The sequence below is a fragment of the Camellia sinensis genome, chromosome 9 (genome assembly GCF_055761805.1).
Source record: "Camellia sinensis isolate YWXY chromosome 9, ASM5576180v1, whole genome shotgun sequence".
Classification (NCBI taxonomy): Eukaryota; Viridiplantae; Streptophyta; class Magnoliopsida; order Ericales; family Theaceae; genus Camellia; species Camellia sinensis.
In genome coordinates this window covers 170298718-170370806 of record NC_138969.1, presented here as the reverse complement: position 1 = coordinate 170370806, position 72089 = coordinate 170298718, and the positions used below count along the sequence as shown (strand labels likewise).

Genomic DNA, 72089 nt, shown 5'->3' with positions numbered 1-72089 from the left:
ATCTAATAAGTTGACTTATAAATGCCACTAAACAGAGCCAAAAAAATTTTAATGGTTGAGAGAAGAATATCAATAATTAGTAATATTGAAACAAAACAAATAATTTATGAGGAATGCTATTTACTCCCACATTTTTACTTTGGTCCCCTACTTTGAACCATCACCCAACAAAATGGAACCCCTCCATAATACTATACCTTAATACCAATTATATCCCTAATTAACCCCAAACCAAAACCCTAACTCTAACTCTCATCTTATCCCTATTAACTCTAGTAACCACCACTGCTAGCCCACCTCCGCTGCTACGTTGACACCACCATCCATGGCTGTGTTGACGTTGTTTTGAACCAATCTAGCCCTTTACCCTGCCGGCTTGCCACTCCAACCACCTCAATCTCTGCCTCTTCTTCGCTTGCAAAACCCTAACCCAGTCTTTGTCAACCGCATCACCACCCATCACTATCAAAGAACCAACATCATCTCTCTCTCTCTCTCTCTCTTTTTCTCTCGTGAACGTTGTGAGATCACGATTGCAGCATCAACTAGGGTGATTGTTGCGGCAGGGATCGCGATCGTAGCGGCGACGACTAGGATGGAAATCTCTTTCTCTCTCTCTAATTCAAATCTGCAACCACCGCCACTCATCGATCGAAGAAGAAAGAAAAAGAAGAAAAGGATTTGGGGGTTAAGAGATGGGCTGTGATAGTGGAGTAGGGGCTAAGATGGTGGAGTAAGGCTAGGGGTGCTTGTCAGTGGAGGTAGTGGCTGGTTGCGATGAAAAGAGTGATGGTTGTGACGATGAGGGATGGTCGGAGATGATGGAGGTGATTAGGGTTAGGGTTTGAAAAATTAGGATTAGAAAATTATGAATGAGAGTAAAAGTGAAATTTTAGATTGAGATAAAATTGAAATATATATATATATATATATATATATATATAAAAGAGGTAAGAATTTTAAAAAGAAATGTAGGGGTTAACAGCAAGGCTCATAATTTCTACTATTAGAAATTAACAAAGAAGAAAAAAAGAATAAGATAATAAAAATATGGAAACAAAAACTAGTGCCTAATCTATACATGTATTATAGTATATCTATAGGTCCACACGTTTTTTTTTTTTTGTTTTTGACAAAATAGGCCCGAACTTATAGCCACAAATTAGGCCGCCTTACTAGTCACAAGTAGTTCGTGGCTTATAACAATAAAAAGTTGAAAAAATAATTCATGTCCTATTTTACTTTTAAAATTATTAATAAATTCTATTAAATTTTAATATTAATAATTAAATTTTATTTGTGATAAAAAGTTTTCAAAATATTTGTTATTCTATAATAATGTGTCTTATCCTAATTTTTCATTTCCTATTTAATATGAACAATAATTTTATAAATAATTTTAACTTAATTAAAATTTAAAATTTTAATTGTAAAAATTATTAATCTTATACTTATAATTTTGATTATGAAAAATCATTTAATTTGAACAATTAAAAATAATTTAATTATAAAATTTCTAATAAATTAAAATTATTTCTCAAAATTTTTGTTCATATTTTAATAAAAAAGATAAAATGAAAATAAAATATACTATTATGAACAATTGAGTTTTTTTTATAAAAATTTATAAATAAAAAAAAAGAAGATTTATTTGTCAATATTGAAATTTGATATAACTTAATAATAAATTTCAAAACAAAATAGAACTTATTGATAATTTTTTCATTGTGATTTATGATTTTTTTAATTAATTTTCAGAACAAAATATTATTTTATTAAAAATATTTATGAAATTGTTGTTCATGTTAAATAAGGGGGAAAATTAAGATAACGTAGTACTGAACTTATTGAAAATATGTTATGAAAAATAGAATTTAATTGTTCATATTGAAGGTTGATAGTAATATTAAGTGTAAAATAGGACTTATTGGTTATTTTTCCTTTTTTTTTTTTTTGAATAATGAAACTTTATTGCAATATAATTATTATTTGGTTAACTTTTTAATTAGAAGAATGATTTGCAAGTTAAAATTGAAGCATAAAACAAGTTATTGAAGCTCCATCTGTGTTGTGCTTGTTAAGAATAAAGCTTTAATCTATTTTAAAGTTGTGGGATTGAAATGGGGTTTTATAAAATAGAATATGAAAAGATATGAAAGATAATAATATGAATGTGAGCTATCCCCCTACTGATTTTAATTCGCACAACGACATTTTCAATTTTAATCAAGAAAATTTACCATTTAAAACCCACATAAAATAGTATAGTTGTTTTTCATCACACTAATGCCAACCTTGTAAACAAAGAAATAAAAATGGTAAAGGCTTTTTATTTTTATTTTTATGTAAACATGTATATATAGATGTGCATCTTGGATTGACTAATCACAAACCTTATTCACCATGGAGCCTTGCAAATTTAGCATAATTACAATGTGCTTTTAAAAGATTTTAATTTACATAACACTTAATTCTATTTTTATCAGTCATTCACCAGTCATATGAATGGAAAAATAAAATATTGAAATATATATATATATATATATATATATATATATATATATATATATATATTACTTTTGATTATTTTAGTGTTTAAACAGCACCATAAATAATTATGTTTGTTTTAGTTTTATTGAAAGAAAGGTCAGTACACTACAAAAAATTAAGCTTTTAGTAGAGATCAAAATTTAGGAACAAAATTATTTTTTAGGGACCAAATAATTTTGTTGCAGAAAGTGTTATTATTATATTTTTAGCAACAAAAATTGGACATTAGTGATGAATTATTGTCCTTTTGGAACCAAGTTTTTGTCTCCAAAAATAAGCCATTTTGAAACCAAATTATTGTCCCTAAAAGTCTATTTAGCAGTAACATTTTCAAAATTTTGTTACTAAAAGCCTTGTTTTTTACTTTTTGAGACGATCTTTTAGCGACTATTCTCATGATGATGGAAATTGGTCTCTAAATATCTTTTGCAACAAAATTTTTACTTTTAGAGACCAAAATATTTGATTTCTAAAACTCTTATATGTTGTTGTATAATCATGTCAAATTTTTAGGACTTACTGTATTTTTCTAAATCTTTGCAGTAATCAATATAAATTACCCAATTTATATGGCGTGAGATCATCTATCCCATTTTATCTACCATCATGTGTTCCATACTATTTTAATCATTAATTTCAATAATCTGATAATATGTGATAAATATAAGATAAATGCTAAAACAGAGACTGTGCTCATTTTTTATGATGAATTATTTTTCCCACAATGATTGTGAGAAACCAAAGTAAACTTAGGTAGACTTTGCATTTTAAAGAAAATTTTAATCCATGGAACTGACCTAACTCGCCTTCGAAATCTTCAATGAGATTCTTTTGTCCTTGCCATGAAAAAAATGCAATTTTTTTCAATTTAAGATTAGGCTATTGACTTTTCATCTACTTTAATCCAAATTTAGAAGACTTCAACACATTTGGAGTGTAACATGAGTGATTCTGTGATCCTTTCCAAAAGAAAATTTGAGTATTCATGATTAATTAACCACAAATTTGTCAATCCTCTCAATACATTTTGTCATTGAGAAATAGGATAGAGAAATTTCACAATTTTTTTTATGTGGAACTAATGATATAGAATCATTTCGTCAATTCTACAATTAAATTAGTATAATGCTATGCGCATAAAAAAACACATAAATGTGTTAGGTTTATATTTCTGCACACATAACATTAATATTGAATTATGAGATACCTAACTCGTCAACTAAATTGACTTATGGTCTTCATCCTCAAAAAACTCAAAAAAACATGGATTAAGATTAGTACATATATAGACTAATAACACATTAATCAATGATATGGCTGTAAAACAATTTATCAACTCAAATGGGAGTGTGACACTGTCCCTTTATGGAAGTTGCCTTGCTGGTGTCCCCAATTCACAGTTGTACTGGGTCAATTTTAAGAGCAACTTCAATACTCTGAGATATTTTGCCTGGAAAACTATATAGAAAAAAGTTACTCTTTATTTTGCTTAATTTAATTATTTTAGCCAGTGTATATTTCAATAAGACTCTTTACATTTAAGTAAATTTGTTTTTTTAAAAAGAAAATACTACATATAATCTTATTTTTGTACTTTATTTTCTTACTCCGAGGCACAAGTAAGTCGATCACATATGCATTTATGAATGTAAATCTCATTGTTTTGTGTCTACAAGTGTAAGAAAAAAAAGGGTAAGAAATGAGATTATTTGTTCTAGGAATTTTTTGTTTTTTTTTTTTTTGGTAGATCTAGGGTCTCATTTGGTAAATTTTTCATTTTTTGTTTTCAATTTTTAGTTTTAAAAAACTTTGAAAATAGAAATATAAGCTTGTTTGGTGATTCCTTTCGTTTTCAAAAATAAAAAAAAAAATAAAAATGGCAACAATTTTTAAATTTTTCAAATATTTTTTATTTTCAAATTAGTTTTTACTCTGTCATAACTCTCCTGTCGCCTACGATCATTATCCACCTCCAACCATCTCTACCATCTACTACACGCCGACCACTGACCACCACCCACCACTAACTAACTTCCGAGGTGATCATCTGGCCACCCTCCTATGATTTCTCATCACTTTCCTAAAACATCTGATGAGCACCCACCTACCATAGCAGCTCACCACCATAATATTTCACAAAACCTACCTTTGGTTTTCCCATTATTGCTAATTTTAAATTGATTAGAGTTAGAGTTATCATTCCATACGCTTGTATTATTTTATATATAGGATACAACTTTAATCTCAAAAAAGTTATATGGATGAGGTCGTTCTTAAATTCCAATCAACATGAAACTTGATAAATCCGAAAATTACAAATGGAGCATGTAATCAAATAATTAATGCAATTTACAAAAAAAATTAGGCATACAAAAAAAGTTGTCAACCAATGTTAGAATCCAAGTGTCTAATGAATTATGAATTATGATTTTTTTTTTTTTTAAATAAAAGTAAAGCATTTGTACTTAATAATACAATAATGGAATACATATTTAATTGAACCTTGAGAGTGAAGTGTCCTTTGGTCCTGAAATTCTTGCTTCTCAGAATAAAGAATTTCAGCCGTTGGATTTAACAAAACAAAAGTCGTATATTATCATTATTATTATTGGTTTAATCCCATGACGTGGTGTTTCAAACACCTTCATAATACCTCATCCCTTCGTTCACAAGAAACAACAATTTTTTATTTTTTATTTTTAACTTTTAAATGTGTCATATTACAAAATAAAATTTAATTACTAAAGTAAGAGTGAGGAATATATTAAAAAGAAAAGTAAATTCGATTCAAAATGCCTTATCGTGTAGTTATTTTTTTTATTTCTTTGTTTATTTATCTGAAGTAGAATTTTTTTCGTTTCAAATCTTGACTAGACCATATTATTTGAGTACATCAAGATTATCATAGATCTCATTTGATAATCCAATCCATTCATTTGTAGGCTTCTAAAAAGGTGTGTATATTCGTATAGATATGTTTAAATTTTGACAGTTACAAATTTGTAGATATAATTCAATTTAGCAGTTCCAATTGCAATAACATGAAGAGATTTTCAAACAACAAAAGTTGTGACATCCACCTCATGTCTAGCATTTGCTTTATATATTAGTATGGAAGATATATACATATATATTAGTTATATATAAAAAAATGAGATTGATAATAATCACAGACAAATAATTTAATCATATGAATTTCCAAAAAAAAACCAGGCAAATGTTCATTTTTTTAAAAATACAATTAGATGATTATAATTATTAGGTCAATTTTTTTTTTTTTTTTTTGTGATTAATTTATACAAATCAATCAGATGATCAGTCTCACGTATTCGAACAATTAGGGGTGAACAAACTACATACTGGATATGATTCAGGTCGGACCGACACTATATAATAAGATTATATGTGTCATCCCAAGCTCAGCCTAATCCGACATCGGGGCTAATCTAGCCATCCTAAGTCCGATCCTAAAAGAATGTCTAAATTTCAAACCCACTCACTTAACCTAATAGATATGAACTATTTTTTATTTATTTTTATTTTTTTGTCATGAAGGGTTATTAAATTATTTAAATCTTTTCAATAATTATTTGAATTTAAAATATTAAGCTCATTTTATTTATTTACATTTTAGCTTTTGGGTGTTGATAAAATCAAACATGCCAGATGGTTCGTCTAATCATATATCATCTCTCTTGAAATGTCAACCAGATTCCGGTAGTTTCACCGCCCGTACACACCTCCAACCGCCCAATCTCTATATATATACCCACATCACCAAAGTATGTAGTTCACTTTCATATCAACACAACAAACCAGAGAAAGAACAAGAAGAAGAAGAAGAGAGACAAAGATAGTTCAAAGATTGACACATAATCAAATCAAAGCAATCTGTGTGTGGCCATGGCAGAGGAATTTCAAGCTGGTGTTTGCGGCACGACAACCTGGTGGAACATGCCAAGAAGCTCACTCGGGTTGTTGTCGCAGTGCTCCGTGGCCATTAATAATGATGTGGGAAGCTTTGGATTTGGATGGGCAAGTGATGATGACTTGGTGGACATGAACAAAGCAAGGTCTGGTGGTGGTACTTCTACTGATGAGTCTGGTGGTTCAGTTTGTGATGGGTCGATTGTGTTCCAAGACATACTCAAACCTCACGGCGAGCAGCCGCCGCCGGATTCCGGTGGCAAAGTTTTGATGGATTCCACCTTGCAAATGATGGGTATTGGCCTTTCATCATCATCTTCATCAACAACCACAGATTGGAACCAAACCCTACTGTGAGTCTGTTCTCTCTTTAGTTGGATCAAGTGCCCTATATTTTATGTAACATAGCCCCAATTAATGTAGGGAATTAATTATACACTAGGTAATCTCAATTATTGTTGAAATTCTTAGTCTTTCATTGAGATACGTATCAGTATCGACTCATAAATTTCAGAACAATATCGGTCAATATATCAATATAAAAATTTAAAATTTCAATACGTATTGGTTGGTTATATGGTGATATATATCAGACAAAATCGGCTGATATATAGATAAATATGAGTATGGAAAGTTCAAAATCTTAATGATCAATATTGGTCGATATTTAAAAGTGTGATCTTGATTGGGCTCTTGGTGCTAACTTCCACTACCAATAAAGAGAGTTGGTTTTTCAAGAAATGTTTTCATTGTAATCATTTGAAAAGTGAAGTCAATTTGATCAATCAATTCGTTTATTTTGTTCTTATCTTTTTCTTTCTTTCTTTTTGTTTATTTTTGGCAATAGTGGTGATGGAAGAAGTGAAAGCAATTATCAATCTTCTATGCTGCAAGAAGACATGAATTCAAGGCTGAATTTCAGGCAAGAAACAAGGATTGATTGTCGTCAAATCCAAAGGGAGTGGAGTATGAAGAACTTCTCAATCGCCGGTGGACAAGATTCAACTATCAATGAATTCAAACCAGCGAATCAAAGTTTGAATTCTGAAATCAGCTCTAGCCAAGGCTTGCCTGCTAGCTTTCCAATGAGTTCAGCTTCATTTGGTTACCCATCAACATTGTTGCAAACTCTATTTGATACTGATCCTCAACCACAACAATCTATATTCAACAACCGGTCCATGAATTATCCATCTTCCACAAATTACGCGACAAATTTGAATGAATTTTCACCTTCTTTGGCGAAATTGTCTTCCTTGCTAGGCCCTTCACTTCCAAAACAACAACCCATTAGTCCTTTGAACTCAACAAACAACGTGCCTTTCTGGAACGCCTCCACCGCGGCTCTGAATGATTTTCGTTTCTTAGCATCAACATTTGATGAGAAATCAAGTTGCCCCAACCTCGCAACAAAGGTAAATATGGTGATTTAGGGCTGAAATTTGAACTTTCATAAATGATCACAGGGCTAGGGTTTTGGAACTGAATTGTTATGTACATGTTTTTGAATTATAGCCTAATAGTGAAGTGGTTCAAGACCCGGCTTCAGTTGTAAAGAAAAGCAGTAGTGAACCAGCTTTCAAAAAACAACGAATTGAAACACCATCACCATTACCAACTTTTAAGGTATGATAAATAGGAAGCTTCAATTTCATTCTTTTTTTTTTTTTTTTATCTTTTTTTTTATTGAAGCCATTTTTTTTGGATGAGGACTTATATGACTTTATTTATTATCAGGTCCGTAAAGAGAAGCTAGGGGACCGAATAACTGCCCTCCAACAATTGGTTTCACCTTTTGGAAAGGTAAGGATTTGGATTTTTTTTTCCCTCTACTTTCCCAAGTATTACTTTTTGTTTTTGATATCACTTAAAGATTGTTTCAGTTAATTTCAATCGTGTTATTGTTTCAGACAGATACTGCATCAGTTCTCCAAGAAGCTATTGAGTACATTAAATTCCTCCATGAACAAGTCAGCGTATGTTCTAAATTTCTAATATCATTTTGTTGTTGGAATAATTGACATATTCTTGATGCTAAGCCTTATTTTAAAATACAAAAATCAGACATGTACAATAATTTGAAGTAGTTCTTATATATGTTTACATGTTTCAGGTTTTAAGAACTCCATATATGAAAAATGGAGCTCCCATTCAACACCAAGAGGTACATATTGTGATTTTAGTTTGTAATTTGCATGCATAAATAGTGAGTATATAACTGTAAATTATAAGGGTTTTACATTATGAATGTAAGTGTTCATTAATATTTATTGATTTTTTTTCTTCTTCTTAAGATTAATATGAATAATTTAATGATTTTTGCAGACTTCTGATAAATTGAAGGATTCTGAAGGGCCCAAACAAGACTTAAGAAGCCGAGGACTTTGTCTTGTGCCGATATCAAGCACCTATCCAGTTGCCAATGAGACAACAACTGAATTCTGGACACCAACATTTGGAGGAACATTCAGGTAGAGATCATTCGGTTATTTGATATCAAGCCCAGCCAAGTTGGATATAGTAGATTTCAATTTTAGAAAGAAAAGAAAAAAGAAAAGAGGAAAGCTTTGCAGCCACATTTGCTGTATTGAGGAAGCCTTGAGCAAAAGCAAAGACAAAGAGAAAAGGAGAAAAAGAAAAAGAAAAGGAAGTGACCCTTCAAGGAAAGACAGCCAATGTTGGGCCATCTCCTAAAGCACAAATCAATGATGTAGGCTAGCAAGTAGTTAGGTACCACTAGAGGATAGTATTGAGGCCAAGAGTTTTCTGTCCCAAATTCCTGTCTCTCTGTTTTAAAATACTCGTAATTATTAAATTGTGTGAAAATCTTGATATATAGAAATCTCAAGTCATGATCTAACAACCGTCGATGTTATGACAGGAGATAGAGGAAGTTGGGGACAGAATATCTCATGCCAGTATTGTGTTGTTGTAATAACTAATATATTTGTTGTGAGCTAAATTTAGCTGAATTTTAGATTAGTTCAGAGCTTAATTTGTTGTTAGTTGAGCTAAATTTAGCAGATTGAATTAAGGGACTGTTTCTTTATGTATTGTTGGGTTAGTTTGGTACCAGTTTTTTTGTTTAAGAGAAAGAGAAAAGAGGAAAAGAAGAAGTAACAAAGAGAGATTATTATTTTAAATTTAAGAAGAGGAATGAGTGGGTGTGAGTGTGTGGAGCACATTTGATTGGGTCTCTAACTTTTGTATTTTGATTTATTTATTTGTTTAGAATGTGGTAGTGGAAGTCAGAGGGCAGCCCACCATTGTTCCTACTTTTCTAGGGTTTCTTATAATCTGAAATGCAAGATAGGGTTTTTGTGTGCTTGAGAGTGTGAGCATGTGGGAACCCATCAAGCTTTGTATTGTTCTTTTTATGAACTGGCTACATTGAGCACCCTTCATTTGGATAGAAATTCATAATTTCAAATTTCATATTCATTTATATTGATGTTGTAAGAGAATTCAGTCTTATATGGCCGAAATTTCATTTGACAACCATTCGACAACCACTAGTCTGTTCAATATGTCGAATAATGAATTATCAAAAAAAATCAACTTAAAAAGTCATATGTTTTTCTAAAATTTTAATCTTTAGTGATTTTGTTTTTCAAATTTATGTCAAAAAAATTGTAACTTTTTTGGTCCATTTAGTGTAAAAAATCTAAAAAGTAGTAATAATAATAATAATAACAAAAACCAAAATATCTAACTGTTTTAGTGGGTTTCAAAAAAAAATTTAATTTTTTATTTTTTGATTTTTCTAGTGAAGTACAATCTAGAAGTCTAAACTTTTTAATTTATATATATATATATATATTTTTAAAGTTTGCTATAGATGAAAAAAAGCCAACAAAAAAAGTGACTAAAAAGTTAATCCCAAACATTCACTTGTAACAAATGAAAAATTGACACGTAACATGTTGTCATTATATGTCAAATTAAAACAAATTATTTAGAGTTTTCAAACAATTTTTATTTTTATTTTTAAGGTGGAATCTTTAGTTTCAAGAATCATTGTCCTAAGGAATTTAGCAAGGAAGCGTGGAATAAATGAGAAACACAAATAAAATAAAAACAATATGAAAGAGAGAAAGTTTTCTCTAAATTCTATTGCTCAAAAAACAACTTCCTAGCCTCCCAATTCATAGTAAAAGTTGTTTCGTGATCAAACCCTAAGTCATTCTCCAAATCAAGCCAGAAATTACATAAAATGAAAATTACTCAAAATACCATATTCTCAGATTTGGAATCTAGAAAAAAAAAAAAAAATATGAGTCAAAACAGATTGGTTAAGACCCTGAAATTAAGCATTCAAATATTTCTAAAAAATAATAAATTTTATAAGTTGAGACCTAAATGATGCATTTTTTCCATAATAATATTGTGGGTGTCAATTTCCGACCACACTGCCAATCAAGTGTACAGCTGGAGAACACTGACAGAATAGATTAAGCTTGAACGATCTGTCAACAAAAAGAAGAGATTCCAGCGGTGGTTTGTCCACCCGGCGGCACTCCGACGATCAAGTCAGTTATCTCTCAAAGATAGCAAAAATACTGAACTCACTATTCAGAGCATAAAAAGCATACATTAAACCCATGAAGGTGCCTCTCTTTTATAGCCAACACAAACCTAGTCCCAATAGAAGCCTAGCTTCAATGGATTTAGGATTACTGCTAATCTTGGACTCCCAGAAGAATTGTGATAAACTCTCTAAGAATCTTATCTTTATCCAAACTGAAGCCTTCTCCCATTTTAGGATTCTTGTCCCTTATCCGTTTATCCCGGATTCCGGTTTCTTCGCAGATAACCTCAGCCTAGCCAAGATAATCTCGGCGTCATGGATTCTAACATGGCCGATGATGTTGATTTTAGAAAATCTATCGGGGTATTTGATGACATTTGCAGGGGGAGCTGTGGCGTGGCAATCTAAATTATAAAAATGTGTTGCTCTCTTAACTACCGAAGCTAAATTTATTCCCATTACGGAAGCTTGCAAAGAAGAGTTATGGTTGAAGAAATTTTTGTAAGAATGAGGTTTGAAGCAAGAAAGGTATTTACTTTATTGTGATAGTCAAAGTTCTATTCATTTGAGTAAAAATTCTACTTTTTATTCAAGATCGAAACACATTGATATGAGATACCATTGGATTCATGATGTGTTAGATTCGAAATTATTACAACTTGAAAAGGTTCACGCGGATGATAATATTTCGAATATGTTGACTAAGGCTTTGTTAAGAAACAAACATTTGAAGTGTTGAACTTTGGCGGGTATGATTGATGTCTCCACCTAAGTCGGTAGAGGGAGAATTGTTGGGTATACGTCTTTAGTGGAGTATAGACTTAATTGGTTTATTAAAACATTTAGTTTGGTTTAGTGTTGGTTATAATATATTTTTTGTATATTATTTCTAACTTTGAAGGTCCAATGGATATTTAATAATCAGTTTAGTAATAGCTAGGGTTTTGATAAAAGCCCAAGAATCAACAATAGACCATCTGTACTTTTTTCTATCTTAGGATTAACTATGTCCCACCTCAGAAGTACACTGGTTAATTTGCACTGGTGGCCGACAGGGGGCCGGTAGGCCACTACTGATGGTTGGTCGGCCACTGCTGACTGGACTTCTTTGTTGTAGCAGAGAGCAAACAGAGCACGACAGTATACAATTAAGCAATTTCATTGCATGATGGCCTAAGAACTAAGATGAACAAGTTCAATAAATGCACAAACAAGATCAAAAGCCTTCACCCTATCATGCATGGTCAAGTGCAATGGAGACCTTGAAAACTTGGCACATTTCATCACTTTGAGTACGGAATGTTCCAATTTTCCTTGTGCTCAATTAATACCCCATGGAACACATCGAAACACAATCAAATTTTTATCTTGCACTATTTTAGTTGCAACTTTTATTTACTCATTTTAGATTACCAACCTTTCCTTAACCAATTAAGGGCTGGTTTGGGGTAACCTGAATCAGCCAAAAAGTCAAAAAGTTACTCCAAAATCCAAAAAGATATCACTATTCATCCAAAAAAAAAAATTAAAAAATTAATTTCTTTCAAAACAGGTACACACGGAATTGACAAATAGTTAGCGGCTGTGTGCGGCAGTGCAGAGCAAAAGAAATGATTGGGTGTGATTTTTATACACACCGTTGTTCGTCCCATGGGGCCATCACGGGTCCCGTTTTGATAATCTGAACCGTTCAATATGTAGAAATCGTCGAGTAATATATGTCTGCCAAAAATCACATTAATCGGATATCGATAACTCTATGATCAAATCAGTTATGTACAACAAATGGATGGTGTTATAATTAATGCTTGAAAAATAAATAAATCTAATCAGATAGCTATCGATATCCGATTAACATGATTTTTTGTAGGTACATTGTGTTCGACGAGTTACACACATTGAACGGTTCAGATTATTAAAATGGGACCCGTGATGACCCCCACGGGCCAAACAAAACCGTCCAATGCTTTGTACAAAAATTAGCCAATAATTTCCAACCCCAATACACGGCTGCATTGTGTACGGCTGGGGCCCACCACTCTCTAATCATCTCTTACACATTTTTTTTATACAATTTTTTAATACACATTTTTTCATAAAAATCCAAAAAGTTAACTCAAACCTCCATATTTTTTTCTCAACTTTTTTAGTCCAAAAAGACAAAAAGTGCACTTTTTTAGGACACCCCAAACCAGCCCTAAGTCTAATTGTGAATCAAATCTCGTAAAGAGAAGGAACTGTCAAACAAGGAGTGGTTTAAGGCAAGAGAGATGTGTCATGCCGTTGGTAATGAAGCCCTCAAAAGAGGATTAAACCATCAAGCATGGACCTCAATCTCAAGCTTACACAATCCCAAGATTGAAACAACCCTCAAAGCAAATGAAAAAGTCAAGAAATAAGAAAGGTTGCAGAGATTAATAGTGCTAAAATTAAGTGAGAAAAACACTAAAACAATGCAATCAACTCAAACAAGTGGTGTCTAAAGGCCTAAAACACCAAGCTTGTGAGGACATTTGCACTAGAAGTAAGCAAAACAAGACTCAAATGACTTAACTAACCCAAAACAAAGGCAAAATAGTCTAAAATAGAGTTTAAAACATGCTGGAAATAAGCTACAAATGACTAGAAAAATAAGCTAACACAGAACTAACTAGGCTAGCAAACAAGGCACAAGGAGGGGAGGCTAACCCCTCCAAATTTGGACTTCAAAACATGATTTTCACCACTGAAATTACTCTGAAATTCAGTGTGTAAAAGCCCAAAAAAAAGATAGTTTGAAAGTGGGAAGCAAATGTGGAAATGCCTTACAAACAAGGAAGAAAGAATGGTGAACCACCTCCTAACCTTAAATGGCCTAAAACCACCAATTTCAGCCCACAAAAATAGAGTTTTTATAGCCCAAAAACAACCCAAAAACAGTGAAAAAAAGATAGAAAAGCAAGTATACAAAGCAAGGTAAAAGGGGGAAGTGTTTTACCTCTTGAAGTAAAGATCAATTCTAGGCAACAATTCAAGCCAAAACCACCTTGTAGAGCTCCAAGAAGGCCTCAAGGAACCCCAACTCAAAGATGAACAACTTTGGTTGAAGAGGTATAGGCAAAAAAGTAGTATATGTAGGCTAATATGCACAAATTGTGAGAGAGAGAGAAAGAGAAAGAGAGAGATTTTTATTTCAAAAATTCTAACCCTAAAAAATGGAGGAGGAGACCCCTTATATATAGAAAACAAGAATCCCAAACAAGGAGATTTAACCCCACACGTGGGTACAGATGCATGCATTTGTGCAAACAGTTGGCATAAAATATCTGCAAAAGCAACTGGTGGCCGTCGGCCACTATTGGTAGTCGACTGGCCACCACTAGTGACCGACTGGCCACACCTATGGCTGACAACCAGGAGACATGGCCGACAGCCCATGGTGGTGGCCAACAGGTCACCAAAAGGTTCAGGCTTGAAACACCAAGGTTTTGGTGCAAGGTTTGAAAGGCACAATGCCGTGGCATCCTGCTGAGAAGTTTCAGCATTTGGCGAGCAAATAAACCCATCATCAGGTGCACAAGCAATGAGGTCCAAGTCATAAGGAGCTCCCACACGACGGAGCTCCTCCAGAGATGGAGATGGATGATCCAGAGTTCGAGCCATTGCCACTCAACATTCAACCTTTCGACCCGGCGGCGTATTTTCCTGAGATACACGTGCTGCCTCCCGATAGCATCCGTCAGTTCAGGGGGTTTGCACGAGGCGCACCCGAGGACCTTTTGCTGCGCGAGCCGGAGTCACACTTATCTCATGGCTCCTCTGAGGTATACACTGTACCCTCATTTTTCACAATGTACTTTATATTTCTTGCATAGCTCTCACGGTCTTTCATCTGTTCATTCCGAACACATCCTTGCACTGTATTTCTTACACTGCCTTGCATCTGCTTGTCCTGATCATAGAGGGATTCATGCGCCATTCGAGGATATGGGACCACCTCCGCGAGGGAGACACCTCGGCTGACACTTCGGTGCCACCTCAGCCACGTGTTGTCATTGAAACATTATGTCCTCATAACTACCCCCTTAGGTTCTATTACTTCGGCATCCTGAGGTGATGGAACCTATATCATTCATTCCTTTAATCATGACCCCGGTTTAGCTTTAGCTTGTAAATTTTTCTTAAAATTTCAGCAAGTGTTAAACATGACCTCGGTTTAACTTCAACTTCTAAATTTAAATTTCAACAAGTGTTAAACACATCATCGGTTTAATTTTAACTTGTAAATTTAAATTTCAACAAGTGTTAAACATGACATCGGTTTAACTTCAACTTGTAAATTTAAATTTCAACAAGTGTTAAACTAATCTTAGCTTTGTAAATTCCAGCTCTCAAGCATTATTCTCCAGCTCTCTTTGGTACACTACTTCCAGTGTCATTGCGAGTCCTTTTGGACCTCCCTCCACTGGTCATGTTGAAACAGAGTTCCTTCCCCTAAACATCCTGATGTTTTTTGGTGCAGGTTTCTTTTGTTCGACGTGTCTTCTGGGATTCTCCATGCTCGACCTTCCGCGAAGGCCGGTGAGAATGTCCCTTGGTCCTGCCATGCTAAGGGACTGCAGGAACTGTTTTCTGCCCCCTTTTCTGGGCACCCTTCTTGGCCGCTGGAATCAGCGTATCTTGTAGCGGAAATGGTGGCTGCATGACGTTGTTCTGCATCATGAAATTGATGACCGTTTCCAGGTCCGCCAATTTGTCTGCCATTCTCTTCTTCTCGTCGTCCCTCCGCAGGCATCTATCTTTCCATACCTGGAGGTCGTTCTCGTTATAATATCTGCTCCGATCCGATTTCTTCGGTACGCCGCCCTCCTAGCCGACGTCCTTTCCTCTGTGATTCTTATCACGAGTCTCTTTGTTGCAGTTGTCTTCTTCAACGTCAAGGTCAATATGTTTCCCACTCTCAGTAGGGTTGTCGTCCTCAACCTTCTCTTTCTGTCCGTCGTTGGCCATCTATTCTCCTTTCTTTTCCACAGACGACGCCAAATTGTGGGTGTCAATTTCTAACCACACTGCCAATCAAGCACTCAGCTGGAGAACACTGACAGAATAAATTAAGCTCAAACGACCTGTCAACAAAAAGAAGAGATTCTGGCGGTGGTTCGTCCACCCGGGGGCACTTCGACGATCAAGTCAGTTATCTCTCAAAGATAGCAAAAGTACTTAACTCGCTATTCATAGCATAAAAGGCATATCTTAGACTCATGAGGGTGCCTCTCTTTTATAGCCAACACAAACCTAATCCCAATAATAGCCTAGCTTCAATAAACTTAGGATTACTGCTAATCTTGGACTCCCAGTAGAATTGGGATAAACTCTCTAAGAGTCTTATCTTTATCCAAACTGAAATAGTCTCCTATTCTAGGACTCTTGTCTCTTATCCACTTATCCCAGATTTCGGTTTCTTCACAGATAACCTCGGCCTAGCCAAGATGATCTCGGTGTCATGACCAGGGCACATGACACCTTGGCTGACACTTTTGTGTTACCTTGGCCACGTGTTGTCATTCAAAAATTATGTCCCCACAAATACATTCTTGAAAAATCAACAAAATTAATGTTTCGCCATCAAATGCTCAAACTACTCCATAAACCTGTTAATCAACATTGCATCACTTTCTCTATTCCACTCTTCTTTTGTTCCTCTGTCTGAAGTCTCATTTGGTAGAGAGCATGTTCGAGGAAAAAAAATGATTGCGTAAAATAGAAAATCCTCAGTCCAGCTCTTTTTAAATGCACGATGTGCTAAATAAACAAAAACCAATCCTCTTTGTCACCAAGATGTGTTTGGATGATCAACGAACCAAAGCTGACATTTTAGTTAAATACTGTCCTAATAAAACTTTTTTTTAATGGCATCTAAAAGTTGTTTCATTTAATTTTCTCAAATTATTGAAACGGAGTTTAGGAGCTTATTATTGAAGCTTAATATTGAAGAATCCTCATGACAAGTGACTAATCATGAAAGGGGAAAATAAAAATTATTTCTTAAATCATTAAAAAAATTAATTCTTGCTTGGTATCTCTATGTACTTGCTTTATAATCTTTATTTGTGACTTTGAATTGATTGGTTGATAGGTATTATACCCTATACCTTCAAGCATCAGGATCAATCCCTCTTGCTCTCATACTACTCCATAGAATTCAATTCTTCTTCTTCTTCTTATTATTATTTTATGTGGTTTTGTTAATTATAAAAGAAGAAACAATATAACTAAATAAATAAAGGAATACTAAAAAGGAAAAGAATATTTGCATCATTGTGATGATAGTAAAGCATACGACTCCTCTAAGAGGTTACAATCTTTACTTTATATATATATATATATATTTTGAAGACTTTGCTTCTTCTTTTTTTTTTTTCTTTTCTAATCATGCCAAACACTGTATATGTTTTTAGAAGTTCTTTTCTCCATTCTCAAAAGGGTATTTTCTTTTATGCAACTTTGAATCTGATCTTCTAACCCTTTAATTGTGTGACTGATGTGCCTATCTTTTTTTTTTTTAACCCAGCTCACAAATTTTTCCAAAGTGCTATAATAAATGTAATACTGTCATATTGTATTCTGGTACCCTTTTTTCTTTTTCTTTTTTTTCTTTTTTTTTTCTTTTTTTTTTTATGGATATGTAGCATTAAAATTATGGGTATGTAGCACTAGTGTAGCAACCTATAAATGTTTTCAAGAAAGTTGTGAAAACTTTTCTGGGAATTTTTTTTTTTTTCAGTTTAGAGCATTATAATTTTTTTTTTGCCCCAAGGACTAGTTCTAGTAAGTATAGGAACCATATTACACTTATCATGAATGCAATGTTATCACACTACATTTCGGGAAAAAAAATTGGAAATAATTTCTCCATCTCTAACATTATGAATTTTTTATTTTATTTTTTACCATGGCAAGTGCTAGTGATATTGCAAACTCTCTTACCGAATTTTTTCGACTTGGGATGGTGTTCGCTTCAATAAAAATTAAAATTTTAAAAAAAAAAATCTCCTTTTTTCATGAATGTTTTCATGTGCAATATTCTTTTTCTATACCATATCTCTGCTTAAATCAAATCATGTTCAGTCAAGAGAGTTTAGGTATTATTTTCAAAATGACTCAATGGGAGAATTCAAACCATTCCAAAAGAATCGCAATAATTTCCCAATTCTAATGATGTAATGCATCCAGAATCCAATTAACAACAACGATTATTGTTATTATTATTATTATTATTATTATTATTATTATTATTATTAACATTAACGATTACTGAAGATGAACTAGTGATTTTGTAGCATTGTAGTAGAATCATTACCAAAGGCATACTGTGCACCCAAATGCGGAACAGCCATATATATAAGAACATAGTTTAAAAATAAAATAAATGAAAAAAACTACTACTAACATAGAATTGTGAAATAAGCTACTGATCTATAAGTTCTGCTTTGTGTTCTATTATATAGCTAGTACAGAAATGGAAATCAAGTTTAGTTTGGGCTTAATTTTTTTTTTTTTTTTTTTTTTTGTTGATCAGCAAAGAAAAATTTATTGAGATGAGAGAAGAGATACAAAAGGTTGGAGGGAGATATGCATCATAGCTTTATAGATGAATCCCGACTAGGTTGACACCCAAAAACAAGGTCAATCATGTGTAAAACCCAACAAACAACACTATAAAGAAAGCGAGAAACTGACTAAATACATATCCAAAACAGAGAATTGCAAGACACTAGTTTGGGCTTAATTAGCGAGCATAATTGACGGATAAACTTGTTTAAGCAAAGACATGAATACGATCAACTTGCATTTTCAATAACAAAATCATTAATTGAAGACTTGCCAAAAAAGTCCATTAAGTTTAGTAAATTGGACTGTCAAGTTTGGGCTTGTCAGCCCATTACTAACTCTATTCCAATAATTTGATTTGTTCATTTTATGAGTCTTTATAGTAAGATCTTATATTAAATATTAAAAAAATGGTTTTGATAATGGTAATCACGAGATTTTAATCATATTTGTTATAAAAAAAATTAATTACCTATCTTCAAATTCAAATTTGACATCTATTTTATTTTTTCATAAAATTATGTATTTACAAATCAAATCGATTTTATTTTATTTTCATAGATAACCTACGGTAGATATCTACAAAATAAATAAATTAGATCATCAAAGTGTAAGCTTTGGTGAGCTCGACCCAAAGGTTTCATTTGAAAACTTGATTTTTTTGACTAAAAAAAGTAATAATTTTATACACAGCAATCATTCACATTTTTTCACACACTCACGAAAATTCATTTCCAAGTACATTAACTTTTTTCTTTTGTGAAAAGCACTAAATTTTTTTAAAAAATACTAAAAAAAAAATAAAGGGATAATTACTGCATAGCGGTATCAGAGAAAATTAATTACACACATATATATATAATTCATAATTTTAATTATTAGTATTTATTAATTATTTGTAATTAATTTTTTTCTATCTCATTTCACTGTTATTTTTCCAAAAATATGAGAAATTATTCATTACCTCAAGGACAAATCTAGGTGATATCCCAACCTAAATATTATTGGTTGAAACAATGGATGTTGTTTGTCTCGTTTGGAAAGACAACTGAACACTTGTTCAAATATGAATAGTATGGAGCAATACTTCTGAGACAATGAATAATTTCTCCAAAAATAGACCCAGACAAGCCCTAAACAGTCCAATCCACTAGACGTGTGACAAAAAGTACTTATTCGGGTGGTTGACAGTGTGCAATTTTTATGACTTCATGATGCCACATGAACAATGATCGTCTTGATTCTAAGATGCCAAAAAAAAAAAACAAAAAGTTGAAACTTCATGTGGAATTTCACTTTTGTAAACCCTTGGATTTGATAGACTAATTGGTGAAACTTGAGAACCTTTAAAGTAGGCCATTTCACATCAAGCCTAATGGGCTTTTATCATTTCTTTTTGGGCCAATTGGAACCACCGACACATGGCCTTGTGCGGTATTTTACTTCTTCTTTTTTTTCTTTTTTTTTTTTCTTTTTTAATGAAAAATCGTAAATGACTGGTGCATATAATTGATTTTTTAAAATATTTTTTAACTGATTTTAATTTTTTGAATTTGTTAATCTAAAAACAAGGGGAAAATTATAGAATATTCCCAAGTATTACATGTCTGTACTTCTTAACCAATTATTATTCAATATGTCATCTCATATTCCCCAATTACCGAACATAATACCTCACCTACCCACATTTTATACCAAGCACAATACTATGGAATACGAATCAGCTTGTTTGGTTCCAGTTTTCAAAAAATAATTTTCAAAAAATTCTACTTTTTTATTTTTTATATTTTAATGTTTTCAATGAATTTTTTTAATATTTTAAGCAATTTTTTTTTTAATTTTTAGACACACCTAACATAAACACACTTAAAAAGTATAATATTTATGAAAAAAATATTTAAAAAATACACTAAATACAAAAAAAATAAATAAAAAATAAAATGAAAATTTAGTACATTTTTGTATTTTTGTGTATTTATTAATTTTTTAAAATATTTTTTCACAAATATTTTACTATTTACATACATCTAACTAAAGTGCATTTTAAAAAGTAAAAAAACAATTTAAAATTTAAGAAATATTCACTGAAAACAAAAAAAAACATAAAGAACAAAAAAATTCAATTTTTAAAAAACTGAATTCAGAAAACTGAAACCAAACACACTGGTGAGTTATATCGTTAACCAGTGTAGCACCAATTTTGATACTTTACAAGGGAGACAATCCTAATGTGGCCATTTTAATGCAGTTTGTTTTTTTTTTTTTAATGCAGTTTGTTAGAAATGTATATAATGTTTTTTACTTTTAGAAATTTATTTCAAATTTATGATGGAAAAATAAATTAAATAAGCTTATTATCAAAAAGTTGAGAAATAATTTTTTTTAATTTTTATATTTTGATTATCTACTTTTAAATTGAGAAAAGTTACGTTAAACATATTTAATTTGAATATTATTTAAATTTGAGAAATATTTTGTTAAGAATCTCCAGGAGCATGGCATGCTGGGAAGGTGACCATAAGTCTTCTCATACTTACTTTTTTTTAGAAACTCTCTTTGAATAACGATGTACAAATAAAAATTATTATAAAATTGTCATATATAATGATATAGTTTAATGTAATGCTGACAACTTTCAGTAGAAAGCCCAACTTTGGAGGCTTGTAATCTGGGGCCAGATTGGGCTAAATTGTTTTTAGGCATTTTAGTTAATTTCGGCCCACAGGTTTTTCCTTATATAATGTGATAGTGTTTATACAATTTTATGGTTGTGTAAGGAAGGAGAAGAGTATTTGTAATTCTATACTCAATATAGTGGATTAGCGTGACTTCCGATGACATATGCACGTTGTCGAACCTTGTATATCTACATGTTCTATCTATTTATTTTTCTGTGATTAATAGTTTCCAAGATCTATAGGTTTAGGGATTGTATGCGTAGTTTAAATCTTAACGACTTTCACTTTGAAAAAAATAAGAAAAAATGTATTATGAAAATATTTCAAAACTGTCGCTAGACAATTGAAAAACCTTATATTCGACCAACTAATCGATTGAAAAAGACTTGAGATGATTTTTTCTTTTTCTTTTTTCTTTTTTTGGGTGATTCATAGTATTTCTCTTTCTGTGTATGTATATAGTTATATAGATATGGGGAAGCTTCATCTTAACATTATCATCCATGATCATAGCCTTAAGTTCAGGGCTTTTTTGGGTGGATGCTGTTGGCTTTTGAGGGGTAAACATCATTATGTGGGCTTTCTATATCCTGTTTGTTCACTACGTAACCCCTTTTCATTGCATCCACACTTCTTTCAAAATCAATTAAAGACTAAAAGATTATTGTACTCACCCACCAACATGTCCCACTTGAAAATGAGAAATCCTTGATCTTACATGATATGTTTATTTAATTATAGAGAGAAATGTAATATTTTTTTTTTAAACTTTTTCTCTTATATTTTAATCAAATAATTATTTGTCTCTCTATTATTAAATGAGTCATGCAAAACCGATTTTCTGTTGGAGCCTTGTAGAGAATCCATCATGTAAATAATTGCACAACTAGGCCCATTCGGTGACACATGTGATTTTTTATTTTTATTTTTGTTAACCTCATAATATACAAGTTTGTTTTTCATTTTTTAGCGAGAAATCCTTAGTTTGGAATAATTTACACTGGCCTTTCCTAAAGTTTGAATAAAATATACCTCCGTTTGGCAAGGAGGTTTGGGGCTATTTTAGTCACAAAAGATAAAATAGGCTATTTTAGCCACAACAAACAAAACATCACATCCAAACCATAATCATTACACTCTTCTTTCACAAAAAAAGTCAAAAAAGTCAAAAAACTAAAAAATCCTTCCCAAACCAAGCTTTTTAGCCCAGGCTAAAATAGCTAAAAAAATCAAAAAGCCAAAAAGTCAACCCACTTCCCAAACGGAGAAAAAGATTTGGTATAATCTAAGCTTATACATTTGGTATAATCATCTCTTATTCATCAATAATTTGTTAGTCATATAAATGAAAAAGATTTCTTATCCCTTTTATATTGAAGTGTATACTTTCTTTTAGCTATTCCTATATCTCCATATTATTTGTACTAATTCTGATCCCTTTAACTTTACTAGAAGAAAAGTTAATGTAATTAGGCCAAAATATTGAATTCATTTTATTTTCTTCAAACTCCAAGAGAAAATCAATCTAAATTATTTTTATCTGGTGAGATATAAAGTTCTATATATTATTATTTTGTGGTTTTAGGAAAAGGTCAAGGCCCAAGGGACATAAGTCCATAATCCTAATCCTTATCTTACTTGTAGAAGCAGTACCAAAAAAAAAAAAAAAAAACCTTATTAAAAAAACAAAATTTAAAAAGGAAAAAAAATTTAACGAATTACTTGAACTCGACTTGTTAAAACTCATTTTAAATCAATTTATTAACAAGTAAACTTAAACATATTATAAAACTTGTTAATTTTCTAAGTTCTACATGAAAAACTACATGCACTATACATTTAACAAATAAATAAAACTAATTGACTTCAGTTTCAAAGTTCTACATGAAAAACTATATGCACTATATATAAAATAAATAAATAAAACTAATTGAGTTCAGTTTCATTGTAATTGATTTTAGAAAAAGTAGGGGAAAAATAGAAAATCAAAATAATTAAAATCTTTTTTTTTTTCTTCTTTTGGTTGGATTTAGGGAGAAAAAAAAAATTTATATTTCTCAGAAAATCTATTTTTTATTCAATTTACTTTAGAAAAATGAATATGTATAAATAATTTACTCTCTCTCGCTCGGGCTTGAATTTTGTGAGGAAACAACAAAGGCAAAATATTTCCTCAAAAAAAAAAAAAAAAAAAAAAGGAAAAATGAATAAAGAACATTAATTTCTAATTCATTTATTATTCCACTCCTTTTCTTTTCTCTTGATAAATCTCTCAATAAATTTAAGACCTAAATGCTAATTACAATTAGTACCTTTGGATCTTCTCACTCCTAAATTCAAATCCAACATCAAAATCTCTCCATAAATTCAAGATCTATAAATACTAATTGCAATTAGCATCTTTCAATCTTCTCACTCCTATATCCAAATCCAACATCAAAATCTCATTATAAATTCAAGATCTAAATACTAATTGCAATTAGCATATTTTGATCTTCTCACTCCTATATCCAAATCCAACATCAAATTGAGTTCGAGAAATCTACAACAAAATAAAAAAATAAAATAAAAATGAGGGAATGATAGTGATAACAAGGAGAGTAGAAGAATGGAAAGTGCTTCGTCATCTTGGGTGCTTAAAAGGAAGAAAAAGTAAGAAGAGTGCGTCCCCCTCCCAACTGTTTGTTGTGCTTTTTTAGGGCTAATAAATTATAGGATAAATTACAAATGTATCTCCTGAAATTTTATTAAAATACAAATCACTTTCTGTAATTTTGAAAATTAAATTTCACCATCTGAAGTTTCTAATTTCATTACAAATTGTCTCTTTTATTAATAAATCATTAAGTCAATTAACAGTTTTTAATGGTGTTAAAAACATATTTCAATTAATAATTTAAGTAATTTTATTATTGTATAAGAGAGCAATTATAAATTTTATTTTTTCAATTAATTCTGTTAAATAAAAAATTCTAAAAAGAAGATATTTGTAATTTTTTAAACTATAGAAACTCATCTGTATTTTAAACAAATCTCAAAAAATGTATTTATAATTTAGATGAATCACTAAACCAACTGTCCAGTCTCTTTTACCATTTGGTTGTAAGGTGACAAAAAAAATATAAATAAATCAAGTTTCTATTTTTTCTCAACTTGTAGAGGACAAACCTCGGATATCTATGACCATAGGATAATCACTCACAAATCACATAAAGGACCAAATTAACTTGACAACAAAACAAGGTAGGGCAGCACTAATTTCTTTGCAAACAAAATTATGAAGTTACGTTGGGGACTGCTGCAGCCTGCGATGAAAATTTTGTGATGCAACCACACACAAGGTCAGCATTAATCAATACAAAGTATATTCCTTGAAGTTTCCATCAACCAAAACTCTTATCAAAATCAGAAAAACACGAAGTCATAAACAATCACAATAAATTATAAACACTCTTTAACCCTAGTTTTATTTATGTATAACATCGCTTTCGCAGGCCGGCAGCTACTGCTCATAATATAATCAGCCCTACAACAGTTTGATAAATTTAGGGTTTAAAGAGATTATTAAAAAAAAGTCAATGTTTGTACAAAACTGCTTCCTTTTGTTTTTGAAATAGTTAATAAGCTAAAAGGAATCGAATCGCAGGCGTGCAAATCTACTACCAAAGATTTTCTAAAATTATTAAAAATAACGTACGACATTAAGCAAGGTCACTGTATTAAAATAGATTTATGCATATATTTAATACAATATAACGGTAGAATCCACATATGCATATTGGTTGGTGCACGGTTTGTTTTTATCATATTTTAAATGTTTCGACAGCGGATAGACGAACCAAATTTTGATATTGGACTACAAGTAGTTTTGTACTTCAGAAAGTTGGATCACCAAACTTTGAATGTGCTACACACCATCAGGGCCTAAGAATATACTCAATACATAAGCTAAAAATGAACCAAGTTTTCATGAGAAGCAAGTCATGCAAGACCGATCAATTAGACAGGCAACAATATGCATTTCAGCGTCAACTGAATGGCAACAACAACAATGGAACATAGATACGGTCGCATGTTCAAGCCTCACAATTAAAGAGTAAATTGATATACAATGCAAATGTAGACTTCGAAATTTCAAACTAGTTTCTTAGTTCCTAACCTATATTACACTGACTCTTTAAAATAAATCAAATACTCATGTCAAACACCCGACACTTGGACAAAGGAATGAAATATGTGTCGAATACTTTTCAATAGATACTTCTTATATAATTGTATATAACACAATTATTATATGTACATATTGTTGTATAATTGCTATAAATATCATTTTAATACTATTAAGTTACATATAATATCATTTTATCTCACATACTAGATTAAAAATTAAAAAATATGATATTTTTTTACCGAATCCACATACTCTTAAATTTATGATTTGATGAGTTCGACCTCTAGATACATATCCATACCCGACACGTATACCCGAATCCATGTGACATAGTTCCTAACCCGTTTCCTTCTTGCACGACCAACGTGCTAACATTTTGAGGCCTACGCACTTATTAGACTAATTCTTCTCAAGTTCTTATTTAACAAGGAATGATTTTAACATCAAGGCTGTGTTTGATTCATGAATTTGGAGAGAAATTTAGAAAAGTAAAGAAAAAAGATATATTTTATTCATATTTTACCATATTTTTCCCTTTCCCTTTCCCTTTCCCTTTCTTTTTCCAAATCCTTCCCTAAATTCTTGAACCAAACACAACCTAAATGAACTCCCAACACAAAAAAGTAAGACCGTACAAAATTGACAATTGAAATGAGAAAGTTGAATACAGTCACAAAGGCCAAAATTGGGAGGTTAAGGCTTCTCATAGATTTGCTGTAGAAATGGATTACTAGAATTATGGAGAGGTCAAATAATCTAGCAAATAGCTACAAAACATTCTAAACTACTTACAGAGATTATTTGTGATGATCATGGCCCTCCTAGAAGCCAAATATGCTCTTCCGATCAAATTCTCCAACTAAAATCTTATGCTGGAAACTGTCGCCATCAACACTTTCTCACACGAAAAGCAAGACATATGTTACAAGATTATCAGTAACATATCAATTTCCTTGCACACAAACAAAACAACTCACAAACTCAAAATAGGAAAATATGCTAGTGTTGTTCTTTCCTCATTCCAAGTTGTTAGAACGTTGTTCTCAACCAAATAGATGTAACTGTTACTCAAGAATGTCCGGTTTTCATTAAAGTTTCAACTGCATCATTCTTAATTCAACACTTTACAAAAATGTAACCATACAAAGCAGCTTAGAAACTACTAGAATAGCCAGTGATTCTCTCTAAACCATCATAGAGGGCACAGCATTCAAAAACAAAAATTCCCAACATCACATATACGAATGCAGAGTACTAAAATTAATGTCTACTCCTAAAATGCATCATTATCAGTATGCATTCCAAGGATTAACAATTCCCTATATTCTGGATTTGAATATGGTTATGTTCATTCTGATAAACACAATTCACACTGACCCAAATAGAACATTTTCACTTTTGTATCAATTTTACTTCAAAAGCACTCACAATTATTTCATTTGATCATGATCAAGTCCACAAATGTAACACATAATTGCTTGAACACAGAGAAAGTTTGTTAACAAAAATAAGTAATTGAAAGAAACAATTTCAGAATTCCCATAAACAGAGCTGAAACAGAGAGCTCATATCTGTATCATTATTGAAATATACAAGGTACAAAAAACAACTCACCCACCCACCCTCCTCCCTCCCCACCCAAAATCTAATCTTTTTGTACAGAAACTAATGAAACTATCAAACAAAAAAGAAGCCAACTCACCTCCAAAGATGGAAGACAACATAATCAACAATCTCACTGATAAAGCCCGTCTTTTTCACTCCCATCTCCATCCAAAATCTTCCATATTTCAATTGAATTGAATTCAAAGTCATCATCAACCCATCGACCGCTTCCTCCGAAGAACTTGGATTAAACTAGAAGCATTTCTCCTAATTTTTTCATTATCATCGTCCAACAACCCAACACAAAACTCAAAAACCCCTTCTTTCAAAACCTCCAAACACATCTCTTTATTATAATTGCACAGCGAATTCAATGTTAATAGCGCGTATTGAACCCCTCTGGAGCTCCCATTTCTCAACACACGAACCAAAATTTGAATACAACCATTGAATTTCACCATCTCTTCTCTACCTTCCTTACATTTTGCCAGCAAACCCAATACCTCAACGGCCCGTTCGAGGCCCGAGCCGGCAATACTAATCAAAATCGGTATAACCCCACAATCCACAGCCCGTCTCCCATTATCCGGATACGAGCAAATCGCGTAGAGCGCGGTCGCGGCCTCTTTAACTTCTCGGGCATTACCGTCTCGGAGAAGCGAAACTAGGGCTCGAATCGCATACGGGTAAGCCCCAATCGTAGCTTTGTTGACCTCCACAACCGCCAAACTCGTCAGAATCGTCGCCGCCACGGCACGGCAGTCCGGCGAAGACCCGCCGCCGCGCATGGCGGCGATAACTCTGCCAATCGCGCCCTCCGCCACCAAACCTACCTTGTTGTCATCATCCAAACTCAAATTCAAGAGCAAATTCATGGCTTTTTCTTGCAAAGTCGGGTCGTCCGAGTCAACACAGTTGAGGACCGCCGACACGGCTCCTGACTCGGTGAGCCGGCGGCGGAGAGCAGAGTCGCGCTTGGAGAGGCGGGTGAGCTGGTCGAGGGAGCTGAGCTTGGAGTGAAGAGGTGAAGAAGGGGAGGTTAGGGTGGAGATTAGGGTTTGGGGTTGAGGGTAGGAGTGAGGTTTGGGGAGAGAGACGAGGGTAAAATGGGAAATTAAGCTTCGGAGAGCGTGGTTGGGGATGAGAGAAGGAGGCTCGGAGAGGGGTAGTTTGGTAATTGGACAAGTACGGTGACCGGAGTCTAACCAGCGTTGGATTGAAGAGCGATCGAAGGTGTGACCAGAAGAGAGGATGACAGGGTCTGACATTATCTCTAGAGATATCGGACACTTGAAGTCGTCGGGAAACGCCGTCGCCATCGTCTCTCTCTCTCTCTCTTCACAAAGTCTGTATCTCTCTCTCTCTCTCTTTCTATATCTATCAACACTTTAAAGAGAGAGAGTAGAGAGAGAGAGAGGTTCCTGAGGATTTTAGGTCACCCACGTGGAGCGTTTACACACTTGTGAAATACTCCTCACTTCTGTATAAAGAGGTCGTTTGGGAAGTATGGGTTTGTATGCATAGCTTATGAGCAATGCTATATTAATTTGTCATCACTAATCTCATCATTAGTAAGGTGACAATTGAAAAAAAATAAAATAAAAAATAAGACACAACATATATGTAGCAATGGGTGAGACCCACTGCCACATTATTAGAGCCACCACTAATTAGTGATCTAAATCATTTTTGCATAGCTTATTGTCATGCATTTAAAAGGTAAAAAATTATTACTCCATTTAAATTATATCATTTTATTTAAGTTATATTATTTTTTTATCATATCACTTCAAAATTAACATAAATCTAATCCATATTTTATAAAGGAATTTTTTTTTAAGATCCCTCGTATTAAAATTTTATAACATAAAAGACATCTAATATTTTTAAAATGTCTAAGGTCCCTCAAAAGTTGATCCAGAGAAAATTGGTTCAGAGAAAATTCACGTCACAGAGAAAATTGGTCCAAAGAAATTCTAGGAAGAATTTCTCTGGACTTTATTTCTCTGACCTTCCCTAAACTTCCCACTGTAAATTTCTCTGCCCTTCCCTTCTCCAAATTTTTCTGCCTTCCATATACTTCCCACTTTCCCAGAGAAATTTCTCTGCCTTTTCACAAAATTACATCTCTAGAAAAAATTGTAATTAATTCTCTGATTTATATATGTAGCGTTGTTGTTGGTTCTGGTTCTCTGAAAGAAGCTTTGAGAGTATCTCTCACAATTGTGTGAAATTCCACTGAGAAACTTGTAGCTTGGGAAATTCTCACAGCTACTTTTAAATTTCTCTGATTTGAGAAAGGAATGGAAAATAAACAATCATAAGTAAACTCATATCCAATGTAAGGGTATTTATGGATGCAATTGAGATTTGGCGAATGAATGAAAAAAACAAAAAAGAAGAAAAGAAGCTTTTGATAGATAATTTTCTCTGCCCTCCCTGCCTTTAATTGGTCAAAATGAATCCAAAGAAATTTGAAAACCCAGAAAAAATTGGTCAAAATGAAAATAGAGAGAAATTTCTTTGGTATTGAGAGAAATTTTGTGAGAGAAATTTCTCTGGTTGCTGCTTTGCTTGCCTTCGCTCTTGGTGTCAATCAAATAATGGGAATTTCTCTGGCATTTTCCAGAGAAATTCTCTCTAGAGAAATTCCCGAATTTCTTTAGATGAGAATTTCTCTAGAGAGAATGAGAGATGAAATCGAACAACATCAATATTGTTATCCTTCTCAACAAGTGGGTTTCAAAATTTGATTTCATAAACATTGGGTTTTATACAAATTAAGCATTCCAAGTTCCAGCTCGAAACCAAAGAATTTCTCTGAACCAATCCAGAGAAAATTCAGTTCAAAAACTAGAGAATTTCTCTGGTTTCAACTTAGAAAAAATTCAGTTCAAATGAAAAAAAAAAATTCAGTTCACAATTTGGAACTTGGAATGCTTAATTTGGAACCCAGAGAATTTCTCTGGACCAACATTGCTATTGCTTGTGGTGAACCCAACACAAGTGCAATTGTTCCAGCACTTTTCCATACAATCGCTAATGCTTAAGCCCGAAATATCGTCGCGCTGGCTAACAGTATTTCCTTCGAACCTTGCTTGTTTTGCATGAACGTATCTTTCCTGCACCGGCATGAGGAAAACCCGAAATAGCTCACACAACCATCATAACTACCCGATTGATACCCATAACAAAATAAATATGGTGTAATAAAAAGATTACTACTATCAACAATATAGCCCTCTGGCTCCAACTTCCACATTAGTAGTGGTTCATCATAAACAGAGTATGTGAGATACTTTTCTTCTTTGTTTGATACTAGAAAAAGGTTGTGATGGAATGCAGAATTAGGACCATTCAACATAGGCATGTTCGGGAAATTTTGATATGACAAAAGCCCACTGGTCCAGTACCGTTGTCCATCCCGATAAATCACCAATTTGCCTGAACTGATGAGCGATTCAGGTTCCTCCCAGGTCAGCTTAAAGGTCCCCGAAGCATAACATATGTTTGAATACTGATGATCAACAACAACATCAACAACAATTTGAAGAAGAAGAAGAAGCAGACGGGTCGGAGTCTGATTATGAAGACTGTAGCATCCATACCTCCTCCTCTAATCCTGATATTCATCAGGAAACTCGTACACGCAATGTCTTCGTCTTCAAGCCAAGGTGTCTGAAAATGAAGGACATCAATTCTCCTCCAGATTTGCCAGCAAAAATACCATTCAAGAACTCTGGAGGTCAAGAGAGAGGAGAGAATTGGATCTTGGAGTGTCTGGTTTCGATCGATATTGCCCATCTATTCTCTCTAGGGTTTCGGAGAGAGAGAGAGAGAGAGAGGAAATGCTGCTCTGCAGTAGAGGAGAAGAGACAAAGAGTCAAATTTCTCTGATATATGTTTAGGGACCTTAGACATCAAAAAATAATTTTGTGGATCTCTTTCATTACGAAAAGTGGGGGAGGGACCCTAGACTAATTTTGTCTTTTATAAAAAGTCAAAAAGTATACTTATTTAGAACATCCTAAACCAAGCCAGTTAAAGAAGATAAAATATCATATTTAATTTATAATTATTATGTTTTTTTATTTATAAAATGTTTGAAAGGTCAATTTTTTTTTCTAAATCATGTTTTTAATTTCAAGTTAAAATAGTCAAAAAGTTAAAAAATTAAATCAATTTTCAAATGAACCCATATATATTTTATGAAATCAAAAAATAACAAGTTCAAATTACAATAAGGCCTTATTTGTCATAACCTAAAAAAGTCAAAAAGTTAAAGGTCACTATCCTATTTAAGTCACATCATCTTATTTAAGTCACATCACCTTTCTATCACATCACTTCAAACCCAACCCATACTTAACCCATATTTCATAAAAAGTCAAAAAGTGCACTTATTTAGATCACTCCAAACCACCCCTCAAAATGTTTTATTATATTTAGTTGCGTTCTTAAAATTAATATACTAATAGTTATATTAGTGGTAGTGGTAGTAGCGGTGACAAAGTAGAGATGAAGGTAGAGTGTTGCGGTGGTGGCAGTGGTAATGGTGCGGCAGTAGTAGTAGTGGTGGTAGTGGTAGTGGTAGTGAAAGTTGTAATGACTGTGGAGGTGGAGATGGTGTCGGTAATAATGGTAATAGTGGTTGTGACTGTGATGTTGGTGAAAGTGATGGTAATGGTAGTAATGAGGTGACACCTTTGGTTCAAAAAATAATTTTTTCTTTTTAAAAATAGAAAATATTTTTTTGTCCAAACAAACTTATTTTTTATTGATCATAAAAAAATGTTTTCACTGACTTTTGTTTTTCATTGTACTAAATATTAGAAAATAAGAAAAATATTTTCTAAAAAAGGTATTCCATCCAAACAAAGAAAGCATAAGGTTAAAAAAATTAGAATTAATGTAGTTGATGTAACAAAATAAGAAGAAATAAGAAAAAAGTTATATTTCAGTGCAAAAGATAGGACAATATTATTTTTTAAATTACATGATTAATAAATTATTGATAAAAAATGAGTTAAGTATTATGTGAATTAAAATTTTAAATGAACTTAATATAATTAGCGACATTTATTTATAAATTTCTCTTCACCTACTTATATTCCACTTAGTATAATTTTTTTTTTTTATGTTCTAATAATCTTATAGATTATCAAAATACCCTAATAATAATAAGATGAAACACGCATTAATATTCACATTAACAATGTGAATGTTCTATGATATAAGCATTCACATTATTAACGTAAAACATTACCATGTCAAATTTATTTAATGTGAATGTTCACATCACCAAGTTGCTAAGAAGGGTTCAAAAAATATTTATAAAAGTATAATTATCCATAAAATACTTTTAAATATGTTAATTAAAATTTGGTAGATCTTATTTTGGGAAATTGATTAAAAGCTGATTTTTTAGTTTTTTAGTTTTTTTGGCTTTTTTTTGGAAAAAAAATATATATATAAAAAAGTAGAGAGGCAATGTAACTGAAAATAGGTGAGGTGACGTGGCTTTTAACTATATTCCCAAATTGATAATACTTATTAGAACATAAGAATATCTTATAGATTAATTGTGATACAAGTACTTGAAAGAGAATTTTCTATAAATTCTACCTATAAAACTCATTGTATTGTTTTTCAATTAAACTTATTAATTGCTTTTTTATTTTTATATGTAAAACGGAGTGTATAAAATGATATGATTGTAATATTTTAATACTTTTAAACCACAATAAGAAGTTTTTTTCTTGTTTAGCATAACATATAAAATAAACAAATAAAAATTGAATTAATTTTTTTTTATAAAATCTATATCTTAGAAATTAATTTTTAAAAAATAACTTGCAAACAACATCTGAAATCCTTCATTAAATTTAAATTTAATATTAGTGAAAATAAGATTCAATCTATTCATCAAACTTATATCAAATCAATTTTTCATTAAAAGAGGGATAAATCAAATCTTTCATTAAATTTTCAACAACCTCTTTATTAAAATATAAATCACTAGAGATCAATTTTTCCAATTAAATTGGTTAAATAAAGTTTTGGAATAGATTAGCTATTTTTAAAAACTATTTGATGAAAAAATTGATTATCAATAATGTAGTGAGCTAATCAAATTTTTAATTTAAATTTTTAAACAATTAAATAACAAAAGAGATAAAGGGTGGAGTGGGGGGTCGAACTTGGAGTTAGCTCAAATAATTATATTTTTAATTTAAATAATAATAATATATAAATAAAATTTCATACAAAATGACGCAACTTTATAATTGACATTCTAAAACAAAAAAACTATGAATATGAATTAGTGTGTTTGGTTAGAGTTTTTTGGATTAAGTATTTTGAAAATTGGCTCTTTTAATTTTCGTATTTTTTTATTTTTAGTGAATACTTTTTAATTTTTAAACATTTTTTTTTTACTTTTATAGATGCACCTTACTTAGATGTATCTAAAAAGTAAAAAATTTGTGAAAAAATATTTTAAAAAATTAATAAATATATAAAAATATAAAAAATGTACTGAATTCTTGTATTTTTTTTATATTTTTGGTATTTAGTGAATTTTTAAAAGATTTTTTTTACATTTTTTTTACTTTTTAAATGTATTTATGTTAGATGTGTCTAAAAAGTAAAAAAAAAAATGTTTAAAATATTAAAAAAATTTAATAAAAATAAAAAAATATAAAAAATAAAAAAATAATATTTTCTGAAAAATAATAGTAATAATATTATCATATTATTTTGGTGGAATGTTATGAAAATTTTATGTATGAATAGAAATTTTAAGTGAAGATTCAGCGAATTTAGGAAGAAGTATTTAATGCTCATTAGTAACCTAACTCTTTAACGTAAAAGTCCAGAGCTTGTTACACTGAAACAAAGTGCGCCAACTGAAATGGCCAAAATGCCCTCCATGTAGGCATCTTTCCTTGTACTAGAGAAATGCCATAAGGGTATTTTGGATATTTCATTTTCAATTCTCTTCCTTTTCAAAACTTCTTAGCTTTTGTCGGTTGGTTTGGCGGAAGGTATGGGAGAGAGGAGGGTGTCCTTTTCAGAGAGAATTGGAAAAGTGCAATCATTCTGTTAAAACTTTTTCATTAATGACAAAGAAAGCAAAAAAAAAAAACAAAAAAACCCTTGTTTTCAGTTGATGATGCTTTGATTGGGGGTATTTTCGGAAATTCACTAGTCATTTTGATATTTCAATCCAACGATTCACCGGTTTCTCGTGCCTGTCACGGAAAAAAGTCTATGGTTGCGGGGTCTATGCTCCATAGAAAATGAGCGGTGTGATTTTAATCAAAAGTGTAGAAGAAGGCACATTATGAGGTGGTGGTGGTGATTGTTTAGTCAACTGTCCACCCAAATCCAAAAAAGTCCAATTTTGTGTGCTAATTGCCAGGTTTTGTGCAATTTCTCTTTATAGTAATGATTCATCCTTTTTTTTTTTTTATTCCCTTTGACCCCTCTCTCTCATTGGTTATCTTTTTTTTTTTTTCTTTTTTTTCCTACTGCTCCAATCATTACCTGTCACGTGACAAAGGGGGCGAGGAGGTGACCCCCAAAAGGGGGTCCCAAACATTATTCTTCTCTTTAAGTTAGATGGTGATGATTGGTTGGTTTGCAAAATGAGTTGATTTTTTAATTTTTTTTATTATTTTAATTTGAGATTAAAAAGTTTTATTTGAGATATATTTTTTGATTTTTTTGAAAGAAAAAATATAATAATTATAGGTTAAATGTGATATTTTATCTTATTAAACTAAAAAATCTATTTTTTTTTTTGTGACTAAAATAACTAAAAAGTCCCGGGCTACAACTTCCCAAACGAAGGCTTAATTGTAAGGATTGGTTTTTTTTTTTTTTTTTTTTTTTTTTTTTTAGTTTGTGATCGGATTAGATGGTACTATTGGATTTGTGAGGATTTATTATGGATCCCATTTCAATAATCCAAATCGTTTAATGTGTAGAATTCGTCAAGTACTATATGCTTGCAAAAAATTACGTTGATCGGATATCGATAGCTATCTCATCAGATTAGATTTTTGTCAATCATGTATTTTTTCACCGTCTATTTTTTTTATACAAAACTAATTTGATTATGTATCTATCGATTTCCAGTCAAAGTGATTTTTTATAAGCATATAGTATTCGACAAGTTCTACATATTGAACGGTTTATATTATTCGAAACGGGACCCGTGATAGACTCCTAAAGGCCCAACAATACCCTCCAGTCTAATCACGAACTGAAACCAACCTTAAATGTAAAATTTGAAAGTATTTTTCTTAAATTTTCTTACTTTTTATATCATAAGAAGAAGTGCTAATTAACACTTTGATATGGACTCCAATTACAGATTTAACTACAGTAAAAACTGTTTTGACAACCCCATAAAATTGTTAAAAAATTAAAATTTATTTTAAAAAATCAATTATTTTATCTATTTATTTACATTTCTTTTTGTAAAAAATAAAAAAAGTCAACTAAAATAGCTATTTCTTAAAACAACTCTAAACGAAATCAATATACTACTCCAAACAAGATTGACTGTATTGAAAAGATTTGGCTTGATTATATTATGAGTCCTCCTTGAGATTTAAGGTCGCATAACAATTTTCTTCTTTAGTGAGCTCATTTGGAAATGAACTTTTTTTAATGATTTTTTAATTTTTTTTATAAAAAAAAACATGTGAAAAAATGGAAAAAATAATTTAACAACTTGTAACAACTTTTTTAACTAAAATCCTAAATTTTCAAACGAAACCTAAAAAGATAAGTAGCCAAAATTTTGAAATTTCAAATTTGCCATTAGTCTTCCACATATTTCATCCATCTCGTTTGGGGGGAAGGGAGGAGAGGAAGATGATTCTATATTAATAGCAAATCTCAAGGATGTCAATATAGTTTATCCATTTATTAAATAGTAGTCACATACACAAAAAATTTAGTGATTAAAATTATCAAAATTATCAAGCACACAATAATACGACTCCAATCACGTTCTCCTAAACATGGGATGAGATGTATTGAAAATTTTCAAGTTATACAATGAGATAAAAGATTGGATAGAGAGAGTGAGTTTGAATTATTTGTATAGTATTTAGCTAGGTTAAGAAAAGAAGATATAATTATGGATAGAATTGTAGATGATACAGGATAGAATTATATCATGGGATAAGGACTTGATATGCGATGTGATCATAGATAGAATTGAAGTTGAAAAGTTATTTTTTACGACAATACTACGTAACTCAAATTTTGTGGTTCAAAAGTGACTCAAATGACCAAAACGACGTCGTTTTGAGTACAAAACAACATAAAAATGGCCAAAACGACTAGGAAAAGATATTTTCCTATGGCCAAAACAACATAAAAACGACGTCGTTTTGAGCTACGAGATATTTTCCTATTTTTTAATACAATAAAGAATTGCATAGAGAGATTGAGGATTATTTGCACTACCTTTGGCTAGGAAAAGATAAAAGGTATATATATATATATATATATTTTACTATCAGATGAACGAGATATTAATTCCCTATATATTCTTGACCATGCATTTTTTTTCATTAAATCCCCTTATGGTGAAGAAAACATTTTTCTTTATTCAATGGGTTCACTCATATGTTAAAATTAGTGGATCTCAAAACAAAATAATAATAATAATAATAAAGATTTTATTCACACAAAAATCGGATTTGATTGCCAACCCTTACATGTAAATTAGCTTTTTACCTGTGCTATGCACGATTTTTGTTTCATATTTGGATAAATTACAAATACATCTCTTGAACTTTGTTTAAAATATAGATTGTCTTTGTGATTTAGAAAATTACAAATACTCTATTGTCAAAATTTTTATTTAATAGAATTAACTGGAAAAATAAAATTTCTAACTGTTTTTCAATACAATAATAAAATACATGAATTATTAATTAAAATAATTTTTTGATATCATTAACAACTGTTAATTGATTTCATGATTTATTAATAAATAGGGCTATTTGGTATGAAATTAGAAATTTCAAGGGGCAAGATGTAGTTTCTAGAATTATAAGGGGCAAATCGTATTTTAATCAAATCTTTGGAGGTGTATTTGTAATTTATTCTTTAATTTTTTATTTTTTATCCAAATCAGTTGAAAAATTAGTTGTCAAAGTCTAACAATTGAGTTTTCAAATATTTTATTAGTAAGTGAATTAATTTTATTTTTTTTTAATATGATCATATATTGTATTTTTATGAGCATTTTACTGTTATTTTTGATTGCTGGAAGTAACTCAAAGGAATTAAGGTAAATTATGTAAAATTGAATTCATTTTAATTTAACATGATATTTTGGGGCAATTTGAAAATTTGGTAAAAAGTTAACTTTTTGACTTTTTAATTTTTTTACATAAAAAAGTCACAAAAAGTCAATTTTTTTTTTACACAAAAAAGCCACTAAAAAGCCAAAAAAACTACAAAACCAACTTTTTATCAACTTTCCAAAACACCACATTATCTTCTTCTTCTTCTTCTTCTTTTTTTTCCTTTTTTTCTTGCAATTATTGTGATAACTTTTATAATCAAAATACTTTTTCAATTCATATAAGAAATTTAACATATTTAGAATTCACATTTTATTATGCATAGAACTTCCGAAAAACATTTTGCAAATAATCTTTATAATAACAAAAAGAATATTTAAAAAATGGTGTGTACTTGGAATTCGTCAACAAAAAATTCTAATAGCATTAAAAAAAAAAATCTAAAATAAGTGATTTTAAATGCATGTTTCAATGTAAGAAGAAGAAAAAAACTGTGGTGTTATATGTACCAATTAATGTATAAACTAGTGTTATGATGTTATTACTGACCCTACCTATTATACAAATTACAAATATCTAAAATCTCTAAAATTATGCCACATCATCAGTTAGTACACTAATTGGTACATATAGTATTATTCAAAGAGAAATAAATATAAAGAGGTGGAGAGTAAAGATTGATTATCATAAAATTCAAAGAGGAAGAAAATAATAAAAGACAGTAAGTGAACATGTAAAAACAATATCTGTTCTTCTTTGGAAAAATAAGACAAATTAACTTTGATATTTAAATTATAGAAATGGTTGGGAAATTTGAGAGAATAGGAAAGAAAAAGAAAGAAAGAATGGGAGAACACAAAATGATTTATGATTTATTGACTTCTACGAGATATGTAAAGAGACAACAAAGAGGTAAGAAAGAGAGAAAAAAAATTAATGACATAAAATATGAGTTGTGAGTAAATTTCATTAATGACAAATTACAAATTTGTAGGTGGACACTTGGCAAATTCTCAAAGCATGCTAACCAAAGGCACAATTTTATTTATGAGAAATGATTTTTTCCTCGAAAAATCATTCTCCCGAATCTCCCGAATCTGAAGAAATCGAAGGCAAGAGAGAGAGAGAGGAAGAAAGAGAGAGGAGAGGAGACAGGGAAACAGAGGGAGAGAAGAGAGAAGAGGGAATGGAGACAGAGAGAGGCCCCTGCATTCCGCCGATCACCCAGCCGATCGTTGCAGCTCGTCCGATCGTTGCAGCCCGGCCGATTGTCGCAGCTCGTCCGCCTCTGCCTCCGCCCGACTGCCGTCGCCTCCGCCTCTGCCTCTCTTCTCTTCTTCTCTTCTTCTTTCTTCTTCTTATTTCTTTCTTCTTCTTCTTCGTTTCTGATTGAACAAAAAAAAAAAAAAAAAAATTAAAAATGCAAAAACGACGTCGTTTTTCAAATTCGGGCGATTCGGGGGGTTGGGTTTCGAGCTACCAATTACGGTTCTTTTATTTATATATTATATGATGCTATATAATATTTACAATACATGTAAAAAAATATTTAACACTATTTTATACATAATAATTATATAAATAGAATTTTTATATGGGATTTCTTGTGGTCTCTTTATTTCTAATAAAAAACATCTATCATTATTTTCACATTACTAAAAAATGTAAATTACACTCATCGCTCTTTATGTTTAGAAAAAATACAATAAACTACATAAGTTTGACATTATTATATTAAACTTCTTGATGTTTTAATTCACATAATCTCTTTTTTCATAAGAAATTCTCCAGTCATATGAACAAAAAATTAATTTGTAATTTTCTTACACAAAAATGTATATTTGACCTTATTTATCTATTTATTTTTTCACACCATTTAGATTAGTTTCGATTTATTTAGTCTTATTATAAGAAGATTGATAATTTTATCCAAACTGTAAAATTTGTTGTGTTTCCACTAAACCTCAAAGGAAGTCATGTGATGCACCCAAAAAAAAATAAAAAAAATAAAAAAATAAAAAAAAAATTGTTGACACATTATTTTAAATAGGAAAATTTTAGATAAAAAAAATATTAAAGTTTGTTCCCAATCACAAATAAAATCCGAACCTTTTAATTATTTCAATTTGAACCCGTAACTTTTAAAATAGTATCAATTCTAATAATAACTAATGTAATATGAGCAATTTAGATAATTTAATCACTTTTAATCGGTGGTAATGGATTGCGGTGGTGGCCATGGACTAGAAAAGAAGTAGAGAGATGGCACTGAGTTGGGAATGAAGTTGAGTAGTGGTGGATAGGCATAAAAGAATAAAGGGATGATAGTAGATTGGGAAACATAACGGGTGATAACGAGCGATGATTAAGGTTAGAGGAGTGTCAATAGTAATGAAGGAAAAGAAAATGATCAAATTGTTTAAATTGTCCCTTATTAGTTATAACTAGCGGCTACAAATTGATAGATAGAATTGATATTATGGGTGTTTGGCGCAGCTTAAAAGCTACTTATTTTAACTTTTAGCTTAATTTAAGCTAAAACATTATATTTGGTGCAGCTTAACTCATCAAATTATAACTTAAATTAAGTGAAATTTTAGCTTTTTCTTGAAGTGGTTGAAGGGGTGCTTTGGAGATTATAGATTAAGCGGAAAGTTGGTTTGGAGGGTCAAAATTACTTAAATGCCCCTTATCAAATTCCGGTATTACCAAATACCTCGTATATAAACCACACTCTCACACTGTTCACTTTGTGAGAGAGAGAGAGAGAGAGAGAGGCGATTTTTGGCGAGGGTTGAGGTTTTTGGCAACGTCTCTCTCTCTTGACCTTCTGCCGTCGCGATCACAACTGAGAGGCAAAACCCTAACCATCGTGATCACAACTGAGGGGCAAAACCCTAACCGTCGTGATCCATTTGAAACCCTAGAGCTGTCAGTGACGATTTGAAACCCTAGCGTTGACGATCTGAACCAGAGCTAGCTCTTTCTCTCTCTGTCTCTCGACCTTCTACCGTTGCGATCACAACTGAGGGGAAAAACCCTAACCGTCGCGATCGAGCTGAAACCTTAGAGTTGCTGGTGACGATTTGAAACCCTAGCGCCGACGATTTGAACCAAAGCTAGCTCTCTCTCTTTCTTTGGATCTGACGATGGAGGCTATCGGCTAGGGTTTTGCAGGTGACGATGATGACGTCTAACGCTCTCTCTCTCTTTCTCTCTCTTTGCGATTGTCCCCCATCCCCTATCGTGATCGATGCGGAAGTGATCTAGGTGAAGCTTCTTATAGTATTAATTGATACTAATTAAGCCATTAGTTGATAATAAATTAAATTAAAAAATATTAATAAATCGGTATATTTTGTAACAATTTTGTAATAATAAATTAAAAAAATATTAATTGGTATTTGTAACAATTTTTAATAAATTAAAAAAATATCAATAAATATTCATGTATTTATAAACCAAAATGAATATAATTTGAAAATTTTAATTGATATTTTAGCATTTGTCAAAATTTTCTCATGATCAATCTCACCATGCATGCACCACTTCTAATTTGAAAAAATAAACTATAAACTAAAGAAAATAAAATAAAATGAAGAAAAAGAAAAAAAAAATTAGAGAAGAAAAGAAAAAATAAATAAATAAGGAAAAAAGATAATAAAAAACAATTAAAAGAAGAAAAGAAGAGAAGAAGAAAAAAAAAAAGAGAAAAGAAAACAAGGAGAAAAAGAAAAAGAAAATAAAATAAAATGAAGAAAAAGAATAAAAGGACAAAAAAGACATTACACAGCAAAAAAATTATTTTACAGCTTATTCAACCAAACACTACTCTGCTGATTAAATTTATAATCCCACAGCTGCATCAAACAGGTTAATAGCTTATGTTTAAAGGTATAATTTATAATATGTTAAGCCATATTCTATAATCACTTTCCCACAGCTCTTTCAAATAGGCCTATTATTTTAAAAGTTTAAGATTTAAATTAAAATAGTTAAAAATTTAAGATTTAATTTATTACGGAGTTCATACTTTGGAGGATTTTTTATTTTTTTGTATTTTTTCCTTTTAAATATGTTTTCTCTATAAATCATTTTCCATTTTTATATGTTCTTCTTTTATTGGGGGATACAGGTCACATTTTTAGCTTAGTGGTCATCATCGTGATCTACATGGTTTGAGTTTGTCAAAATGACAAAATTCACAAGTACTTTCAAAGTATTGCCATCGACATGACCAAAAAAAGAAAATGGGTTAGGGAAAGGAAAAGACATAAATGGTGACAATAAAGACTTTTTCCACATAAAAGAGAATGCTGGAAATGACAAGTGCTCACGGATTGGTTCTGTTTTGTTCATTGGAAGAGGCTTTGGACACTTCTATTGTATGTGAGAAGATGTGGAAACTACTATAATGGAGTTTCCAATGATGCCAAATTCACATATTTGGACAATCCCATGACTTCATTGTTGTATACTTTCCCTATTGTAAAAGATATGATCTAACAATATTTATTAAGTTAAATTACACTTAGGGTTTTTAAAATTAAAAAATATACATAATTAGTTCATCAACAATGATTTAGACCACTAAAAAATGTATTATTAATAGCACTAATATATTGGGAATAGCAAAAAAAAAATAATAAAAAAATAAAAACAAGACATAGAAAGTGAGCGGGGTCCACTGCCACATCATTAGTATTCCATCTAGTGATCCCTTTTTAGTGCTTCCAAGCATTTTTCTTAGTTCATACTCACTATATAAGAATTTTAAGAATCAAATATTTTTTTAAAAAAAAAATATAAAAATTTTGTTAAAAAAATATTTAGAAATCAATTTATGTCATCATAAGAGTTGATGCGATAAAATAAAAAAATTACGATTATCACATCTATATTAAAGACTTTACAAAATATAATATTTGAATTATTAAAATAAAACATATGATGATTTTCGTAGACTCCTCAAATTTTCTTATATTAAAATGTATTAGGTGAAATTACTATTCAATTGAATGTTGAAAAAAAAATTAAAATTAATGATAAAATTTATAAATTTTAATTATTAAAAGTATAAATTTTTTTTATGTATATATAATTATTTTTATATAATTGACCTGATTTATAATTTTTTTAAATGTAAATATCAAAAAAACAATACCCAATTTTTCTTACAACAAAAATGGACGAGAAAGGTCACCATCAATGACTCATGAGGCAACATCAGATTAGCCAGCTGTATAGAAAACAACTGGCTTAATTTTATTATGGAAAATGTCTCGTAACTCAAATTTTGTGACTCAAAAGTGGTTTAAATGGCTAAAACGACGTCGTTTTGGCCATTTTTATGTTGTTCTGTACTCAAAACGACGTCGTTTTAACCATTTAAGCCACTTTTGAACCACAAAATTTGAGTTACGTAGCATTGTCTTTTATTATAAAGGAGAGAGAGAGAGAGATTAGACAGATGAGAGAGTCCCAACCTCCCAAACTTGTCTATGGTGGAGAAGCTAGCCAGCTAACCAGCCCAAGTCCCTTTTAAATTACTACAGTGGTCACAGGTCTAGGCTAGGCGTTAGAGCATCTCCAATGCACTAGGCATATAATACTTATTAGTTAAAATGCCTAGTGTGATTCACTTTTTTCAATTCCAATGCACTAGGCATATGATTAGGCATTTTGGCTCAACTCATATTCACTAGCTACATGTAGCTAGCCTTCAACGCTAGGCAAAACATATTCAATCATTAGGATCATTTCCCTCCATCTTTGTTGTTGACGTGACATTCTATAAAATTAATAGTATTTGGATAAATAGCTAAAATAAAGAGCATGGTTGGAGTAAAAACATAAAACAGTTGATAGGCAAAATAAAATATATACTTTATAGTAATATTTAGATAGGTAAAATGCCTACTACCGTTGGAGATGCTCTTACTTGAGGAAGAAACAGTCACCTGACTGACGTGGCATCAAACTAGAACTGCAAAGTGTCACCATATTTTTCAGACTACAGTTGTAGATTCTATTTTGGATCAACAAGAATCATTTAACGATTATTTTAAAAAGATAGTTAAAAGTTATTTTATAATTTTTAATTTATTTTGAGTAATATTTATCTTTTTTATTTTTTTATATATTTAAAAAAAAATTAACTTTTAACCATTCTTTCAAAGCAATTTTAAATTGTTCATCACGTAAGCTCGACAGTAATAATTAATTGTGAAAAAGATTTGCTTCTCTAAACTTGACAAAAAAACATAAATAAATTATATTTTATGTTTTAAAATGCACAACAATTATAAATTTCAACTTAAATTGTGTATTTTATAAAATAAAATCCGATCTGTTCATCTAATTATCGATATATGATAAAATTGATTTTTTAAATAGATAATTTTCATTATGAGATTTACGAAATGAATAATTCGAATCATTGCCATAAGTCTAAAATAAGACCAAAAAGATTAATTATGATAGAATATAAAGAATAGTGATATGTAAATTAGTTTTTTTTTGTTTTTTTATTTATTTTTCTTTTCTTTTAGGAATATGTAAAGAAGTTATATCCTCAAAAGTGTGGCCAACGATGTTCTTTGTTTGGTTAAGAAAGAGAGACAACGTGTTACATGCATGAGTGTAGTTTGTTGTTTATGGGGAGAATTTAAAAAAAAAGAGCTTTGGGAATACAAAATAATTTCAAAATAATGAAAATATAAGTGATTCATAGATAAATTTTTACAATAAAAACTAGTATTATTGTCATTTTGAAATTCTTTTTTCCACCTTCAACTTTTTTGAAATTCCCCCTTGTTTATAGTACTTTTTTGTTTGTCAATTTGAGACTTTGTTTTTTTTCTTTTTTTCTTGTTTTGTGTATTGTTTATTTTTATTTTAATATAACTGTATTATAATTTTTTTATAAATATATAATATTTATTACATACTAGGTTGAAGTAATGCATTATAATTGCACATCAAAATTTTAAGTAGTTTGACGAGCAAGTATTGATTTCAAAAAATCATAAATTACATTAATCTTTTTAAAATTTGGAAAAAATATAATAAGTGTTATGTATTTCACTTCAGTTTTGGGATAAAATTCTACTAATCGAATTAATTTGTTTCTTTCCTCCCTCATTCTTTGTTTCATTTCCTACTCTGTGTATTTGAGAGTCCAGGCAAGAGTACATACACAAATTGGTTTATCAGTAGTCTTCTCGTAGTGCTGCAACTATACTACAAAAATTATTTTATCTTGGGAGATAAACATCTAACGCTCTGAAATATCAGGACAATTCTGACTTAAAAAGAGAGTGTCAACCGTTCTACTTGATTTGTTCTCCATTTTCACTTTATGCAAGCGATTATGTAGGTATTATGTGAATTAAATCTTACATAAATCTAACATAATTATGTCAAATTGTATTGCTTGCTGTATAATTTACCCTTAAAAGAATTATTTAGCACTTACTAGATGTAGAGTTTTAACAATTACTAATATTAAGGGTATTTTGAAAAGGGGGAAAAAAAAGTCAGAAGTTTTTAAGTTGTATACTTTACATAATAGAATGTGTATATGTACACTAGTAGTGTGTGACAAAATGCTGTTAAATTTGAAAAATATAAATTTTTACTTTAATTTAAAAGTAGACATGTTTATTTCTCAAGTGATAAGAATCTTATTTATCAGAATGAAGGTTTCGAGTCCCAACCTTCTCTTCATATAATTTTATATTTTAAATAGGTTAATTTAAGTACTTTAAGTATTTTGGAAAAAAAAACACATTTTACATTTTGAAAAGGTGATAAACTTAAAAAGTAATCAATTGAGTAGTTTAATATGTGTATTAGTAGCCAAACTATTTAAAAATCATTTCAAGTCTTAATCCATAGAAATGATGTTAGTAGAGTAATTGCAAACCAACTCTTTGGCCTAATATCAGGGGTTGTGGCACTTTGATAAGGTTTTGGAAGGTAAGCTTTGAGATCATAGGTTTTACACTTCTCAGAGTCAACTCTTAGGAGTTTTGGCACAGTGGTCCTAAGACGATCCTTTTAAGTGTTGGACAAATCACATCTAAGGCTTGGTTTGTGGGGTTGAATTCTGATAGTTACACTCTCTAACTTAAATGGTGTGTGCATTGTGGAGTCAGTGCACACACACGGGATTGCCCCTTGTCCTACCCAGGTTAAATTGACATTAGGTAGTTGATTCTGAAGTCGGTGGAAGATAGACTATTGGGGAGTTTATTTGTTAACCAAAAAAGAAAAAAAACAAAAACCTCCTATGGCCTAGTGGTTCTGCGATACCATTTGTGAGTATAAGATTTTAGGTTCAAGTCCTATGAAAAGGATTCTAATAATATTTGTGGTAGTATTTATTTCTCTTCCATTGTGAGAATTGTAGTTTGTTAGGTTGACTTGGGCTTAATAGGTTTTGTTAACTTTCTAATTATTGTGGATTAGTAGTCTGTCGGATAATGTAATATTTGCCATATTTGCAATTACTCTTTTATCGATTGACCAAAAAAAGGAGTAATACTATTCAGGACAAAAAATTAGATACAATTTTCAAGTTCAATGATGTGACAATCAATTAGGATATTAAAGACAATACTCTCTCTCTCTCTCTCTCTCTCTCATATATTCTCTAATAATCAACTAATCACATCACTTACACATCATTGGATCTAAAAAATAGATCTAAAAAGTATACTTGTATATCATTTTTCAAAAAAAAAAAAAAAAAACCCAAAAACAAAGAGTAATTGTGAATGATTAGTCATTTTTCGACTAGTAAAGCTTATTTCAAAAAGTCACTAATTTTAGTTAAAAAGTTAAAAAAAATATTATAAAAATGTCAATTATTTTTTCTATTTTTTTACATATATTTTGCGTAAAAAATTTAGAAGATACTAAAAAAGTCAATTCCCAAAACAACCCTAAGAGTTTGTAGAAAGTATTTTTTTTTCTTTAATTTCCTCCTCTTTTTTGTTTAAAAGTATTTTGTATTCCAAATATATATATATATATATATATATATATATATATATTATTCTGATTAGATTTATTTTATTTATCATATCATATAGCAGAATATTTCTGGAGTATCACGTGTCCGTACTCCTTAACCAATTATCATTCAATATGCTCATTATGTTTCCCAATCATCCAATATAATACCCCACCAATCCACCTCCTCCACCAATTACAATACTATATAATATTATGGGTCTATATTTCAGAATTACTGAATAATTACCCAATATAACATACAATTAATAATAAAATAAGTTTCATGCGAACCACAATAACAATATTTAATCACTCCATTGGATGAGCCTTTACTAGATTTGAGGAAGAATAAAGGGTAATTGCCAAAGAAATTATTTATTTATTTATTGTTATTTTTCTTATAGTAATGGCAGGAGTGTAAAAATGGCCCGCGACTTGTTGGCGGCCTGAAACCCGCCTGCGGCTCGGGGTGGGTTCGGCCTGTTTAGGCCCGGGCCTGAGCCCCTAGGCCTAGGCCATCATTTTGAAGCCCGACCCGCCTGACCCGTGGCCTAGCCCATCGGCTCGCTTAAGGCCCACTGAAGGCCTTGCCTGCTCAAGTCGTAGTGTCTTTTTTAGTGAAAAATAATAAAATTTTGGTAGAAAAAATTTAAAAAAATAAAAAAAAATAGTTAGGCCCGCCCAACTCCGAGGCCAAGACCAGGCCCATCGGGCCGGCTCGAGACCTGGCCCATCCAAGGCCCGAATACCCTTGGGCCTAGGGTTGAGCCTGGGCTTAATTTTTTGGCACATGGGCTGGCCCAGCTCGGCTCGAATTTTGGCCAGTGCCCACAAGGCTCAACATGGGCTGTGCCGGGTCAAATTTACACCCCTAAGTAATGGTTGTTTCTAGTCAATAGTTTAGAGCCAGCCCCAGGCCTAGGCGTTCTAAAACTGAGTAAGGAAACTAAAAAGAAAAATGTTTTAGAGCTTTAAAAGAAGAGTTCTAAAATAGCATTAATTTGTCTTTTCTCTTATTGTGTTGTCACTTTTTTTTTTAGCACAGCTCTACTAGAGCTCTGTATCATATCTAAACTGAAAAATCAACAAATTGAATTAGTTTAGATTAATTCGGTAGATTTGATTGTTTGATTTATTTTTTAATTTGTGGTTCTGTCTTAATTTAGAAAATTGGAGAATTGATCTTTGTAGATTAGTTCTAAATTTAGGTTTATAATTCCAAATTCGAAGCGAATTGGACCGTATAACTTAAACCATATATGTTTATTTCCTAAATATTATGTTTGTTTAAGTTAATAGTAGAACAATATGCATGTTTATGTTTTGAAAAATTATGATAGATTAATGTTGAACAATATTTGTTTAATAATATATTTTGCTTAACTATTGAATATTATGAAAGTCATTTGTTTGATGGACATATTATTACTTTTAAAATTTATGATCGGTTGAATTTTTTTGAAAATGTTATATAATTTTTTTGTGAAACAAATTATATGATTCATGATTTCAAATTAAAACCGAACTATGTTTAAATAGTTTGGTTCGGATTGATTCTATGATTTTAATAGTTTGATTTGATTTCAATTTTTATGAAACCGTAAACAATAGAGTGATCCTTATTTCATCTCAAACCGATTCAAACCAGACCATGCTCACCTGTAAGGCATTCAAGACAGAACCTAGTCTTCTAGATGTTTGTTGAAAGGAAAATGACAAGCTCATATTCTAAACTCACTTTTTAAACCTAATAACATATAAGAGAAATGATTGATTAATAATTATAACAGATATAAGAAAAGAATTATTTTGAATATTTTTATTAATTATCACATCATTAGATCAGAAAAGTAAATCTAACATTTGAATTAGAGTAGCTACCTTTGTCAAAGTTTAGGTTTCCTTACAAATACGACCCTTATATTAGGATTTTTTTCCCCTTCTTTATAATTATTAATTTTCAAATAAAAATTTGTGTAATTTTATGTAAAGAGGAATAATATTGGAGTGCTACTTTGTTAGAAGTTTAATTTTTATTTAAAGGGTTGTTTGAAATGATCTAAATAAGTGTACTTTTTGTCTTTTTACGAAAAGATGTGCAGAAAAGTAGAGAAGTCATGTGATAAAAAAAAATAAAAAGATAAAAAAATAGATTATTTTGTAATAGTCAAACTTGGCCTTACTATAGTAATCTGAAGTTATCTTCTCTCTAATGCACCTGGAGAGGTACAGTTCGGGTATTTTGGTCGATTACAAGTCCTTGTTTGATGCGTTCAAAAAAAAAACAAGAAAAAGTGAAAAAAGATAGGTATATGCCCATATGTGGGCCAATGGGACAAGTCTGGTTCAAAACCCATATTTCCATATTTTTGACTCTATGGGTTGAACTTGAACCTTAGCAGTCGCAACAATGATTCATCCCCCTTTTTTCCCCCACTCCTTTTGACCCCCTCTCTCTTTCATTGGTTACATTTTCTTTTTCTTTTTCTTTTTTCTCCTGCTCCTCCAATCACCACCCGCCACGTGACAAAGGGAGGTGAGGGGGTGACCCCCAAAAGGGAGTCCCAAGCATTATTCTAGCAATCGAAGATGGAGCGACCTGAGCCTAGCTCGTGCACCGGCCAAAGTCCTTGAGTTTGGGCTTGGTCTTAAATTTTACGCCGTGTGGATTGGAGGGTGCAATTTGGATTCGTGAAGCTCATCACGGATTTTGTTTTCATAATTTGAATTATTTATTTTTTCGAGCACTTTGTATATATCATCTATAAATAAAATAAAATAAAATAAAATAAAATAATTACGTCGATCTAACAATCATAACTTATTTAATTTATTATATTTTTCACCAAAAAAAATAAAAACAATCAGTGTGTTTAGTTTCAGTTTTTTGAATTTAGTTATTTGAAAACTGAGTTTTTTGTTTTTCATGTTTTTTGATTTTTAGTGAATATTCTTAAAATTTTAAGCATTTTTTTTACTTTTTTAAATGCACGTAAAATATTTGTGAAAAAATATTTTAAAAAATTAATAAATACATAAAAAATACGAAAAATAGGCTGAATTTTTATAATTATTTTTGGTATTTTTTGTATTTATTGATTTTTTAAAGATTTTTTTTACAAAAATTATAATTTTTAAGTGTATTTATGTTAGGTGTGTCAGAAAATTAAAAAAAAAAATTGCTTAAAATATTAAAAATTTTTAGTAAAAACAAAAAATATGAAAAATAAGAAAATATTAATTTTCTGAAAAGTGTTTTTAAAAAACTGAAAATAAACATTGTATTTTGAAAAATAGACCACTCATTTTTTTGGTAAGAAACATGATAAATTAAATAAGCTATAATCACCAAATTGACTTAATTTTTTTTATATGATATACAAAATGCCCAATAAAATAAATTGTTAAAATTATTAAAATAAGACCCGTTATGAACGCTTGGAATACCGCCTCTCCGTCCACATTCTGGAGGCAGACCAAAAAAATAAATAAAACCTCTTGAAGAAACTTAACTGAAGGAGAATGAAAAAAAAGGGGACTGCACAAGGTGCTAAAAGTGGAGATCATTGATCCATCTTTCAACACTCTCACTTAACTACCAAACTTCACACACAAAATCTTTTCTTGAACACCAAACAAACAAAAAGAAAAAATATATATATTTATATTAATTAAAGATAGAAAATGAAGAAACATTATTATTCATGCTTTAAAATTTCTTGCAAAAAAGCATCACCCAACACTATCTTAGACTCACCCATCAACTCAGGACTCAATCTGAACATCAAAACACAAAATTCCATCTGATTAATCGTGCCGTCGCCGTTCAAATCTCCTTCTCTGATCATGTTCTTCAACTGATCTTCTCCCAAATCTTGCAGCCCAAGACGAGCAGAGTTTCTCTTAAGGCTCTCAAATGTAATCACTCCCTCATCACCATCCATTAACAGCCTAAACCCATTACAAAGCTCTTTGATCAACCCTTTCCCTCCTAACTTTTGAGCCATAATTGGCAACAAGTCTTGAAAATGATCCAACTTTCTCTCTTCCATTGACATACCTTTCTAGTTCTTATGGTGAGTTTGAAAGATTATTCAGATATATATATACAGAGAGAGAGAGAGAGAGAGAGAGAGGTGGTGGAGTTCGAGGAAGGAGGGAGGGGCATGCATGCCAAGTTGCCAATGCCAACCCAAGTCCATGCATTGATTCCTACACTTGTTTTTTTATTTTTATATTTTCTGTCTTTTGTTGGTTTCATGGAAAGTTGTCAAAAGCTTTAAGAAGACCAAAAAAAGAAAAGTGAGGAGAACGGGTCTATGACGCAATTGTTGGTGAAGAGTAAGTTAACTTGTGAGGGAAGATCTAAGAAAGTTTACTTATGGAGAGGGTCAATAGTGTTTGCTTTTCTGGCTTACTTTTTAGGGTGGAAAAATTGTTATTTGTAGATATTTCAAAAGAAATATATTAGCGAATTAGAAATTAGAAAGACGTATATTCGTGAATGGATATGAATAATATTGATAGAAGATAAGTTGAGAGAGATAAGTTGAGAGAGAATAGATATTCGTGAATGGATATGAATAGTATACAATGGAGGCTAACATAAGCAGTAGTAAAGAGATGTGATACAGTGATGATAGATGGAAGTGTTAAGAGAAAGAGTAGACCTAGATTGATTTGGACAAATGTAGTAAATAGAGATATAAATCTCCTTAATTTGACTAATTAAATGACCGTTGATAGAGTTGAGTGGAGAAAAAAGATTCATGTAGTCAGCCCTATTTGATGAGACTTAAGACTTGGTTTTGTTAGATATTTCAAAAGAAATTACTATTGTTTTTTAGGGTTGAGTTCTTTTTCATTTGGTGATATAATTGGAGAGGTGTCATTTGGTGATATAATTGGAGATGTGTCTATTTTTGGGATTTATTTTGCAATTCGAATCATTTATTTTTATAGTTTGTTGAGGAGAGTATTCAAACCAAAAATCAATAATCAAATGTCAGTAATCAAATGATCAAATTATATTTATCTTACAAAATAAATAGTCTACTTTCAAAATCATATTTGTCTTTCAATTTTATAAGATAAATATGTAATATGGACATATAGCTATTGATATTTAAACAATTTAATTTTTTTATATATTATATTCTTAATGAATCTTACAAAATAAATTATTTAAATCATTGATGTTAGTTTCAAAATTAGCCTACTCATTAGTATTGATTTAATAACATTGGCATTTCAAATTATACAAGAAAATAAAATAAAACTCGAATGCATATAATCTTTTCAAAATTATATAATTATAATTCTAATCATATGTTGCATGTCCAGAGAAGTTCCCCTCTAAATCTCCCAAACCGTAAATCTTCAATTAAGTTTAAACTATTTTCAATTATAACTCCTAAACGAGACGTTCAATGTTTATTAATAAATACCACTCCATGCCATAAATTTTCTCATAAAAATAGCTCATAACATTTTCACCACACCGTTTTATACATAATTATAATAATTCATAACTTTTACAATAGGGATGTGTGGACCGTAAATTTGCCTATTCATAACTTTACTACGTAGTTGCATAAATAATACTAAAAATTGACATAATATTTAGAGAGTGTTTGGGATGAACTAAAATACAGGCTAAAATAGTTAATAAAACAAAATATTCAATCACATCACTCTCTTTATTTTTTTACACGTTTTTCATAAAAAGTTAAATAGTCAACTAAAATAACCTATTTTCAAACGATGCCTTATTAAAATGTGTTGCTTTTAAAAGTGTATCATAATGTTTTTTCATATATATATGGTGTAAGAATATCTTTTCGAAAAATCAATTTAAAGCAAATAAATAATAAAATAAAACATAAGAAATTGCTTACAAAAATTCTGTAAAACTTAATACAGATTGTGATTGAGTTCAGTGTTTGAACACTATGTCTTTTAGATAGAAATTCGCCTTCACTTCTGGTGGTTGCGATTGATAGAAGTCCTGCCTCTAGTATACAATGATCATCACACACAAAAATTACACAACTTTTTGTGTGTACAGCTAGTCAATTTGTGCCATGTGTTCTCTCATATACTTGACTAGATATAATGTATGAATCTTAAAACTCCTTAACAAATGAATGCCATGTGGATGGTATTTATAGAAATATTTGTGACCATTCAAAATGATCATGACTCTGTGGATGGTATGAATCCTTTCATATGAAGAGACACCGTAAAAGATTGCACCATTTTATGTAAATGAAATTCACTTTTAAATTTTTTCAACATATGGTGCATATTCATGACACCTATTAATTATTTTCATGATCTCATATGAGATGGAGTCACTGCGCGAAGGCCAACCCTTCTCTACCAATTGATTATTTTAAATATAGTAAGACTATAAATTCAGATTTTTTAAAAATTCAGAATCTTATGTAGAATTATTAATTAATAATTCAAAATTATTTTATACATAAATCTACACAATTTTCAATTCAATTTTTACCACACAATTACAATCTAAATAATTTTTTAGTATATTTTTTCTGGGTAATATAGACTTACTCTTTAATATATACATATACATATATATATATATACATATGATGACGTGGTCATGAGCAGGTGGCGCCGACAAATAAAACCGGAATCGTAATTTATTAAACAGAAATGGATAATTAAGATTAGGAAAAAGCAAGGGATTAGTGTGACCAGAGAAAAAAAAAAATTAATTTCATACACAGCACCATCCCTGAAGTTGCCTGGAAGAAGATACTTACAAAATTGAAATGTGAATCCATTTTTATATAGGAAAATTTCTCTCACACATACCAATCAAATCTGGGGGTGTTCGCGGTTTGATTACGGTCGGAAATCTCTAATCCACCATCCGTTTGCCGGATTGGTGGATTAGAAAAAATTAATCTGCATCCGTTCGTTGGATTGACATATGCGGGTTGATGGATGGATATGAATCGGTTTGGCGGTTTAAACTTTTACAAATTTTGAATATAATACAACAATTTGTCAACATTTTTTTTGGTATAACAATTCAACTCAACATGATCAAAAGATTATTAAGTAAATTGTCAAATACTAATAACAAATGCATATAAGAAAACCATACATTATCAAAATTATTTAATTACCATTTTTTATTCAAAAACTATTTAATTTGATTTTTTTTAAAAATGACAAAATTAAGCCTTATATTTTCTACACAAAAATATTAAATATGAATACTTGCCATTTGATAAAAGATTTTCAAATTGAAAACACAATAGAATATATAATCTCTTTTTCAATTGAAAATATAAATAGAATATCTAAACAAATTGAAAACACAAAATCTTACAAATTACTAGGGGTGCTCGCGGTTTGGAAATTCGGTTGCAGCCAAAAGAATCTCAAATTCATCATCTGTCCAAAACTAGGTGAATTGAAAAAAAATTATCACTACTAAAAAAAGTACTTTTTGCGACCGCTACAAGCTGTTGCAAATAATAAAAAAACAGTCGCAAAAGACCATTTGCGACGGCCCATGCGACGGCAAATAGGGGTCGCAAATGTGGGGGTGGCAAATACTTTTTGCGACCGCAAAATAACAGTCGCAAACTATTTGCGACTGCCTAATCTAGTTATGGCGACTAATGTTTTGCCGTTGCAAAAAAATTAAAAAAATACCTACAATGTATTAGCGACCATCTTGTTACCGTCGCAAAAAAAAATATAAATAAATAAATAAAATATCTACAATGTTTTAGCAACCTATATTCTCATATATATATATATATATATATTCGAATATTATATACAATAAATGTAAAGTGATATTTGTAAAAATTCTAATACACATGTATTATTTTCGGAGATTGACTACGGATGTTGCTGTAGTCCAGATTGCATTGGCAGTTGAACAGAAGACTCTGGATTCTGTTGAAGACGACGTGACGGGGTTGATTGCATCACAGAAGGTTGCATAACAGAAGATGCTACAATGACAGATTGCTGTGATGGTGATGAGATAATGTGCTTCTGTTCCCCTTGCTGGATCTTAGTTTGCATGTCAGAGTGAATGATATTTCCCTGATTGAAGCTCTGCTTCAGATGCTGATCTTCTAATTTCTGCTTATAAGGATATTTCTCTGCATTCTGAACATGCTGCTGGTCTGGTTGAGGAACAACCGAAAGCACACATTGCCTTCCCTGCACCTGCCTTTGTGAAATAGCCGTCTCCAAGTTTGGATTCTTGTTAACGCTTGTCATGGGAGTCCTAGTAGAATTAGTGGAAGTAGTCACTGTCAATGTTGAATTGGCAGAACTTTGTACAATAGAAGCAATACAATTTTGAAATTCCTGGAATAACAGCTGCTTAGATGCTTCAGGATGACTGGCCAATGGATTAGAGAGTGATTGTCCTTGATCATACAGCTGGGTTAGAGGCCTGTCAGATGCTATTTACATAAACAACCAAGAGACAAAATAAGTTAAGAAGCATTTAGTTAACATGTTGCAACTAAAAACTTTAGTCACTTGAAACATTTTAATGTTTTCAGAATTCAGACTGAGATTATTCTGAAATTGAGAAGAATTGAGATTAAATAAAGGAAAAGGCAAGAAAGAATTTGAGAAAATGAAAATGCTTATTGAGAAAGAAATATTCATGTATATGCATTTTAATATTCATGTATACTCTTTCAATATTTTCTTATTTCTTACCGAAGAAGAAAATATCGAGAAAAAAATTGTACGCTACTTTCTCAGGTTTTATCAAATTAACGTATCTACTGGAAAAAAAGAAAAAAAGAGGAAACTAAGTAGGAAGCACAAATGTGATATTCCAAAATACAACATATTTGAGAAGCTATTTATAAGCAAAGGAACTTACTTTACTATTGCTCTTCGCACTTTCCAAAATTCTGATGTTGTGTTATGGGTTTGTAGACCCACTCAAAAATCATTGCATGATAGCAATCCTGTGAATTTAAGTTTAACACGTGAAACTGTTGCAAAAAAAGAAACATGCAAATCCTTTAAAATAATGGAACTATAATCCTGAAAATACAACTTTTCTAAAAATAGAACAAATAGAGAAGTCCTTGCAAATAGAATTGAAAAAGCCTTCACATATCTGTTGTGTTTCATCACTTAGAATTCAGGGGGAAAAGAAAGAAAAATATCCATCATAGAACTGATATAAAACACAACTTTTAGGCATAGAATAGTCATTTTCACTCTTGCACACCAAAAAATAATTCTAGTAACACAATCTTTGGTTAAGATTCTTGTTATACACAGGCTTGACTCACTGAATTTTCACATAGACAGACAAAGGCAATGAGTCTACATGTATAAATAATGATGATGACAGCTATAATGATAAAAATTTAGAAGACAAGTGAGCTGTCCATTAAAGAACCTTACAGCAGTTCAATAGCACAATTAGCAGTGTTTTTACAGTTACTGTAAATGGAGTTGGGCTGCAATGTTACTGCTCTCTTTCAGTCAAATTGTCTATTCTTGCTAAATTTGCTCCCAAAACCCAATTGTTTTGTTATGGTTTTTGTTACGTGGAAAATTACGACTAATGTGTGTGTGCACAAGCATGTAGACAGTCCTCCTTGAATTGGATGAGAACACAAAAATATAATTATTAAAACCTCAATTCTCAATCAATTACTCTGTCAAATATTTCTGACTTTTGTCTTTTTGTAATAGGAGTGAATAAAGTAGTTTTTGCTAACTCTATTAAGCTAAGTAATTTAACCGATTGGAATAGGAGCATTAGAGTTGAAAAGATTTTCTTCTATAGATCACGAGGTATTATGAAAATGTACAATACAATCAAGTATATCACAATGTCGAATTTAGATGACTAATTCAAAGCCAAACTAAAATGTAAACATGAACTTTATTTAAAGTAGCATCCAAATAGTGCAAAGTGAGGCTCCTGTTCAGAAACACTGAGGACAACAAGCACGCCCCTGTACAATCTCAGCCTTCTTCACTGCTAGCAATACTTGCTGCAACAAAAAAACAAATTAATTATGCTAATTATGAAGGTGAGTTCCATTGGTACTTCATCTAGCATCAAGCATGCACACACAAACTGAAGTGCACACAAGCTAAAAGGTGAGCATTAATAGAGCTTCCATCGAGATAAAGTTAATTGTTTCTCAGATCGCTCTTCAAAAGCAGTCTGTTCTTCCTGAATATAAGAGAAATATGTGAAACCATTTTTAAGCAAATAATAAACTGTGAAGTCATTGTTCAATGGTACTGAAGGTCTGAAACAATAAACAATAAACAACAAACCCAACTACTAGTATACTATATAATTAAGTGGCTTCTATCAGTAAAGTAAGATGGAGATGGAAGAAAAGTTCTATCATTATTTACATATATGGGTAATGCTAATTGTGAGTTTGGTTATCACAAATGGCAAAACTCAATACTATGAAAGTCATAACTAAAACAATTTTTTTGAATTATAATCAAATATCACATGAGATATAAACAAACAACTCTTAGATCATAATCAAAACAATGCCATAACTCACATGACAATGTGTCATAACTAACAACACAGTAATTCATAATCAAACACACAAAGGTCGTAACAAAATGTGCATATGGAACACCCAAAGGGGGTGTGTACCAGAAGCCATGTCCAATTTTGAGACCAAAGAAAGTTAAATTTCTATAAAAAAAAATTGTATTTTAAGTTTACCGTATTAGTCTCTGCTTTACAAAATTTTCTATATTAGCAACTTACATGATTCATTCAGAAGCAACACACAATCTGATACAATAACATTTTAGTGTAAAGGTTTAAGAAGTGTCTGCTAGATAGTCCATACACACATCCAAAATGCATAATGAGTCCATTATAGCAGGAGAAAAAAGAAGAAAGAATTAAAACATTATGATGTTTGCAGCTGGAGAAAGAATTAAATGGATGTTATTGCAAAAATGATCATCATGATATGAAAAATAAGGTGTGTTTAGCTTCTTAAATACATGTCAAAGATATTTCACCAAGAATACTTACATCAAAAAGGTATATAAGAAGTACAATATTTACTTGTGAACTTATGATTTTGCAGACTCAACCATATTTGGATTGAATATGAACTAAAAACCGCTAATAAAGTAAATTTCCCTTTCACATTCCTCAAACTAATTTTTCCAAAACAAATCACGGATCCTCCTAAAAATGCTTGACATCTGAAGCAAATAAATAAATTCCAAAATCAAGAGGGTCTACCTTAACAGAATCAAAATCAAGTCTAATTCAAATCATTACTAGTACAATAAAACATATAAAAAACACAAAAAAGCAGTATCTGGTTTAATTTAATCAATTCTCAGCAATCAAACACACAAAGTCAGAAGAGAAGTGAAGAATAAATCAAATGGAACAACTCAAAGATCAGGAAAAGAAAGACCGAGAATAGCGATGTCCACAAATGAGTGGATTGTAAGAGGTTCAAAAACTACATGAAATTTATCAAACAATCCAGAGAAATGTTCAGATCAAGTTTAAAAGCCAAAGAAAATCGAGATTTAATAATTAAAAAAATAAAATGAATCTTCAAATCAAAAACCTATTTCCAAATCAGAGTTTGCACCGCATTGATAAAAATAAATTGAATTGGAAAAAATTCATGTTGATTTCGAAATCCACTTCCTCTGAACTGATGTTGATCTTCACGAAAAGCCGAAGAGAATTTGGGAGCTGAGAAAAAGATATAGGGATTACAGAGACAGAGTTAGATTCATACATAAAAATTAGACTTACCGATCATGAATCAATCAAAATCTTCATCAACAGTAGATTGAAATCTTCAAATCTTCATCAACGATCGATCAAAATCTTTAAATATTCATCAACAATTGATCGACATCTTCAAATGAACAATAAAATTGAGAGTGGTGAGCTGAAAGAGAGAGTAGAGCGAGAGAGAGTGAAGAGTGATATTTTGAGAGAGAGAGTTCATACTGATTTAGGAAATAAGAGTTGATGCATACACGATTTGGGGATAGGGCAAGTTATACCCGATATGGATGATTTTTTTTTTTTATAAAAGAAACGACTGCGTGTTAATTAGAATGGGATTTGGATAAAAAAAAAGTACTTTTTTGCGACGGTCAAACAATCGGTCGTAAAAAAATAGACGCAAAAGACCATATTTCTAGTAGTGTATTCTACAACCGTTCGCTTGTCATCATGTATCCGTCCAAAATGCGATAGATCAGTTTAGTTCAATCAATTTAGATAGATCAAAATATCCACTGAACACTCCTAATCAAATCAACCCAATTGCTTAGCATATTTGGCATGGCATGTGGGTGTATATAATGTATTGGTGATTGAAAACAAGTTTATGTAGTGGTTTGATTCTTCAATGGCAAAACGATAATTTTGTTGGTTTTTTAAGATCGCAAATAAAGTTCAAAACACTCATATTTCATGTGAAATAATTCAATAAAATTAAGTTATAGCTTTTGTAGTGATATGTGCAGAGTCTGATTTTATTCACTCACCTTAAAAATTATTAACAAAACACATTTTTTGATTAGTGAAGAGTGGGGGTCATGGGATTAATACACTTCTTGGTGGCCTACATTATCTACCAATCATAAAGTATATGAACAAATTTGTTTTTGATCTGGATCATGAACGAATTCCATCATTTAAGTTTCCAAGTTAAAAAAATTTACAATATTTGAAAAGATTTTACATATTTAATTTCAAAATTTAAATAAATTTGTCTTGAATCACATTTTCTCTAAGAATTTGTTGGCTAAATTGTGTAATTAACTAAGATAAATAGATTCACAATTAATCAAACTAAATTACATAATAAGAAAACATGCTGGAAATTACAACTGTATTATACAAAAATACATAATACAATAAAATGGTAAAGAAAGCAAACCAAAATACAATAAAGTGGTAAAGAAAGCAAACCGAAACTTGTGTGATACTATAGTCTCCTTAAAACAGATTTGCCGCCTCACTGTGGATGCTGGAGGTACGCCGGCATCTATCTCTCAAGATACAATGGTCTAAACTCGCTAATGCAGAATCATAACTTTGGCGAACCGACAACGGCAACACTCTCTCACACATGAAGAAAATTCTAGAAGCAAATTGACTGTATAATATAGAAGACAAAAAATTCTGTATCAAACCAAGGAAGATGGGTCTCCTTTTATACACAATGGGGGAGAGAGGAGGAGCCTCCAGCCATCAAGGTTGGCACCAAATGCAGGCCATTACTCTTGCAAAACTGATGGAGTAATGCACCAAAACTGATGGGTCAGTTAGTATATAAGTTATATACTTTATATACACATGTGTGTATATCTATAGCAGACCTGACCCAAAACAATTAGGTTGGTGAACCACCAATTCAGCCTAGCCTAAATCTAACCCATTCTAGCAAGCCTGAAGCCTGAAGCCCAAGATCTACAATCCACAACCCATGGATCACGAATCACGGACTCGAGCCCGGCTCGGTCTGGGCAGGCGGTGCACACGAGTGTGGCAATTTTCGCATAACCAACTTGGACTATAGTTTTGGCCCAAGCGCATAATTGAAGCATCCATAACTCCTTTCTTTCGGAAAATTCGGATGCCCCAAAGGGCTCATGCCCTTTTCAAAATCTTGAGGTTTAAATATCCATCAAAGTTTTCCTCTACAATCAATGTAAGATTGGTAGTTATACATAATTCCCAATACCTAATTCATGAGACCAACTTTTTGAGACAATTTCTCACTTAATTCTTAATGATTTTGGGTCATTCTTTTTATGGTGTAAAGATCTTGCTACAAAGAATCTAAATCCATTTAATCCTACCTTAATCAGTGGTTGGAATCTACTTTAATTTCACATTAGAGTCACCATAAAAATATTTTTCCAACAGGACCACGCGAATAAAATTGACCGAATAAAGAAAACGAATAATGTTTCCAACAAAGACATGGAAGGAGAGCACACAGACTAACCTTGTATCAGAAAATGTAGCTGTTAGCTTTGAATCTTTTGTAGTGAAAGCCTATTGGATTTATTGGCTGACCAGTGAACGTAATGTCTTGAATTGTTCTGTCATTGGTGTAAACTGAGACAATAGACTTCACACAGGAGTTAGTCTAACCATTGTTCATGTTCTCACTAGTGTGTCCGGTATGACCCTGGAACACTAGCTTGATTCAGTGAGTGTTTTTGAAGAATTCGGCCTTACCAATTATTAAAGAATTGGCCCCACTTCGCACTCACATAAGTGACGTATATAAGGTATCTGTTTATACCACGCTTGATTATTCATATCACTTAGGTCATTAAAAGCATTACCTTAACCTTCCACCCCCACAAGGTATCACTGTACAAAGGAATGGGAAAGAGGATTTACTTCATCAGTGACTTACCCGTTACACGAAATTAGATTGCCCCTTTGAACCTAGATCTTGGGATCTCTAGTCAACTAAGTTGGGTTTTCCGTTCCAGTAACATTACTAAAAGCCTTAACCTCATCCCTTTTGACAACGTTTCTACTAACTCTCAAGTTAACCCTTTGGTTAGCAGATTTGCATTGTTGTCCTTAGACCTTACATAGTCTAGAGAGACAACTCCATTAAAAAGTAGTTGTCATATAAAATTATGTCTACGACGGATATATTTAGACTTTCCATTATACATATTGCTCCGTGCCCGTCCAATCGCTGATTGTCTATCACAATGAATACATATAGCAGGTACATGTTTCGGCCAACGTGGAATATTCTCAACGAACTGACGAAGTCATTCAGCTTTTTCAGTTGTTTATCCAAAGCAATAAACTCAAAATCTATCATTGATTTTGATATACACGTTTGCTTGGAAGAATTCCAAGACACGACTGCCTCTCTGAGGGTAAACACATAACCACTAGTGAATTTGGAGTCCTTTATATCAGATATCTAATTAGTGTCACCATACCCTTTTAGTACCGCCGGGTAACTACTATAATGCAGCCCATAATCCCGGGTGTAGTGTGGATAACCTAACAGCCGCATAATTCCCCTCAAATGTGTAGCATTCGGATTACTCATGTATCTACTAAGCTTGCTAACAGAGTAGGTTATATCCGGCCTTGTATAACTCATCACATACATCAAACTTCCAATGACCCGAGAATATTCTAGTTGAGAGGCACTCTCACTATTATTCTTGGTCAAAAGTAGACTCAGGTCTACTGGTGTCCTAGACACATTCGTATTTGATTTCCTAAATTTCTCAAATATCTTCTCAACATTGTGAGACTAAGAAAGTACAATAACACCAAATGTTCTGGTAATCTTAATACCTAGAATGACATCTGCAAGACCCATATCTTTCATGTCAAACTTAGAGTTTAACAATCTCCTGGTAGTTCTATTATTTCATCATTACTACCAACAATGAGTATGTCATCTACATATAGACACAAAATGACATAACTTCTATCAATGTCTTTAACATATATACACCTGTCACCCTCATTGATTCTAAACCTATTTGACAATATAATGTTGTCAAACTTCTCATACCATTGCTTAGGAGCTTGCTTCAAACCATATAATGACTTAACAAGCTTACAGACTGAGAGGGAGATTTATAATCTAGCTTTGGGCCATGGAAGGAGCCGGACAGAAGATGGCCGAGCATGTTTGGGCGGAGCTAACTTGGGCCTGATCAGAGTGGGATTTGCTCGGTCGAGGCTCGCCCTTGTTTAGGCCGAGCTAACCGGGGCTTCCTTTGAGATGATCTTGTTTGGTCCAAGTCCCATGTTTGGACTGAGCTTCCCCAGATTTGGACTTGCTTGGCCGAGGCCTATCCCCGAGATCTACTTAGCCGAGATGAGCGTCTACTACTGGGTTTTGTGGAAGCACAATTAGCTCGGTGGGAAAAATCTTCTGAATGCTAGTGTAACCTGTCTGGAACTCGGTCCTGCCGGAGTGCTACCGAGCTCGGTTGTTATGGAGCTCGGCGAGTGGAGCACCCGGGCACGTTACGCAGCACAGTCGTGGAAGGCCAAGGTGATTCCGCCGGGCTGCCGAGTTCCCGCTAATGTAGCCTGACGGTTGGGTTAGGTGGTGATTGCAGGATTTGTGCTGACAGATGGAAGAGCAGCACTACGTGTCAAGAGACTAATGGGTGCAGAGTTGAGCGCAGAAAGTATATAAACGTGACTACGCCCCCATGCTGGACATGGAATATCATTTGGTGAGAAAAACCAAAACACTCAACTCTCTTCCTCTCTTTCTCTATCTCTGAGTGTGTGCTAATTTGACCGTCAGAGGCGTTTTCCGGCAACACACCACTGGGTAGCTCACTGCCGTTGTGTTCTCAGGTTGATCGGATAGATTCGGAGCTTGGACGAAAGGAGTACAGGCATTACCGAATATTTGCTCCCCGTACAATTGGCGCCGTCTGTGGGAATTTTGATAGACAAAACCTTGTCTTCCAAGCTCATCTGATCGCCTTCCATGTCAAACAACGACGAAATACCATTGTCCGCCATCGACGGTGTTACCCCGAAATCAACCAGACGGAGAGACGGACTCCCCGCCGTTCAGAACATGGTGGACCTGGAGACTTCCCCAGGAGAACATTCATGAGATGCGTGAGATAAGCGCGCTAGAAGTTTTGGTCATTCACGGAGCCCAGACGGACACCGGCGGCGAAGAGAATCGCACGCCAGACGTTTGGAGCACAAGTTAAGGGACCAAGACACTGTCATCCATAGGATGGTGGTAGAGATGAAGGCTCTCAAACGCTAGGTCAGGGGGAAGGGTGTTGCTGGAGTAGGAGACCACAGTGAGCGCACCCAACCCAGCCGTCCAGGCAGCCAGAGCTAGCGGCGCACTCCCTTTCTATGTATCACCAGAAGCTATAGGGGTGGAGACCTAGACATGCCTGCAGAGAAGTCTAGCGCGCAAGATAGTACCTATCGTCCCTCACGTCCGACGACCACTTTGGGATATTCTTATTCCGTCTATTCCGAGGACTTAAGGGATGTCCTGAAGGAGCGAGCTCGCCGACGCGAGGCCGAAAGGGTGCTGGCGCTTCAGCGGCTATCTTACGGGGGTCATGCCAGCGAGGAGGTCGTAATGCCACCACCCCGCCTAGCCGTGCTTCTCTCTCTAGACACCGATTTGTCTAGGCTGAACGCCACCCCCTTCTCCCTTGAGATAGAAATCACACCGCTCCCCGCGGGTTTTCACTAGCCCAAGTTTACGCTCTACAACGGAAAGACCGATCCATATATGCAAGCAAGCCACTTCCGGCAGGTCATGGTCGGACATAGGTGTGATGACGCTCTTATGTGCCTTATCTTCCCATCGAGTTTGGGCGAGCTGGGCTTGAAATGGTTTGAGAGGCTGCCGGAGGGAAGTATCGAAAGGTGGTAGTAGCTGGTGGAAGCCTTTGTGACTTGTTTCAAGACCAACACTAAAACGCCAAAGGAGGTGGACCACCTTCTCAATGTCAAAATGGAGTCGAGCGACACACTTAAGGCATACAACTCCAGATACTGGGAAACCTTCAATGAGATTTTAGATTGCCTGATCAACCTGGCAATCACCCAATATAAGCGCGGTCTCCCGGTCGGACATAGGCTGACTCGCTTACCATGAACCAGCCGACATCCATGGGCTAACTAATGCAGCGCATCAATGAGCGCATCCGAGTAGGGGATGATGCAGCAGCGTCCACCGCGAAGATAATTCCGGTGGTAACAGACAAGAGGTCAGCTGGCAAGGTACACGCGGTCGGACAGGAGACTAACTGTCCAAATGATCGTATCGAAGAATCTGACCGTGGGTCAAATCATCGAAACCGGGGAAGGGGTCGTCGAAATGACCGAGCTGAGTACCCTCGCGATGACGTAGCTGATACTAACAGAAGGTTGAAAGCTTGGACGGGCATCACCACGGTCTTTAAGATTCCAATCTATCGCATACTTAGTGAAATCCGTGACGAGGATTACGTCCGGTTTCCTGCTAAGTTAGGCGACGCGCAAAAGGGCTTCAATCCGCGGTACCGCTGCACATATCACTAGGAGCGAGGACACCGGACAGAAGACTATTTGCCTCTGAAGCAACACTTGGAGGAGTTAGTCGCAGCCAGACACTTAGATCTTTACATTGATGGGGGTGTTAAGGCCGCACATCCTGCCCTGGCTAATCCGCACGGACCGAAGGACTTGGAGGCGGCCCCTCAAGGAGTGGTTAATGTGATCCACATCATAATGGAGCCAGCGTGTGTATGTGTGCTCCGAAGAATGATCAAAAAGGCGGAACACATGAGGGAAGTTTTGTCAGTCCAGCCTGCGATCAAAAGGGGGAAGACAGAGGAAAAAGACGTGATTAGTTTCTCTACAAGGGACCTAGAGCGCATTCAAACGCCACACAACGACGCTTTAGTGGTCACCCTCCGCGTCAAAGAGTTCGATGTCAAGCGTATCTTGATTGACCAGGTAAGCTCGGTTGAAATTATGTACTACGACGCGTTCAAACAACTCAAACTCTGAGATACAGACTTGGCTCCGGCGACTTCGCCACTGGTAGGTTTCAATTCGCAACCGGAGTGGCCTTTGGGAAAAATAATTTTACCGGTCAAAGCTGGATCCGTGGTCAAACAGGTGGAGTTCTGGGTATTGCAGGTGCCGTCAACGTACAATCTAATCCTCGGTAGGGGCTGGCTTCACGCTATACAGGCTGTAGCGTCGACCTACCACCAGGTCATGAGATTCCCTTCGGTTATAGAGGAAATTGAGGAAATTTGGGGCGATCAAGTCATGTCGAAGCAATGCTTCGTGGCAGTGAATGGGAGCCGAGCTGCCAAAGGCTTCGTGCAAATGATTGAAGGCCCAGAAGACCAAAGTGTTCTTGACGACGTGGGCACCAGGGACGAGGACAAAGTTATTGAAGAATTGGTAGAAGTACGGATTGACACGGAAAGTCCAAACGAGTTCTTTTTGCTCGGATCAAGCCTGACCGCTCAAGAAATGACCGAGATGGTAGAGTTCTTGATGGCAAATATCGAAGTCTTTGCATGGTCGCCCTATGACATGCCTGGCATTGATCCAAGTTTTATTTCCCACAAACTCAATGTTTTCCCTGATGCATGGCCAGTCATTCAGAGAACAAGGAGATCGGCTCTTCATTATGCCGAGGTAGTCGCGGAGGAGATAAGGAACCTGCTTGAAGCACGGGCTATCCAGGAAGTGCACTACCCTCGATGGATTTCAAACACGGTTATAGTACCCAATAAGAATGGGAAGTGGCGAGTTTGTATCGACTACAAGACCATTAATCGAGCTTGCCCTAAAGACAGCTTTCTTCTGCCCATAATAGACCAGCTGGTGGATTTAACGGCCGGACATGAAAGGCTTAGTTTCTTAGATGCCTACCGCGGTTATCATCAGATTGCCATGCATGGCCCCAACCGTGAGATGACCTCTTTCACTACCCCAAGGGGACTATTCTGCTATCGAGTCATGCCTTTTGGTTTGAAGAATGCCGGGGCGACTTTCCAAAGGATGGTGACCAAGATGTTTGCTCCTCTGCTTGGCCGGACGATGGAGGCCTACATCGATGACATGGTGGTCAAGAGCAAGCAACAGGCTGACCACTTATTCGACCTAGCCGAGATGTTAGCTATGCCTGAATGCGTCAAAGTGTGCCTTCGGCGTGGGATCCAGGAAATTTCTGGGCTTCCTAGTCACAAACCGAGGCATCGAGGCAGACCCCACACAGATCAGAGCCGTACAAGAATTGAAGCAGCCCAACTCGGCAAGGGACGTACATCATCTTGCCGGTATGGCAGCCGCGCTTAACAGATTCATAAGTCGGTCATCAGATCGCTGCCGCCGTTTCTTTCAAGCCTTGAAATCCAAGTTTTCATGGGACGAGAAATGCGACAGGGCTTTGACCGAGCTCAAGGCGTATTTGTCCTCTGCTCTTTTGTTGGTGACACCCATGCCTGGCGAAGAACTCTACCTTTATCTGGCAGTTTCTCAGCACGCCGTTAGCGCGGTACTTGTCCGGTCGGAGGGTATAAAGCATTTCCCTATCTTTTATGTGAGCAAAACCTTGCTACCGACAGAGTCGAGGTACTTGCCACTGGAAAAATTTGCTTTGGCGTTGATGATGGCCTCCAGGATATTGGCGCACTACTTTTATGCCCACACAATTATTGTGTTGACTGAATTTTCCCTAAAAGTCTTTTTCGAACGGGCGAATTTCTCCGGTCGAATTCTAAAGTGGGTAGTCGAGTTGGGACAATTCGACGTTAAGTTTCAACCCCGAATAGCCATAAAAGCTCAAGCATTGGCAGATTTTGTTGTTGAGTTCTCGCTTGGGATTCACCAAGTATGTCCGGTGGATCTCACCATGGTAACCGAGGAAGCAAACGAAGATTCAACTGAAATTGCACAGCAGGGCGATGTTAGCGACGCAGAACTTGCGCGCCCCGCCATAGAACCTCTATTCGGCATGATACATCAGCTCGGCGATGCGACGACAGACTTAGGCATAACAGACCAACCTGTTGGGTCCGGTACTGCGTCACTGAGAGGGGAAGAAATGGAACCGATCAGCATTGAACCTGAAACTGAACGGCCGAGCGACCATGATCTCAGCAACTTTCAAGCCTCCCAAGATCCCTCAGAGTGTTGGAAACTCTTCGTCGGCGAAATGTGGAAACTTTTTGTAGATGGAGCCTCAAACCGTCACGGTGCCAGGCTAGGCATAGTTTTGATCTCGCTAGATGGTTTGACCATCGAACACTCTATCACCTTCGGATTCCCCGCATCAAACAATGAGGCCGAATACGAGGCGCTACTGGCCGGACTTAAAAGCACGCTCCAGGTGCGCGCATCCGAGTTGATGGTTTACAGCGATTCCTAACTTGTTGTCAACCAAGTGTTTGGCGTTTACGAAGCTAAAGATGACAGAATGGCAAAGTACCAAGCTTTGGTAAGAGACCACATCAAGTGATTCCAGGCGATAAGGGTCCAACAAATCAGACGGGAAGAGAATGGCCGCGCGGATGAGTTGGCCGGTCTGGCTTCCATGGTCGACCAAACATCTCCTAGTCCTCTCCTGATTGAGTTCCTTCCAAGGCCTAGTATAGAGGAACCCGAGCAGACAGAAGTACTCTGCACCGAGCTTGGCCTTTCTTGGATGGACCCTATTATCCTCTTCCTAAAAGAGCGGACCCTTTCGGCCGATAAAAAGGAAACGCATAAAGTCCGGGTGAAGTTAGAGTGGTTTTGGCTCTCTCAATCTGGCGCTTTATAGAAGAAGTTTTTCACCGGTCCTTATCTCAAGTGTGTACACCCAAACAACGTCGAAGCTTTCTTGTACGAAATTCACGAAGGCATATGCGGCAGTCACATTGGGGGCAGATCTTTGGCCTACCGAGCTATCTCGCAAGGGTATTGGTGGTCATGCATGCAAGCAGACGCTCAGAAATATGTTCGCAAATGTGAGAAGTGCCAGAAGTTCGCCCACCAAATTCACCAGCTAGCTAGAGAACTTCTTCTCCTCACAAGCCCTTGGCCTTTCGCAATGTGGGGGCTGGACATAGTGGGACCACTCCCAACGGCACCAGGCAACCGAAAGTTCTTCATCGCGGCTATGGATTACTTCACCAAATGGGTTGAAGCTGAGCCCTTAGCAACTATCAAGGAGAAAGACGTCAAATGGTTTGTCTGGCAGAATGTGGTAACGCAGTTTGGAGTCCCCAAGGTTCTGATTTCTGACAATGGCACCCAATTTGACGGGGTGCTTATTCTGAGGATTTTGTGAAGAATTGAAGATAGAATTCTACAACTCCACCCCAGCTTACCCGCAGTCCAATGGCCAAGCCGATGCATCAAAAAAGACCATTCTTGATGGGTTGAAGAAAAGACTTGAGAAAGCCAAAGGAAAATGGGCCGAGGAACTCCCAAGTGTCCTTTGGGCATACCGGACGACCCTGAGGCGATCTACCGGGGAAACTCCTTTTGCCTTGGCATATGGCATGGAGGCGGTCATCCCATTGGAAGTTGGCATGCCCACCCTCTGTAGTGAAAGTTTTGAGCCCGAGCTGAACTCTGAAGCCATCGCTCTGGAATTAGACCTAGTGGAAGAGCACCGAGACAAGGCTCTAATCCATGTGGCCGCATACCAACAAGAGCTTTCCAGAAAATACAACAAAATGGTGCACCCCAGACCGTTCAAAGTCGGGGATTGGGTTTTAAGAAAGGTGATGGGCAACACACTGGTGCCGGGAGAAGGCAAGCTAGGGGCAAACTGGGAAGGGCCTTACAAGATAACTAGTTTGGCGGCAAGGGGGCATACCACTTGGAAGATTTGGAAGGAAAAGGCATACCCCGACCATAGAATGCGGCCAACCTCAAACTGTATTATTTTTAGCATTTTACGTTCGTATGTAATTTTTTGTGGAAAGACTTGTTCTCCCTATACTTCTGAATGCAACACGCTTTTTGTCAAGTATAATAGAAGTGACTTATCTTTGTTTAAGCATTCTGTTGTTTTCGATGCTTACTTTGAGATTTAAACCGAGATGTTTTACTCCAGTTAAATCAGTTGATGATTTACTCAACTTTGAGATTTAAACTGAGATGTTTTACTCCGGTTAAATGAGTTGATGATTTGCTCAACTCTATGGTCACAACCGAGATGTTTTACTCCGGTTGAATGAGTTGATGATTTGCTCAACTCGAAGATTTCTACAGAGAGGTTTTACTCCGGTTGAATGAGTTGATGATTTACTCAACTCTGAGATTTCAACCGAGAAGTTTTACTTCGGTTGAATGAGTTGATGATTTACTCAACTCTGTGATTTCAATCGAGATGTTTTATTCTGATTAACTGAGTTGATGATTTGCTCAACTCTGTGATTACAACCGAGATGTTTTACTCCGGTTGAATGAGTTGATAATTTACTCAACTCTGAGATTTCAACCGAGATGTTTTACTTCGGTTGAATGAGTTGATGATTTATTCAACTCTGAGATTTCAACCGAGAAGTTTTACTCTAGTTGAATGAGTTGATGATTTACTCAACTCTGTGATTTAAACTGAGATATTTTATTTCGGTTAAATGAGTCGATGATTTACTCAACTTTGAGATTTAAATCGAGATATTTTACTCCGGTTGAATGAGTTGATGATTTGCTCAACTCTATGGTCACAACCGAGATGTTTTACTCCGGTTGAATGAGTTGATGATGTGCTCAACTCCATGGTCATAATCGAGATGTTTTACTCCGGTTGAATGAGTTGATGATACTCAACTCTGGGATTTCAATCGAGAAGTTTTACTCCAGTTGAATGAGTTAATGATTTGCTCAAGGGTTGGTCAAAAGGTTTAACCGAGGTGCTTTACCCTGGCTAAAGTAGTTGACATTTTTCTTAATTGTTCTTGTCGAGATGATGAAACTAAAGCAGTGCAACAGTTAACGAAATCAAAACTTTTCATTGATGAGAAGTCAAATTACATAAGGGGGGGGGGCAGGTAGCCCGGTTACATTCTTTAAACAAAAGAAAAGAAAACTAAACTAAGAGGGACAGGTCGACGAAGTCATCCTCGGTTGCAGTTGCCTCCAGGTCGACTGTGGTTGTGGTTTCTTTGACGCCGTTCTCAACTTGGCCGGCCTGCTTTGGGCGGTTATCTCCCTCGGCAGTTTCCTCAGCCTCCTCCGCGCCTTCTTCTTCCTCGGCCTCAGCCTGCAATGTGCTGAAGACGTCATTGGCATATGGCACCATGTATGTCGACAGAAAGGCAACGGGGGGAGAGGCAAACATGTCGGTCCCAGATCCTTGGCCGAGCTATTCGCAAGCAGCTTTCCATCCGGATTTGAAGAAAATGTCCTTGGTGGCCTCCACTTGCTTGGTGTAGTTTTTCTCAGCCTCATTGAAACCTTCGTTGTTTGCCTTGTCCAGTTCGTCCTTCCTCGATTGCTTCAATGCTTCCAGCTCAGCCCGGAGAGTGTCCCTTTTTTTCTCGGCGGCTCCCAATTGGCCAAGTAATTTGGAGTTCTCGGTGTTTGCGATCTCCAAAGAGACCTTTGACCGTCTCAGCTCGGTCTGCAAATGCTTGACCTGGCTGGCAGAGTCGGTCGCCTTCTGCCGGAGTCTGTGAATCTGCTCCATTACAAGGCGTTGTTTTTGGATGGCCTGCAAGAAGAGAGTTTGATTAGAGAGGGAACCGAGCAAACACTTGAAAATTTTTTAATAAAGCATGCAAAACTCTTACCCGGGTCATAGACTTGACCGAGGACTTCACTAGCCGGGTGTCGGGCACGTAGTCGCTGCCGACCACGTCGCTCGGCAGTAAGAGGGCTTTTGTCAGATCGAAGGCTAGGTGGTGTTCCTTGTCGCCTTTGACCGAAGCGGTTGCCGGGATCTCCTTACCCCGGTGCTTCAACTGGGGCTTCCTAGGCGGTGTTAGCTCGGTTGTGGCCGCGGGTTGCTCAGTGTTCAACTCCGCGACGAGCTCGGCTGAGGGATCGGCGGTTCGAGGCCTTTTCCCAGCTCGGCGGGTGTCCTTGTTGGCCTGTGATGGGGGGGTTGATGCCAAGGCAATGATGGCCTCAGATGTTTTCTCGGCTCTTGAAGTGCGATGTGGGATGCTTGGTAGCTCGGTGGATGTGGTGGTGATGAGATTTTTGATGCGGCTTCGTTTTGCCATCTCCTCTTCTTCGGTCAACCGGATTAGGGGCACGTTCGGTAGTGTTGGGTCGGGTGGTGGAGACGGTGCGCGAAGAAAGTCGGTCATTTTACTTAGGCGGGGAGCGGAGTATCTGTAGGTCGGCACGTAACTGAGGAGGTCGTGGCAGTCCCGGTTAGGGTACCGAAGCACGGTTCTGATGGCTGCTTCGTTGGGATAATTACAGTTGGCTTGCAAAGCTTCGATTGCTGCAGAGAGGAGAAGAAAAGAAGATATTAAGTACAGAATATTAAAAGAAAGTAATTTGACCGAGCAGTTAGTACGGCTTACATGTTGAGCCGAAGTTCTTGCTGATATACCAGCCTAGCACGTCGGCTGCTTCGTAATTACCAGACACCCAGAAAAAGTCGTCGTCATGCATGTCTTTGTCTGGGGTGCCGGTCACTATCTTCGCCTTGCCTGGTCTGATCTTTAAATAATAGGCAAGGTCGTCGCTTGTATGCCTGAGGGTATACTGGCGAAGTATCTCGGCTAATTCTAGATTGGTTCTTAGCTGGTTGTTTAGCTCGGCAATTCCATTTATTATGCGGTAAGTGTTGGTTGATACTTGGGTTGGTGCTAGCCTGGTGCGCCGCAAGAACTCGCACATTAGGGGGTTAACTGGGAAGCAGAGGCTACCTTCTATAATGGGAAGCACGGTGAAGGGGCACTGGTCTAATCTGCCCCAAGAGGTTGTGTCCTCGACACCGAACACTTGATGAACGCCGTCCGAGATACCGTATTCTTCCCAGAACGCGGCTAAAGTGACCGGTGTGTCGACTAGGAAGCGGTAGCGCCCTATGTGTGTAGTCGGTTGGTTTTAGCACGGCTGTGTTGGTTTGGCACAAACTCTTGTTTGATGGCTGCTCGGTCTTTGAGAGCCTCAGTGTTGGTGCGTGGTCCCCTTGGACTCTGTAGGAAAA

General features: G+C 33.8%; 4 protein-coding genes across 6 annotated transcripts; 1 reads left to right on the top strand and 3 right to left on the bottom strand.

The window, feature by feature from the left end:
• Positions 1-6167: 6167 nt before the first annotated feature.
• LOC114266258 (transcription factor bHLH112) lies at positions 6168-9620 on the top strand. Of its 2 annotated transcripts, none has more exons than XM_082888003.1 (7): positions 6168-6830; positions 7325-7892; positions 7993-8103; positions 8215-8280; positions 8388-8453; positions 8591-8641; positions 8803-9620. In XM_082888003.1, exons 1-7 carry the CDS (start codon positions 6454-6456, stop codon positions 8950-8952), a joined length of 1389 nt encoding a protein of 462 aa, XP_082744129.1. In that variant the 5' UTR covers positions 6168-6453; the 3' UTR covers positions 8953-9620. The 2 variants fall into 2 exon arrangements, with proteins under 2 accessions (XP_082744129.1, XP_028062960.2); XM_028207159.2 differs by having other exon boundaries at positions 6176-6830; positions 8392-8453.
• Positions 9621-25961: 16341 nt separating this feature from the next.
• PUB8 (plant U-box 8) lies at positions 25962-28579 on the bottom strand. 2 transcript variants are annotated; one of them, XM_082888002.1, is made up of 3 exons: positions 27147-28579; positions 26237-26338; positions 25962-26158 (listed from the first exon to the last, which is right to left on the bottom strand). In XM_082888002.1, the coding sequence occupies exon 1, from the start codon at positions 28366-28368 to the stop codon at positions 27262-27264; it is 1107 nt and encodes a 368-aa protein (XP_082744128.1). In that variant the 5' UTR covers positions 28369-28579; the 3' UTR covers positions 25962-26158; positions 26237-26338; positions 27147-27261. The 2 variants fall into 2 exon arrangements, with proteins under 2 accessions (XP_082744128.1, XP_082744127.1); XM_082888001.1 differs by having other exon boundaries at positions 25962-26338.
• A 21523-nt stretch (positions 28580-50102) lies between these two features.
• Positions 50103-50456, bottom strand: LOC114266000 (calcium-binding protein PBP1). Its single transcript, XM_028206884.2, has one exon. It carries the CDS (start codon positions 50454-50456, stop codon positions 50103-50105), a length of 354 nt encoding a protein of 117 aa, XP_028062685.2.
• A 10926-nt stretch (positions 50457-61382) lies between these two features.
• On the bottom strand, positions 61383-62965 carry LOC145799904 (secreted RxLR effector protein 161-like). Its single transcript, XM_082889552.1, has 2 exons — positions 62900-62965; positions 61383-61724 (listed from the first exon to the last, which is right to left on the bottom strand). The coding sequence occupies exons 1-2, from the start codon at positions 62963-62965 to the stop codon at positions 61383-61385; spliced, it is 408 nt and encodes a 135-aa protein (XP_082745678.1).
• Between the last annotated feature and the right edge of the window lie 9124 nt (positions 62966-72089).

Bases quoted from the DNA above. Each gene is read 5' to 3' on its own strand.
- LOC114266258 (XM_082888003.1), top strand. From the start codon at position 6,454: ATGGCAGAGGAATTTCAAGCTGGTGTTTGCGGCACGACAACCTGGTGG. The intron at 7,893-7,992 runs GTAAATATGGTG...TTTGAATTATAG, and splicing joins GCCCCAACCTCGCAACAAAG to CCTAATAGTGAAGTGGTTCA. The intron at 8,104-8,214 runs GTATGATAAATA...ATTTATTATCAG, and splicing joins CACCATTACCAACTTTTAAG to GTCCGTAAAGAGAAGCTAGG.
- PUB8 (XM_082888001.1), bottom strand. From the start codon at position 28,368: ATGGCGACGGCGTTTCCCGACGACTTCAAGTGTCCGATATCTCTAGAG.
- LOC114266000 (XM_028206884.2), bottom strand. From the start codon at position 50,456: ATGGAAGAGAGAAAGTTGGATCATTTTCAAGACTTGTTGCCAATTATG.
- LOC145799904 (XM_082889552.1), bottom strand. From the start codon at position 62,965: ATGGCGGACAATGGTATTTCGTCGTTGTTTGACATGGAAGGCGATCAG. The intron at 61,725-62,899 runs GTTTTGTCTATC...GTACTTTCTTAG, and splicing joins AGATGAGCTTGGAAGACAAG to TCTCACAATGTTGAGAAGAT.